Below are 72,089 nucleotides of genomic sequence, written 5' to 3' on the forward strand. Positions count from 1 at the left end.
GACATAGACCCCAAACACACCCATTCTCACTTTCTCCCCAGAAAAACAGAACAGCACAGAAATTTCATTTCCCAAAAGCCAGAATTTTACATGCTGAAAAACCTGACACATTTTCTCAGGAAATCTTGGTGAATGCTAAATCCTAAACCTTTAGAAAACATGAAATGCACAGAATCCTCCTGTCGGGGCTTTCTGCTGCCCGGGGCTGTGGGATGCCATTAAACCAGGGAATCCCAGGACACCTTGCTCAGGAGCCTCAGAGTCTGGCACAGAATTCCCTCCAAGCTGAAAGCTCCCTGCTAATGGAGAGAGTGGAATTGCAAATGCAGAGAGGGTCAAGGGAGGGCTGGGAGCCTCCTTGGATTCCTCCTCGGGTTCCTCCAAAGTTCTCAGAGCAGCCAGAAGACAAATGCACAAATTGCAAGGTCAAGCTTTTTGCATCTCGTGTGTTGCTCAATAAATTGCAGCCAAGAAGGGGCTGGGCAGGGCTGTAGGAAGGTGTTTGGAGAGGTGGCACCACCTCTGTTCCCCGTTCCTGAACCACCTGTAGGCATGGTCTGATATTCCTAAGGAATTCCAAGAGCCATGGACAGTCCCATCCTGAGCAGGAGTGTTTCATCTGCCCAGCTGATCCCCCTTTGGAAATCAAATTAAAGTCCTGTTAATGTGGAGGAGTTTAGAGAAAATCTCCTGTTGGTGTTTACAGACTAAAGAGCAGAACTTAATTATAGACGACAGCCTGACTAAGGGCATTATATAATGAGGGAAAGACATTTATAGAGCCCATCTCAGAACTCCAACAGCAAGAACTTGGTGATAGAGAAAATTTAAAAGGCCAGAAAATGCTTTAGGAAGATGGGAAAAACAAGTGAAAAATCAATACACTGAGATGTCCTCTGCTCCACTTCCTTCGTGCTCCCAAAAAACAGGAACAAAGTTCTCTCACTGTCAGGGTGAGAGAAACAAGGCAGAAATTTCCAGAGCAGGGTGACAGCAAACAAGGCAGAAATTTCACTTCACGACCCACCTTGAACTATACAACTATTAAAAAATATCATTTTATCTCCTTAGCAACGCTTGCCAACCACATTGAGCCATTAATGGCATAATTGTTCAACCACCACAACACACTTTGTTGGCTTTGAGATATCAAAGGAAGAACAGGAACCCCTGCTAACAGCATCGCCTAGCACCGGATTAATTAAACAGAAATGCACTGAGAAAAACCCAGCTGAAACCACAGAGAAAGCAGCTGGGATATGGTATTTATTGTGATTATTCCCATTCCCCTTTTTTGGGGGGATTCCAGGTACAAGTACCTGTCAGAGAAATCCCTGATCTTATCCAACCACGTTTTCACCCCTTCCCTGATAACTCAGAGCTCTTTCCTATGGCCAAATTGTGAATGAAAGGAAAGTGATCAAACAGCAACTAGGGCAGGATTATTCATTCTGGCAGTGGGTGACATGAAAATGTAAAAGAAAACCCCACGCCAGCGGTGGTATGATGAAGACAATTAGGATGTTATCCATGGTATTCATATCTTTGCATCCCATTAATACAATGAAATGGTTGGATTTAGGTTTGGGAGAGCTCTGCTGGCTGCAGGAAGTGTTGGCTTTGTGATTAAGTCAACAGATGTAGAAAGAAGTTCAATTCTTGGTCTTGTTCAAGGGTTCATTTGTGAGCCTGGGCTGATCTCTGCAGGGTGGGCCCTGTCAGCAGCTCCTGCCTCCCTGCTGCCACCAGGAGAATTACCCAAAAGAGCCTAATTTATAACTATCTTTTGGGATAAGCCAGTGTGGAGATAAACCCCTTGAATTTGCCCAAAAATCTGGGAGCTCCTGCTGTCATTGGGGTTTTCCTGCAGGAGCTGGACTCTGTTCTTTCTTGTGATGCTTTATTCCACTTCAGCTTCTCACCTCTCTTGGATATTTGGTCCTTCAGGGAGGTGAGTTTTTCCAGGCCAGGCCGTGTTTCCATCTCTCTGTTTCCACCTCTCCTCACTGGAGCTCCAGCCTCTTTTATCCCATGATCCCAGCCCCTCCATGGATGTAGTAACAGTGCTGGGAATGCAAGGACCATCTGTCCAAGTGTAACTCATTCCCTGCCCACTCAGCTCCACAGTCTGTCAAAAACACCCAGCTTGGGAAAAAAAAAATACCCCAGAAACCTCCACTATTAAAAGTGCTCAAATTAGCTGGATCTCCTTGACAGAATTGGGTTGAGGAATGACTGCGCTGGGAAGGTCTGGAGGGGCAGAAATTTCTGCTGTGGCAGCAGGGATGGACACTTGGGATGGTCTGGGGACAGGGAAGGCTCTTCCCTGCTGTTGGAGCAGCATCCCAGCATTCCTGGGATCTGGGATGAGAACATTCCCTTGGAGGAGAACTGGGATGGTGAAAACTCTCTTTGCCCAATCCTTCCATTTTCACATTTCTCCATAGAATAAAAAAAAGAGAACATTTGGGCTTCTGGATGCAGATGGAAAATTGTCCAAGCATTCTTACTTTGAGGATTCAAGTCAAAAAAGATAAAACATTAAAAAGTTCCCTCCCCACAATATTTGAAGGGATAATAACTGTTAAGAGGAAAACAAAGCAAAGAAACAGGCAGATCCATCAACAGGGAGCCCAGATCAGAACTTTGAGCCAGCTCATTTTTCTATTTTTGAGAACAAATATTCAGGACTTTCAATACTTTCTGTTATAATGGGTATTCTCTTCATGTTTTTTGGTTTTATTTTTTGCCTTGCTAGGGACATACAGCTTTCTTTCAGCTTTCATTTCCAATTTTATTACAAAATAATTTATTTTTCCATTTTCTGTTCAACAATGTCAATCAGGTTTTGCAGTTCTGCTCCCTTGCTCTCATAATACACCCAGCAGCAGGAATTCCAGAAGTGCCCAAGCCCCACTGGCAGCTCCCAGTGGTAATGTTTGATCTGTTTCAGGTGGACTGAAAACTCATTTATAATCAAAAAACCAAGAGACACCTGGAATGGAAACTTATTCATTCGGAGCTCTTTGAAACAATCCTCCAGTGGGTTTGAATAGACTGGGAGCAGAGGATTCTGAGACATCCAAAGCTGTTTTCCATTTCCTGAGAGCCACATGACAGGATTACCCTGGAAAGTCCTTTTTCCTAGGACAAATTCTGGTGCTCAGTGCCCACAGCTCCTTCGCTGCTGCAGCGGTGGCAAAGCTTCCCCACCTCGCTCTTCCTTTGCTCCCCCAAATTCCCAATGGCTCCTGCTTCCACAGAGGTGGAATTTTGACCCCAAAAATCATTGCCTGTGGCTGTGCTGGAAGGTTCGGCTGCAAACAAAAAGCTCACGTTGCATTTAGGAATTGCAGAAAGGTTTGGCTTGGAAAGGAACTCAAAATTCATTTATTTCCAACCCCTTACCATGGACAATCTCCACTATCCCAGATTGCTCAGACCTTGAAGAGACAGACTCAGTCTGGACATGGAGAAGTTTTGCTCTTTGATTTTATCTAAACCCACCCATAGGAAAAAAAAATCCTCACACACCCTTAATATCTGTGTCCCACTGACTGAGTTTGAGATGAGGCTTGGGTGGAATCTCACTGGGCACACACACAGCTGTGGGTAGCAGGGCATTTTCTCAGGCTGAAGCATCAGAATTATCCCTGCTCCTTCCTCCTCCCCCTCTCTCGGTTCCTCACTCCCGCTGTGACTCCAGGGCTGCGCCGTAAATTGGATCAGAGAATGATCCCAGTTTAAAAAAACACAACCTGAAGGTTTGTTGTGCTCTGGGTTCCTTAATCGGGATAATTCCATCTCAGCAAAGCCCCAGCCACGGGGATCTGCCCCTGGGGGCTGCAGCAGGGGGGGAGGCAGGCAGGAGCCCAGGGGAAGGCCTAGGGCAGCTCTGCTGATGGCAGAAATGTTTGTGCAGCCTCCCCCTGCATCTTGGAGAGCCATTAACGCCCCCTGATCAATGCAATCCTTAATTATTTGCACTTCAGTGCTTTATGCAGATAAACTCATCGGCACGGCACTCGAGACACTCCTCTCATCTGCTCACTTGGAAATCGGGGATTTGTGACACTGGAGCTGCTTCTCACGCTGAACCCAGTGACTTGTGAACAAGGTTGAGTGTCCTCCTGAGGAAATCTTGCTGCTGATTGCTCTGGGTGCTCCTGCAAGTTGGTTTCTGGCTGCTTACAGGTGTCAGTTTGGGTACCCATGGGGAGCTTTGCTTTATTTCCATCCCTGGCAGTGCCCAAAGCCAGGCTGGATGGAGTCTGGAGCAGCCTGGGACAGTGGAAGGTGTCCCTGGCATGGCAGGGGTGGAACCAGGTGATCTTTAAGGTCCTTTTCAACCCATCCCATCCTGAGATTCTCTGAATGCATACAGGAATGAAAAATAATATTCCTTAGCAGTCCATGCTGTTTCATCAGTAAAATAAACTCTGATTAAGGCTTCTGGAAAAGGCAAAAAGTCTCCCGTGATCCTGCAGCCCAGTTTTCATCCACACATAGGGATATCAACAGAAGTCATCCTTCCCCACAGAAGTTTATCACACAAAACCAGAGGTAATGAAATTATTCCTGTCATCCTGCTCTACACTGTGGTATCTCAGGTCACAGCTGGCCTTGCCCCTTTTTCCTCTTTAAATCAGCCCAAAATCATCTCTGAGCCTTTGGCCACTGCTGGGAATTCCCATGTGGCAGTGGAGGGATGGACCTGCTGAGGAAGCAGCTCACAGGGTAAAAATAGCTCGAAACCACATGAAAATGGATTTTTAGGGCTCATGCTGATAGGAGGGCCTGAAATCTTGCAGGAATTCTGCCTCCCCTGTAGGTTAAATCTGAGACCATCAAGATCACTTTTTAGGCCAATCCAGGCAAATAAAAGCTCTCCTGTTATCACACAGGAAGAGCCTGTTCAGGAATCATCACTGGAATTTTCTTTTCTACCCAACTGTGTTTATCTTCAGGGTGATCCTCCACTATTGACCTGTTGTAAGAAGCCCTTGCTTTGTGTCAGGACAATTATTTGCAATTACAAATGAAAGAAAAATATTTTAAAAAATAAAAAGGCAAGTCCCATCCTGTACTGTGCTTGCCTCTCTCATTTAACTTGTAATTGCTTTTATTGACAATTTCTTCTGCCTTCCCTGGAGCAGTGAGGTCATTAAGCAAATCTGCCTTTTTCTGTACAAAATGATAATTTAACTGATTAAACCACTTGCACTGTCAATACACTTCCATGAGAGATTCCCATCCCACACACCACCCTGGGATTTTGCTTTCATCTGAAGACATTTCAGAGTGTTTAATGACAAATAGGACACTATTGGCTTTCTCCCTGGCTCAGGTTTTGTATCCATCTCTTTAGGAAATTACACTTCTTGCCATTCAAAATGCAACACAGCTCTGTCAGTCACTTTTCTGAGGTTCAGGTTTTTATCAGTTTTTATCTGTTTTTTTCTGAGGTTCAGGTTTTTATCAGTTTTACACTGCCACTTGCACATTGCACAAACACTGGCATGTACCAGTGACAGGACTGGAGGCAGTTGTGCCAGGGAAGGTTTACATTGGATATTAGTGGAATTTCTCCATGGAAAAGCACTGAAACATTTCATTTTATTGTCTTAGAAATGTCTTCTGCCCTGAAATGGGACAGAGACAGCTGGGGGTGCTTGGGGCAGGTCCAAACCTCAGTTTCCTTCCCGTTTTCTGCTTTCCAGCAGGCAGTAAAGGAGCAGCAAGCCTCTGATGGTGTTTTAGCAGGGGCTGGAAAAAGAGAGAGTTTCCAAGCAGTCCTGATGTCACCTTGCCACAGGGAGCCCAGAACATTCTGGGGATGCCTAAAGAGGAGCTGCCTCACACAGTTTTATCCTGCAGCCACCTTTCACTCATCCTGTGCTGTGCTCACAACTGAGGAATGAGCCGAGATTGAAGGAATTTGGGGTGAACTGGGGAAAATCCCATGATATTCCATGATATCCCAGAGCAGCAGCCACCACAGAGCCACCCTTCACTCTGTCCCAGCACACCCTTTATTACCCTTTATTACCCTTTATTTTTATGTCCCATTCAATTTAACCTTCAGCACCTGGAGCCTGGAAGAGACATTTTGGAAACATCTGCTCAGAAACCTCTTTTGTTCCTGCAGCTGGGAAGTTCCCCTCAACTCTGCTACTTTTTCTTAACCCCAAATCTTTATTTCTGTAGTTCCTAAAGAATACGTTGTATGACTCAAGTTTCCTTTTTATTTTTTTTTTTCACTTCTATTTATATTCTTTCTTTAAAAAAAAGAAATTACTCTTCCATTGTCACACCAAGTATTTAATGGAAGAGTGAAGTGAGCTCCTGTTCAGCGACTCCAGGAGTTCTGGCAAAGCTCTCAAACAAGAGGGAGGCTTATTAGATGCTAAATGAGTTTCATTTCAAATTGAAAACATTTTCTGTCTTGTTGTTTTAATTCAAGTCATTAGCTGTACCTGAGTCTGAATTAGCTACATTTTCATGAAGTTCTGAAGTATTTTTAAACTCTCTTTCAAATTCCTTGATCTGAGTGTATCTCGTGTCCCATTTGTAATGGTCTGCTCTATTCATTAGATACTGGGAACCATCTGCTAGAAATTTGCCCAGAATAAATCCAGTTTGTGCAAGATAAGGAGGCATAACTCTGACTTTCTCTGAGCTAATAGCTCAGATTTTGGTGAAAGGCTTGGAATCAGCTGCACTTGAGATTTTCACCCTGTTTTGAGAAGACAGCAATGGTGGTTAATTAAAATAAGAAGACATTTCTTCAGTCTCCAAAGAATATTTGTAAATCACAGATGAAATTGGAAGTAATTTATCACTGATGCTCTATGAAATTCAGCTGTAGATCCATCTGGCCATGGTGCTTTAGGAGGCAATATTGCTTGCAGGGCACTTTTTATTGCTTATCTCTCTTGGGGGTTATCTAAGTATTGCCTTGATAATGCTGGCAGCTCTATTTCAGCCACAAAATAATAAATGGATCCTATTTCTACTGTATGTAATTCAGAATAAGGGGAAAAAAAATCTTTATTAATTTGTCTCCTTTAACTTTTTGCATATAACCTCTTTCAAGCTGGGTTTGTTATCCTTTAGGGGGCCGTGGGGGATGTGGGCTCTGGGACACTCACCTGCCTTTTGTGCAGAGCCCAAATTAAATAACAGCAGAGTGGAGCTCATTTAAGGAATGAACCAGACAAATTTCTGCTCTGATACAACCTTGAGCTGCATTTCTTAAGTTTGTAGTTGAATGGAAGGATTGATTGTGGATATATTGATTTTAGCAGATTGAAATACATTCAGGAATAGGGGTCATGCTTAGTGCTGTCGATGAACAAAAGTAAATGACCCAGAAACATTTAGGTTTGTGTTTTTTGAACAGAGAGAAGCCTAATCAGCTGAGTTTGAACTCCAATTAGGGGTTGCACAGAGGTGGTAGCTTGGAAAAATACAAGTTTTCAAATTAGACATTGCTTAGGTGCCAAACAAGTCTGGATCACAGAATCCCAGAATGGGTTGGGTTGGAAGGGACCCCAAATCCCATCCAGTGCCAGCCCTGCCATGGCAGGGACACCTCCCACTGTCCCAGGTGCTCCAGCCCCAGTGTCCAGCCTGGCCTTGGGCACTGCCAGGGATCCAGGGGCAGCCCCAGCTGCTCTGGGCACCTGTGCCAGGGGCTGCCCACCCTCACAGGGAACAATTCCTGCCCAATATCCCATCCAAAGTGACATTTTTCCAGTTCAAAGCCATTCCCCGCTGTCCTAATTCCCTTGCTGGATCCCTCTCCAGCTCTCCTGGGCCCAAACCAGTGAAGGCCTGACCAGGAGGGCTCTGCCAGGAGCTGCCAGCGCCCAAATCTACCCAACATCCTCTCCCTGCCCTTTCCTCCTGTTCTGCCCTGACAAGCACTGCAGGAAATGTAAAAAAGGGAGCATTTCATAGCAAAAGGAGCATTTTGAGAGTGTTGATAGCAGAGGAACGCCGCTGAGGCGAGTGCTCAGGTAGATTGGAGCTGAGCTTATCTCACAGCCCAGTGAGAGCCGCAGTGACCCCGTGCTGGGCCCTGGCTCCAGGTGCCCTCTGCTCTGGGCTCAGCTATTCCAGGATGTGGTCCTGCTGTTCACCTGGACCTGGTTTCCATAGAAAACCTGCTCTGCAAGGCAGCTCAGGTGAAGATTTCCCCCCTGCCTGCAGGCCAGGGGCAGGAATTGTTCCCAGAGGTCCTGAGTGCTGTTTACTGTTTTTCCTGCTTTTCCATTAGCTGGATCTGACAACTCCTGTTGCCAGGGTTTCATCCCACTCGGAGCCAGACACCAGGGTTACTCACTGGGGTATAAAACACATTTTCCAGGGCCAGCCTCTGACCCACTGCTGTCAATGAGATCTTCCAATAAAACCCTCAGAAAAATCTCAATTTCAAGGGGAGTTATTTGATTTTTAATTTCTAGCCCTTTTCAGATATTACTAAAACAATCACTCATCTGCTTCCCTGGCCCTCCCCAACATACCCCAGCCAAATCTGGTTTTTGCAAGTATTAATGCAGTGTAACTGTGTTGAAATCCCAGAGCAAGCCCAGGAGGGAATATCAGGAGACCTGAGGTCAGATTTGCTCCTTCCCAGGCTGTTCACTTCAGATGAAAAATAGAGGTGTGCTTTGTGTGCTCAACTCCAAATAAATACAGGGATGAGCTGGAAAATGAAACCCCAGAGGCCAGGGCAGAGGCAGTGACAGGGATCCAGAGCAGAGCAGCTCAGGAGTGAGGTTTGGGGGCACTGGGGAAGCTCTGGGGGTGCTGGTGGGAGTTCCCTGCCATCCTGGTGTGCTGCCTGCTGATAAAGCGCCATTCCCTAGGAAAAGTCACGGAACAGCAAATCAGAGAATGAGAGGAACTCACTTGGGACTCAGTCTCTCCTCTGGATGCACATGAGCTCACATATGCAGTAACTAATTTTACAAGGGGTGTTACACACTGGAGAAGCCTCAAGTAGCTCTTGGATTGCTGCAAAGCAATTCTGAATATGCTCCTTTGAATTCCAGAGACCAATTTGGGTTTGGTTCTATTCCAGTCCTTTAATCTTTCAATATTCATTATTATTTTCATGACTAATTTTTTGTACATCACTGAGATATGGGTGCTCTTCCTTCATCTGTCTTGACTTCCGTGCAAGCAAAGATATTTCCTATTTTTTAGTTATTTTCTATATTGCCTGTCATGAAACAAAAACAACCCATGTCACTCAGATGACCAATTCCTCACTGCAAATATAAAATATTCAATATTTTCAGGAGACTGCCACAAACAGCTGTGTGCATGGAGAGGTCCTGCCTGGTAATTAACATCTTATTAACAACTATTAATAATAAATATACCTGCAGCAATCCTGAGCAGATCACAGAAATCAGAAGCAAAGAAAAATCACTCAGTTGCTTCAATAATTTATTTCCAAAGATTCAAGCCATGAGTTCAGCTCACTGTTTATTATTTAGATAAGAGGAGGGGGGAAAAAGATATTTGGGGTTCAAATGGATCTTACAAATGGGTTGAAACACCATTTTATTAAAAGATTTCTGTGAATGTGAAAATACTTTAATGCTACCATAGCTTTAATGATTTCAAGTGATTTTGCCTTTGCAGTTGGAACCACTGATTTTTAACATTAAGTCTCAGTTTTGAACTAAAGAAAAGCAACTGTTTTCCTATCCCCTCGATATAGAAAAGAAAAATTGCTGTGTAAAGCAGGAGAAATCGAATCTGGAAAAGCAGAAAGCAAATCAAAATAATCACAAATGTATTCTTTCTCAAAAATGAGATTTATTAGCCAATCTCTAGGTGTTATTAAGCCAGATGGAGAGCAGCAGCATTATTATTATTTTTTTTTTTGCAGTACTGTTCAGGAGAGCTGGAAATCTACAGCTATGCAGAAATGGAAAAGCACAGGGGGGAATCAGCACCTGAAATAATTCAGTGGGGTGGGGAAGGGCTGGAGTGCACGGGGGTTTCATGTTAGCAGCAGCTGTGGGAAGAGCTGGTGCTCCTGCAGAGGGAGCAGGGAAAGGCTTGGGCTGGGTGTTTGTTGAGGTTTCCAGATGTCCCTGACTCCAGATGTCTGTCCAGATGTCTGTCCTGGGTGGTTTGGGTGGAAGCAGAGACACCAAAGTGTCCCTGGGCTCCAGGGTGAGGTGATGGATTCTCCTCCTCTGGTGGAGGAACACTGCAGTGTCAGATAACAGGGCTGTAATGAAGATTCAACAAGAAATATTGGAGGGGAAAGTTTCTCCTCCAAACAGTGGGCATGGAGAATGCTGAGATGTGTTATTGGGGCTCCTGAAAATCCCATTACGTTTATTAATGCAGCCTTGCTATGATGGGAGAAAATAAAAAAAATCAACTTCTATTTATTTCTTCTCTAAAAAATTAAAATCCAGCTGGATAAGACTTGGCGTAGTTAGAACAGGCTTTCAAAAGGGAACAGGCACCAGGACAAGAAGAAACGGCCTCAAGCTGCACCAAGGGAAGATGAGGTTCGACATCAGGAAAAATTTCTTCACCAAAAGTGTTGGAAAAGGTTTTCCAAGGAAGCGCTGGAGCCACCAGCCCTGCGGGTGTTTAAATGACTAAAGGACTTAATGATCTTAAAGGTCTTTTCCAAGCTGAAGGATTCCTGCTAATGTCAGTGCTAATGACCCTGCCCCTCTCTAACTCCTGGGGCTTTTGTACTTCCCCCAAAACAATCTCAGCGTCCCCAGAGGCTTGGTTTGAATGGTTTAGGGACGGATTTCCCTGCTTGTAATGACAGTGAAGGTAAAATTGTCTGTCTCAGATAGAGGTGGCAGATCTCCAGGAGACAGGTCCCATCCCATTGTCCACATGACAATCGATGCCATATCAATATATTTGATCATCTGGAGGGGAGTTTGGCAGCTGGAAGGGGCCATCAAACCCAAGTGCACTGGGGAGACCCCTGAGAGTGGCCAAAAAGCCACTGACTGGGATTTGTCGGGTGATGTGCAGCACTCCAAGACCTCAGGGAAGATTTCTGAACGTGGAAATGTGGGATTGCTCCAACACAACCCCCAGAGGAATCAGCAGGGCTCTGGGCAGAGGCACAGATGGATTAAAACTGGAACATTTCCATGATTAGAGAATTCCAAAAGGCACCCAGGAGAGGAGTGCTGCCCAGCTGAACATGGGGAATGTTTTAGGGACGGATTTCCCTGCCTGTAACAACAGTGAAGGTAAAATTGTCTGTCTCAGAGAGAGGTGGCAGATCTCCAGGAGACAGGTCCCATCCCATTGTCCACATGACAATCGATGCCATATCAATATGTTTGATCATCTGGAGGAGAGTTTGGCAGCTGGAAGGGGCCATCAAACCCAACTGCACTGGGGAGACCCCTGGGAGTGGTCAAAAAGCCACTGACTGGGTTGTGTTGGGTGATGTGCAGCACTCCAAGACCTCGGGGCGGATTTCTGAGCGTGGAAATGTGGGATTGCTCCAACACAACCCCCAGAGGAATCAGCAGGGCTCTGGGCAGAGGCACAGATGGATTAAAACTGGAACATTTCCATGATTAGAGAACTCCAAAAGGCACCCAGGAGAGGAGTGCTGCCCAGCTGAACACGGGGGATGTGAAGGTGCCGATGGATGGATGGTGGGAGGTGTTGGCCAGAGGAGCAGAGCTGCTTTCCCTCAGCTCAGCCCTCGTTCCCCAGGGTGCAGCACAAAATGGATGGATGGAGGGATTTCTTGACACAAACTCATCCAGAAATACCAGCTAGTGGAGCCTGGAATTAAAAAAAAAAAAATGAGGACAATAATTGTGCTTGGGGCTCCTCTCCAGGGCAGAGAATGGTGAGAATGTCCTGGCTGTCTGGAGAAGGTGGGAATGGGGAGACAGAACCCACCTCCAATTCCAATTTTCTCCATGGACTAAATCATTCAGCCCTTGGAGCAAGGTAGAAATCCCAGAGGAGCTCCAAGCAGGATTTCAGGATGCAGTTTTCTTCCAGCCCTTGCCACGTGTGGCCCTTTCCTGCCTTCAAGGCCCCAGAGGTGGGAGCAGTGTGATTTGCACACCTCTCCCAGACATCCCTCATCTCATCCCAATGAGATGCAAAACCAGAGCCCTAAACTGCAAATGGGAGATTTAATTAAAACGTTCCCCTTTCTAAGATCAATAAATGAGGCAAAATAGTTTCACTTCCCATTGATATATCTGCTTTTTCCCTCATTTGAAACAAACTGTGAATTACACTTTCTAACATATTGCTTGCAAAAATGCTCCAAAAGCAAATTAAACCTTCTGGAAGGCTTTGATTCATTTTATATATTACATAGAATAACTTAACAGACATATTAGAATACAGCACAAAATAACATAATCAGGCACAGTTTCATGCCTAGAGTTTGAAGAGTGTGGAAGAAACTTTTTAAGCATTTAACTCATTTAGTAAAACTCAACTGCTACAGAGCAAATGTTGAGTATTTTGATCTATATAGAGTTTGATTCCAAACTCTCAGCTCTCAGCAGAGCTCAATGTATAAAGTGACTTCTAATTTATATTCTGTGTTAATGTCAAGAAACTAAATCTGAAATCTAGAAGCAATTATGCATAAGGTGGAAACAATGGAATAAAGTCTGTCAGGTAATTTCAATCAAAATCCATAACACTGGTGCTATCTGAGCACTCTTCTCTCTGCACAGAGAACTTACAGCAGTCTTGATTTTATTTATTTAAATTTTAATAATACCAGATCTCATGAGAGTTTTTTAAATCTCAGAATTAGTACAAGACCTTTAATTTAATTTTGTGGTTGTGAGTCTTAACTGGGAATGTTTTAATTTCTGTGGGGCTGTGCAAGTCCAGAGGTGGACTGGAACCCCTCTGGCACTTCATTCCCATAAATAAGATCCTGGCTTTAGGAAAGTTCATAATGAAAATTGGTCAATTTACCTATACACAAAGATTCAATCTACAAGAATTCTACTGAGAATTTTTCAATATTTGGGGCATTTCATTATGAAAAATAAGTATTGCATGCTTAATGCATGAGAGTATTTCTCATTCTGAGAGCAGAGGAAAGAGCTGGGAATAATGTTTTATCCTACAGGACTGTCTCAGTGTTCCCACAGTGATTCCTCTCTGTATTTGCCTTTGGGAAGTGTGAAGGGAGGGTTTGGGCGTCTCCAGGGTCAGAGAAAGTGTTTATTCTCCTCTGAATTGGGAATGCACCACGATCAAGGAGTGTTTGGGCTTCACCATGCTTGAATTGAGCCTGGGGTGACAGGACACAGGGAATGGCTGCCCACTGCCAGATCCTGCATCCCTGGCAGTGCCCAAGGCCGGGTTGGACACTGGGGCTGGGAGCACCTGGGACACTGGGAGGTGGCCCTGCCATGGGGATGGATGATTTTTAGGTTTCCTTCCAACCCAAACCTTTTTGTGTTCTATGATTCCATTCATTCGAACCTGCAGCTCAGTTTTACCCTCTGCCACACCATTTCAGTTCAGTTTACACCTTGGGGCTCATCATTTTTCCTCTGCTTTGCAGACCTGTGCTCTTCTCCTGAGTCCTGCACCAACTAAATCATATTTTTCGAAAAGCAGGGGCCATCCTGAGGTGCTGAAGGGATCCAAAAGTCTTTACAAAAATCTGTAATCACGTTTCCCTTCACTACAGAGTGGATGCAGTTTGCCTCATTTCTCTAAAACCCTGAAGCATGAAAAAAAAAAAAAAAAGGAAAAAAAAAAGCAAAGCAAGGTGAAGAGCACAACAATCAACCATGGCAAGTCTCCACGTTGTTACTTCAATGATGCACAATCTGTTTGCTATCTGAGCACTGTAAACAGACTAATATTTCCCGAAGTATGGGATAAATCAGCCATTTAGAAGCAGCAAAGAGAAAATGATGAAGCTCCAAGTGAGTTGTGAAGCAGTGAATAAGGATGTATTACACCATGGGAAACCATCAATATTTGTTTACTGTGTCAGTGTGAGGAATAAATCTGTGGGCTAATTTGTATTCTCTTCAGTTAATTCCACTGTTCCTGATGCCTTTTTGGGCTACCTAAAACCAGAGGCCAGACAGAATTAAGGCAATAAAAAGCTGTTCTATTTATTGAAGCTGTTCTATTTATTGAGGGCCTTCAGGTACATTTAGGGCACACAAAGCCCCCCAGGGGCTGCACCCAAAAATGGATGATGGGTCAGGGTTTGCACACTTTTATAAGTTTGGTCCATTTGCATTTTGGGGGTGAATCTGCCAATTCCAGCTTCAGGTAATGAAGTCATTGACCCCAAGTTTGCTCCCCCCAACTCCCTTTTGTTCCCATCTCTGGGCCCTGAGGCAGTGAGGTGTCCTTGATTGCCAGGCCTGCAAAGGAATTGTTGTGTCTGCCCCAGATGGGGAAGCAGCAGCAGCTCCCACTGAGTGTGGAGTTTGGAGTTACACACTAAAGAACTGCAGGGTTACAAACAGATGGAAAATAGAAAAGCTGAAATCCTGAGGCATCAACTCCAACCCAGGCACCACCAAAGGGCCCTTCTGGAGGTGTCACTGGGCACCTCTTTGTCTCCCTGTGCAGGGATTTATCTGATAACATTGAGATTGTGGGTGTTATCACCCCAGAACAGTCTGGGTTGGTTTAGGTTGGGTTGGGTTGGAAGGGACCTTGAGGATTATCTCCTTCCAACCCCTGCCATGGACCAACTTCCTCCCAAAATTAGCAAAGTTGCCATTACCAAATTGGCTCACCAAGTGTCTAATTGCCCTCACTGAGCTGCTCCTTTCCCTGAGCTGCAGTTTTGACTCCTGGTGGAAGTTTTTAAAGCTTGATCAGGTGATGAGCTGATCTCCAGAAGGACCAAATCCCACCACCCTCCATGGAGATCTGGGAGGTGCAGCACCACTAAAACCGAGCTTTGCAGGGCAATCACTCTGCCACTGAGTTCTTGTCGCTCTTTGGTCCTTTTATTTTTCCCTCTGTATTATTTTCCCCCCCTTGGTGAGATTTCTCAGTTCCATTTTTGAGCGGCAGAGTTGATCTGAATGAATCTGTTGGCTCACATTCCAATGGCTATTGGAAGTCAAAATTTGGATGGCTGAGGGCTTGTAAAGAGAAAAGGTTGAATGCTGGAATTGAGAAGATTTGCAGCTCTAATGGGCTTGAAAGGAAAAGATCTTACAGGTTTTCACGCAACCAACATGAGAACAGAATTAATTTTTCTTTGGTTATTTGAGTGAATTGACCATTTTGTGAAAACTGGGTGAGGAATCAGAGATAGCCCATTCAGTTTTCTGCTTCTCTCAAATTCTTCTGCCAACAGATATTATCTGAATTGTTTGTTCATGAAAGGTTTTTATCAAGGTCTTTTTAAAAAACTCATTTCAATATCCCGTTGTAAAGGGCTGCAAAGGTTAGGAGGGTTTGCTTTGAATCCCACTATTATTTCTTCATTAGTCATCCAATTTTTGGCATTTAATAAATGTTTGAAGGAAAAAAAATTAAAAGTTGGACTGGTTCTAATCAAATTGGACTAAAGGTACTTCAGGAAAGCAAAGAAATCAAACACTGGTGTGGCCTGAAATAAACATGGAAGCAAAATTGTTCTATATCAAATATGTTATAGGAATCTTTGGAATAAATGGGGGAAAAAAGAAATAAAATATTTTCACTGTATTAATCATTTATTAAATTGCAAATTTCTTGGTTAGTGACATTCAGCTGTGGCTAAAGGCTTACAATTCATATCCAAAATCCTTTGAGCTCCAAACTGCAAAATATTCCTCTTTCAATGCACGTGCAGGTAATTAACTAGAGTGAGGAAAAGTGGAGAACTATGAGTAAATTTAATTAATTAATGGATAGATGGTTTTACACTTCAAGGAGATAATTCAGAATAAAGCCACTGCCTTCAAACAAATATTGATGGACACTGAACTTTGGTTTTTAACCATAAATGATGCTCATTTCTGAGAAGGCAGCAAACAAGAAATGCTTCAAGATGGAGCTGCCTCCAAGGAAACCTTTGAATATGAAAAGCTAACCCAAAAAGAACAATTAGCAATAAATAATATGTTATTTAGTACTTCTTTTCTTTATGACCCATGTGTCAAAGAAGTGGGTTTTCCAATTGTTTCATTAATTGCAACTGTTTAATTAATGGATCTTACAAAAAAAATAACACCCACATGGTCTGTGCATTGTAAATGATTCAGTACAGATAATTTTTTACCTCATTTTCACAATTCACCACTTGAACTTACTGATAAGACTGTCTTAATTTCACAGTTTTTGTCTCCCTTGAAGAAGGATGTTTTAAAGCAATGAAATTTTGGTTCTCAGTGAAAAGGGCTGAGACATTTGTTTTTCATTACTACTCGCACATTGTAAAATCAAACCCATTAGGAGCTCAGTACTGTAAAGTCTAAATTCACCTTCTAAAGAACTCCTGGTGTCATTGAAACATCTTCCAACAAGGTCTGCGCTCTACAATGATTTTGTTTTGGTGGCAAATGCCAAATTTAGCCCTTCACAGCTCCCACTGTCCCAGGTGCTCCCAGCCCCAGTGTCCAACCAGGCACTGCCAGGGATCCAGGGCAGCCCCAGCTGCTCTGGGCACCTGTGCCAGGGCCTGCCCACCCTCACAGGGAGGAATTTTTTCTCTAAATGTCTCCTGTTTTAGTTTAAAACACTTCCCCCTTCTCCTATCACCATCTGCCTGTGTAATAAGTTGCTTTTCCTCTTTTTGAGGACCTGAAATCAATTTTCAGAGCCTGTTTGGTTGAGTGTTTTCCAAAACCACAAACAATATTCCCAGCTTTTGCTTCCCTTGTTGCTGTTGCACAGAGGTTTGAAACAACCCAAAAATTTCTTTGTGGAAATCCTTCATTTCAGAAAAGTTGAGTAAAATGCAGTGCCTGGGAGCATCCATCTTTTTCCAGTGACCCCTGCACTGCCCAGCAAGGTGTGGAGCATCCACGCTTGGCACAGGAGCTGCCAACAGCTCCTCCCTTCCTCTGCCAAGGATGCTTCCCTCAAAATTGCCTGGAGACCCCGAGGAGCAGAGCAAGAAGCGGCCCCAGGGTTCCTTGGGCAGCAGTTTTGGATTTCCAGCTCAGCAGGGAGGAGCAGCGCTGTCGCAAGGATTGCTCACCCTTCACGGAGGTTTGGATGCGCTGAACTGAGCTCCTTCACACCCGGGATGGACAAAGAACAGGAGCAGGCTCCTGCACTCCTCTCATTTCCATATTGCACCGAGGCAATGCAGCACTTAAAATGACAAAGCCCTCTTTGTTTTAATTGAATTTCTTCATGAAAGTAAAAAAAAAAAAAAAAACCCTCCCACATTCAGCCCTTCTCAGAATATCCTTGACCTCCAGATACCTTTCCAAATAAAGTAATTTCAAATTTCCTTGCTTGTTTTCAGATAATCAGGTGCATTATGTGTTCATTGGTTCATTCAAACCCCTGCACATTGCACGGACTCATTTTAATGCCAGTTGATTTAGCAGCAGTTAAATGTCACATAAAGGGAGGGAGGCAAGGACAGCTCTGTTTGCTCTACCTGCACAATAAATGTACAGAACCTATGGAGGAGTTTAACAATAACTCAGAATTACATCTAAACAGACAAAAGAAAATTCTCAAGGTCTTATCCTCTACTTGAGGAAATCTCTAAAGGACTTGCTAAGAAATATAAACCAGAAGATAACAAGGAGTAAACAATGAAACACAAGGCAAATAATGAAGTGGGAAGAGGGAGCTGCCACCATAGCACAGCCTGGGAAGAGGGATTAGAGCATGGACAAGACAGTGGGAGATTTTTATCAAATATCTTTCAGTGATAGACAGGTCTGTTGGGTACAAAACCTTGTGTACAGTACGAGGCAATAAATCACTCCCAAATTCAACTGGTTTGAATAAAAACATTCAAATGATGCTGTCTCATCATGTATTAATCAGGTGCCACTGTTAACAAGGGGTGAGGAAAAGTGGCTACAAATACGCTTTACCCTCTCTTTCCTTTGGGACATATTAATGTAATTCTTTTAGGATGGATGGAACACAAAGAACTAAAAAGTGCTCCCTCTTCCCCAGGTGCAGGGAAGTCCATGGTAATGGATCTGAGAGTTATTCTATATGGACAGTAGATGGACCAGGATATTCTCAACTGAACTTGAAATGGAATTTAACAGAGATCTGCAGACCCCTCAAGTCCCTCAGAGAAGCATTTGGTACCAGAGGCATTGGTTGGAGGCCTGTCTGTAAACCTCTATTTGGGAAAATGAAAACTCCATTAAAAGTAATCAGTTATCTTGGGCTGTTCTCAACACACAGCTTCAGGAACACTTCCCCAGCAGTGTTTTGGAGGAAAATAAACATTGTTTGCAAAAGAAGCTTGTATGAAACTTTGGTGAAGCAGTATTCCCCCTTTATCTGATTGATGTCATCAAGACACAGACTCCGTATTTTGAGACTTTTTGGAAAAATCAATGTGATTAGGTACCCACTGAAATCAAATACAGATTCTTTCATATTTGTGATGGACAAACAGTCCTGAGGAGTCTCATCCAGGCACTTACTCATGGGAATGCAGGTCCAGGTTCACACCCAAGCTGGAAAGGGAGGTCATTGGGTTTGCAGCCTCTAGAGCCCTGCAGAGCCAAAGCTGCTCTGGACCTGAGGAGCTGCTCCATGGATTCACTCCCTGAGCCTGATCTGACTCCTGCCTGTGAGTAAACCTTGAGTAAAGAGAGATCTGGGAGGAAGGGGAGCAAATATCAAAGAACTGCTTGCAGCAGTTCCAGAATCCTTCAGCATTGGCCTTTGAGGGATACACGAGGCACAGGAGAAGGCTCCGAGGTAAAATTGACTCTTGAAAAGACCCTATTGATGAGGTAATTAGGCCATTCTCTTACTTCTGCTAGAGAGGGTGTGTGCCTGCAGTGTTCCTCACCAGGCAGATAATGTTTCTATCCTCAGTCCACTTTAATTAACACCAGCAAATCCTTCCTCCCTTCTCTGAGTGGGCATGGAAGCTCATCCTGAGTGAGATAATCAAACAAACTGTGAGCAAAGCACTGGAGTCTGATGAGCAGAGAGAAGAGAGTTTACAAACATTAAAAGCAATATATTTCTAAGGGAATCAGCAGTGAGAGAACTGGGTTCGTGGTTTCTCTTTAAGCAGGGACAATATTTATCAAAAAATTTGAAACCCAAACCCTCTTTTTCACACACTGCAACACCATGTGTATCCAAAGCTTTATTGGTAGTGAGCAGCTTTTGTTCTGATCCCACATGAAAATCACCCTTGAGGAGCAGTGAGCCACAGTATTTCATCAAGAATCCCTGCACCTAAAAATCTGCACAGCTCTTGTGTGCTTCTATCTATTTGTATGTATTTTATTAAATATGTCTGAGTGCTGCTCAGTAACCACTGGGCCCTCACATTGAGATGCCTTTTTAGCAGCAACAGCAGAGAAAAACTAATGTGGGCACGTCATATTTGCCTGAATAAATATAATTATGTTTCCTTGCAGTTGCTTGATGTGGTGACTTACAATTTACCACTTAGCTGGAGAGCTTGCTTTAAAACCCAAGAATAAAGGCTTGTCTGCCTCAAACTGATGCTCAGTTCTGTCTGAATGCATCCATTCTCTTCCCATCTTTGTGCAACCGATGCTTTCCTCCTCTCCATAATAACAGCCACAATTATGTGGATTTTAGTCCCATGATAAACTTGTGCAGAGGTGATAACAGCTGCACTGAGGGAGTGGAGCAGCTTTTTCTGGCACTGGAAGTGTTTTCTCCTGGGGAGGTTTCTCTCCTGGGGTTGGTAGTTGGAGTTTGGCGGCAGCAGATCCCTTGGTGTTCACTTTCACACAATGAAGTATTTCTTGTTTATGCACAGTTAACCATTTTTCTTAACTGCATCTCCAATCTCTCTGAAGGTCAAATTTTGATGCCATTGTGTTGGGGAAATTGAATTTTGTTTTGTTTTTTTTTTTATACAATTCAGCCAGACAGGAAGATGAGAAAATGGACAGAATAATCTTTGGGGCTCCAACTGCAAACTCTTTCTTATTGATGTTTATATTGAAAGCAACTGAAAAATACATTTTGTTTTTAATCAATTTTCATCCATCTTATTTCAACCTCACTGAGTCCTGAAGCTCTCTCACTTTCTTTTACTTTCTGTCCTTTGTTCACAGCAGAAACATTGTGAAATCTCACTCGGGGTAGGTCATGTTGCACAGAGACAAATATCTTGTCTTCCCTGTAGTGAAGCTGAGAATATCTTAAGCTTTTTATTTTTTATGAAGCAGAAGTTCAGAAGTTCATCTTGCATAGGCTTCAGCCCTGGTGAGGAAGAAAGGGAAAAGTCCTCAAGAGATAAGTGGTGTAACAATAAGAAACTCAAAGTCAGCCTTGTCTAGGGGATGGTTCCTTTTAATTGAGCCCCAACTGGAGCTTTGCTTCTCTCTCTCTTTGGAGGTGTGGTTGTGCCAGCTTTTAGAGTAATCTTAAAAAAATAGCAGTGGAGAGGACCTGACAACAGCCAATGACTAAATTCTATTTTTTTCCTCAAGAACATCAGAATTCCTTTTTTCCCTGAAACCCCACAATTTTCACACACGCAGATCAGTAATCAGAAGGGATTGTGAATCCAGTCTCAGTGCTGGGCCACACAATTCCAGTTTTGGAGTCTTCTGTAATTATAGTAATTAGCTTCCCTCATTTTCCATTCAGCAGATATCATTGCTTGGCATTTCTTGTCCTTCATGTATCTCCTGTTGTTCATTACTTTTGTCCAAAGCAAGTTGTGCCAAATTTCATCCTCGGTCACATCCTTCTGGTTTTGTTCCATCATGGCTTAAATTGAGTGGTGCTTCTATAGAGGAAAAGAATCCAGTCCCAAATTATGGGTCTTTTCCTGGACAAATATGACAGTATGTAAATATCTGAGGGCAATGGAGCAAGTGAGGAGAAAGAAAATTACAAAAACTAGTGGATTTAGGAGGGAAATGGAAATCTGTGCAGGAAATAGGGGGAGGAAAGAAAGATCTGTTTTGTAGGGAAAGAGGATTTGTTTTTCTTCTCTTGACCTAACTTAAAGGAATCTTTTGTAGACACTGTTTGTGCTGTAGATCTTTCTTATCTCACCCTACTCAGTTTTGTTTGTCTAATATCTGCTCAGCAAGTGCCTGACTTTATTTGTCTTCATTCCCCTCTACAGTCTCTGCAATAATCCTCTGCTATTATATATCTTTGTTTGACTTACATTTCCTTAGGAGTTTTCCTCTGACATTGTTCATCTTCATTCCCTGAATATCCCCTAAGCAGCAGCTGCCTGACATTGCTCAGCCTGGATCTCCTCTCTCAGAATCAGCAGCAGTTCCCTGCACTTGTCCTTCTTCATTTGCCACCTCCAAAAGCCACCTGCACTTATGTCCATTAGAAACCATCACTCAACAGAGCTCAATTCCTTTTCACTTCCCAGGACACCCAGCACTCAGCACCACTGGCTCCAGGCTTCAGGATTGGTTTTGTCCTGGACCATTCCACAGATGTTCATGCATGGCTGTCCCACCACGCTGGGGAAATTCCTGCTTGGGATGTGCCACCTTGGGTTTCATCATCACAGAGTCCCTGAATGGTTTGGGTAGGAAGGGACCTTAAAGATTGTCTGATTCCACCCCTGCCATGGCAGGGACACCTCCCACTGTCCCAGGTGCTCCAGCCCCAGTGTCCAGCCTGGCCTTGGGCACTGCCAGGGATCCAGGGGCACCCACAGCTGTGCCAGGGCCTGCCCACCCTCCCAGGGAAGGATTTCTTCCCAAAATCCCACCCAACCCTACCCTTGTCCTGTCCCTCCATCCCTTGTCAATTGTCTCTCTCCATTTTTCCTGTCCTCTCCTTCAGGCACTGCAAGGCCACGGTGAGGTCACCCCAAAGCTTCTCCTCTCCAGGCTGGACAATCCCAGCTCTCCTGAATTTTCTGTTGTGAAACCTGCAGGCTTAAATCTGTGAGAGAGGTGTATTGTTCCTGTTAAAAAACCCTACATGTGGAATAAGGAATCCGACTGCTACAAAATGAAATTAATTCAACTGGTAACCATCATTCTCCAACAGCTCTGTGGAATATCTGAGAAAAGTCTTAAGGAGACTTTGCATCTTTCTTGTGTTTCTCGCATAGAACAGAAGGGAGAGGAAAATCGGTGAAAACCTTCCCAAACTCAAAAGAGCAGTTGCAAATTCTTCTGTAATATTTTATGATGGGTTTTATGTCCACAGTTTTATGAAACAATATAGGAAAAGCAGCCTTTAAACCAGGTAGCTCATAATTATAAGCAGGAAAATGTTACACTTTCTTTCCCACATACCATGAGAAATCTGAAATATTTAATCTGCAGAAAGGATTTTTTAAGATAAGAAACCAAACTGAAAGCATTTCTGAATTCTCAGATTTAAACCCCAAGAATGAACAGTTATTTTCAAGTCAAACTTTTCATTTAACCAAAGTGTTTTGGAGAGGTATTATAAATAGATGTGTGGTTAACAAGATCCAGCATCATCAGTTTTAAATATTCAGTCTGTTGTTTTTTACAAATTTTCATTGTTCTCTTGAACTCAGACTAAGAAAATACATTAGATTAAAAATCTGAATTGCTCTTGAAGTGTAACTGAGCTCTGTAATTTTAGCAGTCATATGTTCATTAGGATAAAGAAACAGCATTTTGGAATTCATGGCACTAAAATTGAAATAATATTTTAATGGGGAAAAAGAGCCCTTCTGAAAAACAGCTGTTACCTTTTTGTTTTATCCAGCCAGGAGCAATATCTCCTGTCCGAGTCTCTGGTGGCTCTGTTTGGATGAACATGACTAAAATGCATCTTTTTGAAAATTTTAAATGTTATATCCTATTGTAGCCGAGAGCCCAATTTCACACATTGAACTTGTCTAAGTCAAAACCTGCTTTCCTTTTTATTTCTTCTTCTGCTTTCAGCCCAACACATTGTTTCTAAATTAAACACAAGCTGGGGGAAAAGAGCTTTATTGAGAGCTCACAAAAGGTGACCGTGAGCTGGAGAATGTCTGAGAAATGTCTGAGAAATGTCTCAGAAACGTCTCAGAAATTCCTGATATTGTGGAGGTGACAAACTGCCCAGGGGTCACCCTGGGAGGAGGAGAGGAGCAGAGTTCATGGATCTGTGCCCAGGTTATTCCCAGCTCCAGGACATTCAGCTCCCCACGTTCAGTTCTGCATGGATCAGGGACAGGAAAGGAGAAATTCTCTTTATTAAATCATTGGAAATGTGCTGCAGTGAAAGGCTGCAAATGTCCACGTTCATGGAAGGAGGGATCAGGAGAAATTGGCTTTTTTTCCCTTTTTATACATTTTTTATTCTTCTATTTATTTTTTAATGAGAACTGTGATAACAATCAACACAATCTAAGCTACACTCACTCTTAAAGGCTATTAAATCAGTGAGATGACAACCAGGCTTGAAATTATTTTGATATTTGGAGATGGAAATACCATTAACAAACAAACAAACAAATATTAACAGCTCCACCTGAAAATGGATCCTGAACTGAAAATTTCTAAGAAAATTGGGGTTTGGGGAGGAAGCTCAAATCAAACTTTGGATCCAGGGTTCATAAATATTCTGCTTTTCATATGGTAAAAGTGCATTGGGTTCTATATGTTTAGCACCTACCAGACTGCATTTCCCCCACTTCCAAGGTCCTGAATTGTAGATAATTTTAGAATTAGGCATCACTGGGATTGCTCCTGAAGCAATGCCACTTCCATGGATGTTTTATTCTCTATTTTATTTTCTGTTACATTCTCTATTCTCATGGTCTTTATTTCCATTTGAAAAAATAACCTCATATGTGTTTATCATTATTTATCCTTAATAAGGGTCAGCCTTTAGCTGGCAGAAACCACAAGAAATATATTCGAGTTTTTTTCCAATTAAGTTTATAAATAGGTAAATAAATAATAAAGAAGTAAATAAACAATAATTTTGTGTGTGTTTGCAACATTTTTGTCACTGAAAGTCTGCTTAAATGAGTGCAGACCAGCACAAATAAATCTTTCACTGGGTTACAATGGCAAAATAAAACTCAGCATTTCAACACTGGTTTGGTAAATGCAGGATCTCTGTCCCACTGTGCTCTTATCAATTTGTGCTTGATATTTGTAAATATCAAAGTAGAAATCCATATGTACATATTGGCTGAACTCTTTGCTTTAGGGTGCTCCAGCACAGTAGGGCTGCATTTATGGCAGCCAAAAATAAAAGAGACTTTTCTGCAGAAATCTCCCCTGGAGAAGATTTGGGGTTTTATTGTCTTCCACTACGCCACAGCCGCGTGTATTTAAATATATTTTATAAAACTAGTGAGAATTCCTGTAAGTTTTACGTTCTGCATAAATCCAGCATGAGCAGCATCTCCAGTCCATCACCTCTTTTTGTGTGAGTAGGAAAACAAGCAGGGAAGCTGTGGGAAGTTTCACACTCATATTTTCTGAAAAATCCCTTTGGCCAGGATTCTTCTCCTGGGAAGCTGAGAGGCCTCAGAGAAAAATGCAAACAATAATTGTCTGGTTTGCTTCTCCTGTGTTTTGCTGCTTTGGAATGTGGTTTGGACATTGTTACCAACTGGTCATTGTTTCATTGGTTTCTGCTGGGAATTGTTTTGACTTAATGACCAATTGGGGCCAAGCTGTGTTGGACTCTGAGGAGAGAGCCACGAGTTTTTCATTAGTATCTTTTTAGCCTTCTGCCTGTGTCCTTTCTCTATTCTTTAGTATAGTTTAGTTTAGTATTCTTTAATATATTCTAGTATCATAAAATAATAAATCAGCCTTCTGAGAACATGGAGTCAGATCCATCATCCCTCCCAACGACGGGGGTCCCAGAAAATCCAACAGGCAAGAACCAGGAGACTCCCAGCCCTGCCAAGGAGCTGAGGAGCTAAAAGTAGCTGGTGGCAGATGGAGAATGAGGGCGAGTCCGTGCCCTGCTCCATCTGCTTCCAGTCATCCCCGGGACAATGCGGTGCAGCCGCCGGCTGCTGGCGGCACGGGAGAGGAGGGGATGGGGAAAGGAACCTCGTGGAGCTGCTCTAGAGAGCAAAACTCAGGGTCTGCAGGAAGGATGCAGGCAGAACTGTGTGGCATTCATTGGGTTTGGCTGTGTCCAGCTGGGAATGAAGTCCCAGGTGGAGCCATACCTTGGTGGCGTCCTAGAAATGCCTGTGCCATCAAGAGACGGCAACAGCTGCTCACAGCTGTCCTACCAAGGTCACAGCCCTCAGGGATGGGGTTGGAATTCTCCTGGGCAAGGAAGGATCCACAGAGGTCAGGGCTGTATCACTCACTGAGCCCCCCAGCCCAGCCAGAGGAGATGTTTGGCTTCACTCCCAGCAGATTTTCAGCTTTCAGCCACAAAGGAAAGAGCTCCAAGGACCAGGGCCAGAACAAGAGGAAAACAAAAGGATCTGGATGGAGCCCTAAAGGCCTGGATGTGAAGAGATGCATTTCATGGGCCAATGTCTCCATGAAATCCTGCCCTGGCTGTGCTCTGGGATGAACCTGACAGTCTGGGATACACTCACCATGAAATCCTGCCCTGGCTGTGCTCTGGGATGAGCTTGGGCAGTCTGGGATACACTCACCATGAAATCCTGCCCTGGCTGTGCTCTGGGATGAGCTTGGATCAGTCTGGGATAAACTCACCATGAAATCCTGCCCTGGCTGTGCTCTGGGATGAGTTTGGAGCAGTCTGGGATAAACTCACCATGAAATCCTGCCCTGGCTGTGCTCTGGGATGAGCTTGGATCAGTCTGGGATACACTCACCATGAAATCCTGCCCTGGCTGTGCTCTGGGATGAACCTGACAGTCTGGGATAAACTCACCATGAAATCCTGCCCTGGCTGTGCTCTGGGATGAGCTTGGGATAAGCTGCCAGAGCTGTTTGGCCATGCAGGTTGTTCAGTAGCTCAGACCAAGGGCTGTGGGCTCATTCCTTCCCATTCCTGAGGTTGCCTCCCATGCTGGCCGCGTGTCCATGCCATGGATGAAGCCCAGGAGCACACAGCATCCAGCAGAAAAATCTGCCTCTGTCCATCCAGTGATTCCCAGTTTCCCTGGAAGCACATGGGACATGATCACTCATTCACATTCAAGGGCTTCAATTTAACTCCCCAAATAAATTCCCCTTTATTTTCTGGTGTTTGTTTGTGTATCCATCAAAGAGGGAAAGGAGTCTGGGCTGGGCAGAGCAGGCACAAAGGAGCTCAGGTCAAGAAGGAGGCAGCAATCTTCTTGGAATGCTCCATTTCATTTATCCACATGCATTTCCTACCAGTTCCTGCTTCCCAAGGACTTTTCTGGCAAGTTTTATTTTGCAAGCTTGGCTTTATTTTATTTTTCTTAAGAAAAAGCCAGGCTAAGAGGTCACCCACTAGGATCTTTTGAACTGCTGCTTCCCCAGCTGCGAGTGACTTGAAAATGATTCTCCAAATATTTTCTGCAGTTCTTTATACCAAGAAAAAATATTAATGCTGGAGATATTTGAAACATAAATAAGAATTTTTTTTAGATACAGACAAATTTCTGCTTTTTTCAGGGGTCTGCTGTATTATGATAAATATTCTTTAGTCCTTGTTCAAGGGGTACATCCTCATCTGAAGTTTTCTCTGTTCCCATCTGTGAATTCCAGCATTTTAAGGCACTTTTTAGCATGAAGAAGGCACACTGCTAGTCCTTGCATTCTGTTGACCTCCTCTGGGTGGTGATTTAATGGCTGGAATTCCATTTCCCTCTGGAAATCCTTCCCTTTCCCACCTGCCCTGTGGCCCAGCTGAGCCACATCCATGCTGGTCCATAAAATCCTTGAATCCCAGGAAGGTTTGGAAGGTTTAAAGCCCATCTCACCCCCAGTTTTTGCCATGGGTGGGGACATCTTCCACCAAACCAAGCTGCTTCAATCCCTGCTCTTTAGGAGTCCTCATCCCACTGCTCTCCAGCAGTGCCATGGGAAATGATGGAAATCATTTTCTGAATTCCCCATTTCCACCCTGGAGCCCAGCATTCACCTCCCTGCTTCGTGCTGTGTTTATTCCTGAGTAAATCTTCTCCTCCCCACCAAATCTTTCCCCCATATGTCTGGAAATCTCTGCTGAAGGCTGGGATCTAATAAAGGATCCCTGACTGCCAGCTACAGTGTGAGGCTTTCGGGAATTTTGGTATGGAACAGATTGAGAACTCGCCAACACCGTTTGTTGTTTTTTTTTAAATAGAAGTGCCAATTCATCAAAAAAAATCTCTGTAGGACACAGAAAAACAACCATAGAAAATCTCCCTGTTCCAGAAAAAAAAGTGGGTTTGAATTTGTTACTTCATCCCACTTCACACTCTGAGTAAAATGTTTCATTTTTTTAAAATTGAATTTGAATTTTAAATTGTCTTTTCTGTTGAAATTTGAGAAGACCAGATGAGTAAAGAAAATTTCATATTAAAGACTGTCACATGCTTGACATGATCCAATTTTATTCCAGGTCATTATTTAATTAAAATCTGGTTTTGCCACAACACATTAAAACATAATTAAATCACTGTTTTTCAGTGCAGCTCTGAGGACGTGCAGGACAAATCCTGATCACTGTGCACATTCCATCAGAATCCAATACATCTGGAATTTGGCATCCAAAAAATTCCAATACATTTGGGAGTCGGTATTCCAAATTTATGGCAAATCCTACAGCCTGTCAAATGCAATTAAAGAGGAAATTCACCGATCTTTTTAGAAGCTTGTGGCTATATTTTGGTTTTTAGAGGATTCATCTCTCCCTCTCTGCATCCCTGGTCCAAAGGCAGCCACTGCCTGTCCCCAGCTGAGCGGAGAGCTCTGGAAAATGGCAGCTGCCTCAAATGTTCCTGACTTTGCTTTCACACTTGCACAAGCTCCCAGGATAAGCCCTTCCTAATGTCTTTATGAAAACCTGAACATTTGGTCCTTGCAACCCCCAGGGCAATTCATGCTTTTGAAGAATTTGCAAAACCTACTGAAGCCTGACCTTTCTTTTCTGAAATCTTGTTGACTGTATTTAATTCTGTAGACTTTCCTTGCTTTTTTTTTTTTTTTTCCCTTTCCCTGTGTGATCTTCAAATAACTTTTGGTGACTTTCTCTCTAAAATGATGCAAAGTTTTTTGATCTTTTTTTAGCACACACCTAAGATGGATTTTTATTTTATTTTTTTTTTTTAAATAATGGGGTCAGGCAGCTCCTTTCCAGTCTGCAGGGAGTTATTTATTTTGTGAATTTATACATTTGTCAACCTACATTTTGTTATTATTTAGTGGTTTGTTTAGTGTTCCCTTTTAGGCTATTTGTTTTTACAGCGGTTTCTGGCCAGAACCTCAGCTTTGAGCATTTCCCCATCCCTGGAGGTGCCCAGGGAAGGGCTGAACATGGCACTCATTGCTCTGGGCTGTGTGACAAGGTGAGGATTGGCACAGCTTGGAACTGATGACCTTGGAAGGCTTTCCCAGCCTCAATAATTTTGGGATTCTGTGATTCCATGGCTTTAGACACCCCTATGAGAAGTATCTTATTGTTCTCTGCTTGTGGTTTTGTATCATTTCATTAAAACAAAACAAAACAAAAAAAAAAGGGGCTCCAAAAAAATCCCAACCAAACTAAAAAGCCAAACCACAACGGGAAACAATTTTTTTTTAATTCTGATAAATGACTGCTAATAATGTGAATCTTCCAGGAATGGGGGGGAAAGGTGCTTTAAGAGATATTCCATCAAATTCCATTTCAAATCACAGAAATCTCCCCATCCACCTGTTCTTTTGCTCCTCAACACTTCATGGCTGCTACAAGAATAATCCAGCCCTTCATTGAGATAGATGGTCTGGGAACTGAGCCTTGGTTCCTTTCAGCATTTTAAAGCCCACCTGTTTCTGTCTTTTTAGACATTTTGAGCACTGAATTTTTTTCCCAGGAACAAACACCTTTTCTGAAATCATTCCATTATATTTTATAAGTGTCAAAATCATTGAAATCCTCCCCAGCATTTCAGATTTTTTTCCAATGCTGCATCTGCTTCCTCAGCTTGTCCCAAAGGTCTGTCAGAGCTCCCACTCCAAAACCAGGAGTTTGCACTGATTTGTTTCCCACCATTCCTTCTTTTCCCACCATATCCTGAATATAAAATTGCTTTGCTTCCTTTTAACTCTGTCTAGACTATTTTACTGGACTGGGGGACATTGATATGATGGGCTCTTCATTGCTTCTGAGAAGATATTTTTATTAAGTTCTCATCTCTTCTGCCTCTTGCACATCCTTCTAAATTTGCATTTTGTGTTTGACAAGAGCAGGAATACATCAGAAATTGTGCTGCTGGGCACAGGCATGCCAATAGCATATATTTTACTTTTTATTATTTTTCTGCCTCTATACTTCTACCTTTCCACAGAGTTTCTGGAATGGAGGAAACGAATGCTCAAAGGTGCTGATTAACTTCTGCCTAGGGAGGAAAGAGAAAGAGGAGGGAAATTGGAAAGAATAATTGAAAAATGAATGAAAAATCACAGTGCCTGGCTTCCACTCACTGAGTTTTCCCCCTGTCCTTCCTTTTGACTCTCCCTGTTTACACCTGAACCTGCCCAGGCAGGACCTGCTGCTGATTTAGGGTGGAGAAAACTGGATGAAAACTGGAGAAAACTGATTTAGATGAGACTCCACAGCACCTATGAAATCCAAGTTAACTCTAATAATGATGTATTTAATGTGATCAGACAGCTTCCACCTGTCCAGAGGTGCTTGTCAGCCTCCCTCAAACATATTCACACCACAAATGGCCTCACCTGAAATGAGATCAAACATGGTAAGAGAGGATGGGCTGCTGAGGAAGAAGGTGACCTTTGCACACCTGTATTTCATGGCTTTCCCTGCCAGGCTGCTCTGAGAGAGGCACATTCCCAGCTCCCCCAGGCACAGGAACAAATAATGGAGGAGAGGAGCAGGACAGGAACAAATAATTCTGGAGAAGAGCAGGACAGAGGGCTCAGAGGATGCTCCATGGAAGGAGAGGAGCAGGACAGAGGGCTCAGAGGATGCTCCATGGAAGGAGCAGGACAGAGGGCTCAGAGGATGCTCCAATGCTCCATAGAAGGAGCAAGATAGAATGCTCAGAGGATGCTCCATGGAAGGAGAGGAGCAGGACAGAATGCTCAGAGGATGCTCCATGGAAGGAGAGGAGAAGGATAGAATGCTCAGAGGATGCTCCATGGAAGGAGAGGAGCAGGACAGAATGCTCAGAGGATGCTGCATGGAGGGAGAGGAGCAGGACAGAGGGCTCAGAGGATGCTGCATGGAGGGAGAGGAGCAGGAGTGTGTCCGTGGGAGGCTGACACAGCAGCAGAGCTGCAGGTGGGGAGCAGATGAGCCAGTCCAGCCCTGCAGGATGAGGCTGTCCCAGCAGCCTCAGCAGTGTGGGAGCACTGGGTGCTCAGGAATAAACTGGGATTCCAGCAGGGGAGGATGCTGTGATGCTGCAGCTCCCACGGCAGGATCAGCCCCACCCCACTGAGCAACTCCTCGTTAAGGGAGTGTGGGAAAGCCCTGGAAATGTTCTGCATTTGTGATTTGAATATTTTTTTCCCTGAATCAGGGTATTTTTAGTTTGCTCCTTAAAGCACTGTGTATTGTCACGAGCAAAGCAGAGCTGGCACAGGGTATTGCTGGACAAAACAGGAGGCCCAGAGAGCTCTGCCAGTGGGGACTGTGCCCTTGGACACGTTCAATTCACCTGCCCCTGGAGCTTCAGCCCTCCCTCTTCCACAGGACTGGAATAATGGCACAGAACTGTGCTGTGAAACCTGATATTTTCATTTTACAGACATTTATATCCAGCCTTTCACAAGCAAAACCCACCCTAAAACTCAGAACAGCCCCACAATGTGCTGACCACACCAGACAGCTCCATCCCTTCCCATAAGGATTTGGCAAACATGAAGATCGTGCATCATTCTTTCAGAGGAAATAAATAATTTTGCTGCCATGAGTGATGAGCATTTTCCTTTTTCCCTTTCCCACCTGCCTGCTGTTGGGTGGTGCTCTGGGGAGCTCTCCACCTGGACATGGTGGCCCTTCCTGGAACGGCACCTGGAATTTCAGAGGCACCCATGGCAGCCTTGGCCATCGGAGGTGGTGGACACGGTGGCCACCATGCAGGGGGTGGGAGCAGCCACAGCTGCCACCCCAGGCTCTGGGGAACAGCTCCTGCTCTGCAGCTGCTCCACAGGAGGGAGCAGTTCCCATGAATTTCTCCACAATTCCCATGAATTTCAAAAGCGTTGGATCCTTTCAGCCCGGAGCAGCAGCTGCCTGGGTTTGAATGCAGGAAGGGAGAGTCAGGAATTCAAAAGCGTTTCATGGAGATTGAATTTGGGGCTGATTTTTTTTGTCTGTGCTCACTAATATACTTGGGTAATTGATGAGAAGCCTAAAAGGTTCATAAACAGAAAAGATACAAACACTCCTTTTCTCAGTGCTCCAAAAACTTCTCTGTTTTTTCTGATCCCAGAGTTAAAGAGGATGTCTTCCTCAGAAAATCAGAACCCACCAGTTTCCTTTTCTGCTTAACCTTCCCTTTCTTTCTGAGCATCCCTCCAGGCTCCCTGAATTTAAGGCAGGACAGTAATCACTGGTATCTTTGCATAGCTATGGTGAAATTCAGCTCTCTCAGCTCTCAGACACCTGCAGAGGGCTCAGACAAAAGCAGCAATATCCACAATTCCCTTACACTTTTGTTCTCCCCAAACTGAGTCTGTTCCCCACAAAACCTGAGTTATTCCCAGGCAGACAGAGTGGGTGCTGTCCCCAGCTGGACCCCAAAGCCAGCATGAGGCTGGACATGTAAATATTCGTGTCATTGTAAGCCAGACTTCAAAAATCAATCTAGAATTCCTGTGTGATGCATGGCCTGATTTCCCAAATTGTCCTGTCATGCTGGAGCTCAAGTAGGATTTATTGGCTTGGTGAAAAAATTGCTGGTGCAGTTCTGCAACTTGTGCTTCTCCCAAAGCCCAACCAGATAAGCAAACCAGCCCAAAATCCATCGGAGGGGAATCCTGCAGGATTTGAGATGTCCTGATCCTGAACTTCTCCAGATCATTTGTATTCCTCGCCCTCCTCCTTTTTGCTGGAAGGATGAAGATTTCAATGCCAGCAGAGAAGCCAGAACACCCCTGGATTTCACCAGGGAGAGCTGAGGTTTATGTGGCACCCTCAGCAGTTCTGGCAGGTCCTGTGTCACCTGCAGGGTGTGGTCACAGCCCACACCTGACAAAACCAGGGCCCCTGCCTCAATTCTTATCATCACTGCACGTTTTCCTCATTGATCATCATCTCCCACTCCGTGAGCCTTTTCCATCTGCTTGGGTGCCAGGTGTGGGACCCAGCAGCTCCAGAACCTTCTTTTCCAACTGGTGGCTGCCCGTGGCTGGTAGGGTCCTTGGTGAGTCTTTATTAGCTGTGTTAATTGTTTGACAGCTCGTTATTGACTGTCATCCCATGGCCAATAAAAGGCAAACTGTGGCTCACTGCCTTTTTGTGGCATCTTGATGGCTCTTAGATTTTAAAGGGGGAAAATAAAACATTTTCATTGTATTTGTGATCGGTCAGGAGCAAATGAGACAAATGATTGAATTCTAGTTTTGGTTTTAATTGAGTTTTCTAGTAGAAGGTAGCACTGCCCACGGCAGGGGGTTGGAACTAAATGATCTTTGAAGTCCCTTCCAATCCAAATCATTCTATGATTCTATGAATTATGCAGGAAGATGAGAGCTGTGGCTATAGGTCTGAATCCTTCAGACATCTGTAGATCTTTTTTCCAGTGAAAAAATTATCAAGGGATATAAAAAAAAAGCAATGAGGACCAATCCATACTCTGAGGAATGTATCACAAATGTTCTTTGGTTTTGTTTTTTTTTTTGGCTGAACTGAACCTTTTTTTAATGTGAAATGTGGTTTCTGTGAGAATTTGATTTTCCATGGAGATGTTTGGGATGCCAGCACTCATCCTGCAGCTGCTGAAACCAAACCAGAACATTGCTTTGTGTGATCCCAAGCCAAGCCACCCCTGTCCCCAGGTGAGGTGGGTGAAGCTCTTCTCCTTCCTTTGGGAAGACCCACGATGAGACTGAGCTTAAACCAACAGAGATTTTCCATTCCTGCCTCACCTGCACTCCAGAGGTGCCACCAGGGCTGGTTTTGTTCAATTTGCTGAAGCACCTGGAGAGCCACTTCACACCCCCACCTCCCCCCCACCCCAGTTTTTGTCATGGTTTTGCTTCTCAGCAGTGAGATTATGACTAAGCCTGATAAATGTGTGGAAACTTCGTAATTCTCCACCCACTTCCTCCAACTCTCCTGCTCTGAGTCATTCTCTGCTGAGCTTTTGACATTTATTTTGAGTTTCTTCATTGTCGTGTGGCTCCCATAACACTGCACAGTGCTGAGGCACCAGAATCACCCAGGTACCACACGGGGCGTGGAACTGGATGAGTTTTAAGGTTTCTTCCAACCCAAACCATTTTATCAAGTGGAAAAAGGGCATGCCTTGGGAGAGGGGAGGCAGGTTAAGATTTCAGCCTGAAAAATAACAATTTCTGTTCATTGCTGTGCCTGTACATTCCTCTTTAGGAGCAAATGGGCCTGAGAGGTGGTTTTGGTATGGGAACTTTGACATCTTGTGGGAGTGAGATTGTCACTTAAAGAATGTCCACAGATGTGACCAGGAGCAGGCCAAAAACACAGATTTGTTCTCCCAACTTACCTGGAAACATAATGGACAGAAAGAATGAAATGAGGGCCATGGAATCATGGAATATCCTGAGCTGGAAGGGATCCCCGAGGATGATCAAGTCCAAATCGTGGCCCTGTGCAGACATCCCAACAGTCCCACCCTGTGCCACCTCAGTAGGATTTGCTGTGTGTGAACCAGGAGAAAACCTCTGCCATGACCCTGGTCAGGGAGATGAGGCCTTAGGTGTCCTCAAAATGGGACATTTCTCTCTGCCCTCCTGCTGAGCACAGTGCCAAAAAAAGGATTTGTGGCTGTGAGGATCCATCACTGGGTAAGCAGTGGGAAATAGGTACATCCCCAATGTAGCTTGGCTTTAAGTGACTATGGAATATTTTGGGAAGAGACCTGTGCACATGGAGACCAAGGGCAGCAGCCACTTGATCCATGAAATGACTCCCAGGCATTACCAAGCAGCCAAGATAACCCGTGCTGCAGGGATTTCATCACCTGGAGAGGATGGGATGGGGACAATGCCAAAGCATTCCCAAAAATGGCTCCTCACAGGCTCGGGACAATGGCTGAAAGCAGAGATGCTGCTGCTCCATGGCTCTGCTCGCTGTCCATCAGGCTCAGGGCACCCCTGAGGTTGTGTTTGCTCCTCTCAGCCCACAGCAGCTCCTGAGTTCCGTGCTCTGTGTCAGCGGCACCTTCCATTCTGGGTGTTCCTGTGGCGATTGCCTTAGCTGTGGCCTGCATTTTCCTTCATTCGGTGCATTTCCCATCATGAATCCAGTTATTTGACAGTGTTTTGCCATGGACCTGGTGCCCTGTATCACAGGATTATGTGCTCTGACTCAGGTCTTTTGCTATTGCTATTTTGATTTCTTTTCACCTTCAAAAATGCAAGTACTTAACTCTGCTGTACAAAGACCACTGAAGAGTGAGGGCAATTGTTGAGAATGCAAAAGAAGACAATTTAAAATAGCAGCAGTGCTGTGGGGAACTTACCCACCTTTTTTTTTTTTCCCCTGAGATTTAAAATTCAAAGAAAGATGATGGTATTAACATATACTGAACTACTGAGGAGGGAGGCTGCTGTAAGGAGGCTGCTGTAGCACAAATGCATCACATGGAACACTTTTATTCCTACATTTTACAGTGATTTTCATGACTGGCAAGGTATTGTTTAAAATGCAGTTTGATTAAATTCAGTCAGAGGAGAAGCACTATATTAAATCTTTCAGAAAGCACTTTGTATCACACTGAGTCGCATCAGTAACATTTCCCTATGACTGCAACAAAAGCCAAGACTAAAATTGTTTAATTTTAGATGGTATATGTTTACAGTCTATAATAAGATATCAAATGTTCTCTCTCCAAACAGTTGTCTTTATCACAAAAAAAAAAAAAAAAAAAAAAAAATGCTTTCAGACAGTACATGAATCTCTGTGCTTTTCCTTTTCCACCTCAGATCTTGAAAACACAAGGAGTGCACTTAGTCATTAATCAGTGACAGGGACGATTCGACCAATGCAATTAACTGCACTTGTTCTATTAATAATCAAGCACACCACAAATGCTGCTGCACTCAGGTGTTAATCAGGACAGCGTGTAGCTGTGTGTTACCTCCCTCCAAGTGCGAGAGGAAATGCAGATTAATGGAAAATCAATGTGAGATATGGAAGTGTGACACGCACTTGTCAGTAAAATTCTGCTTTCTGGAAAAGACATGAAGATAATGCAGCTGTACAAAAGGCAACTCAATTTATCAGACACTGTTACAGACCTGACTGGTTAATGAACCCAGAAATCCTTTAATATCAGGAACTGGAGAAATAATCGTGGCTGCTGCCTTGTGTTTCACAGTTATGTGCAGAAATGCATCTGGGTGATGAAGTAGCATCCAACTCCCCCAGCATCTCACTTTTAATTCTCTCGATGTTCAGTGCTGGCAAGGCTCAGAGGCAGGTTCAGGCTGTGCTGTGGTGTCCCTGGTGTCCAGGGCTGTCCCACCATCCATCCTCTCCCTCCCATGCCATGCCCAGCTGGGGAAGGATGAGAGCAGGGCACAGGGGGCTCTGCAGCAAATTAAGATCCCATGCACTAACGAGCCTGTGCCTGCTCCACTGAACAGGTTCTCCTGATTTGCCATCATGAAAGTGGCAGCATTTTAATATCTGCTGAGGAGCCAGGCCTTTGGATTCTCTCATGGCAGACTCATTGGAAGTGAATTTCCCCGTTGCACACCAACTTTTTTTTCTGTTTTCAGCAAAACAACCCATCCAAACTCTCCCAGAGCTCTGCTGAAGTGGCAGATGTGTAACAGCAGTGAGGAATCTGAGCCCTGGAGCTCTGTGCTCCTGCACAATTGACAGGGCCATTCCCACCATGGAGGGGACAGAAGGGGACAAGGACTTGGCCTGGTGTCTGCCAGCTTGATTTTGGCTTCTCTCAAAAGGAGGAGGGACCCTCAATCACTCAGGATCAGGCATGATTTACTGAGTCATTTCAGGGTTTCATGGAAGCAAGTGTCTAGCAAAGTATATACCTCAATGCTGCCAGTCCATTAATTGGAACCCTCCTCTTCTCCCTCCCCAAATTAACCCACTCATTTCAGTGTTAATTAAACTATCAGTCAAAGCAGATAACAACTGTCTTCCACAGAGACAGTTCAACATCTACCTCCCTATTTATTTATTTATCTTGCAGCAGGAAACGTGCTGGGACACCTCTGGCAATTCTGGCTGCATCCCCCGGGGTCATGGGGAGCCCCAGGGATCTGAGTCCTTTTTAGGATCAAGGAGTTTAATTTCTGGAGGTGCTCATCCCCCTGTTCCTGTGTGCTGTCATATTGATGAGAATGATTCATGTTTGTAGGTTCATGACACACAAAAGTGTTTGCTCAGGTGGCAGAGGGCAGGGTTAGATTAAATATTGGGAGGGAATTGTTCCCTGGCAGGGTGGGCAGCCCTGGCACAGGTGCCCAGAGCAGCTGGGGCTGCCCCTGGATCCCTGGCAGTGCCCAAGGCCAGGCTGGACATTGGGGATGGGAGCACCTGGGACAGGGGAAGGTGACCCTGCCATGGCAGGGCTGGCACTGGGTGGGGTTTGAGGTCCCTTCCACCCCAGGCCACTCTGCCATTCTGGGATCCTATAAAAAAACCCCATTCCAAGGCACTGTTTGAATTCAATCACTCCCAGGACACAGGAAGCTCCTCTCCAGGCAGCTTCAGGACTGTGACCAGCAGCAGAGAGGAGCCACAGCACAGTGTGACATGGGAAAAGCAGCATTAAATTTAAAGCTGCAGAAGGGTCTCGGCCACTGCTGAATGACACAGATTTGGCACTGGTGGCTCACCCAGCCCATGGGCCTGGAGGGGTTTTCTCCACACAACTGAACAGCTGAGCAAGAAGGTCACAAGGTAGGACCTGACCTTTACAAAACCACCTCATTCCATGTTGCACTTGTCCTGAGCTGAGATCATGAAGTGCCAATTTGTACCACAGCATCATTCATCCATTCCTGCCCCTGATGGACTTTGTTCCAGTTACTACATTTTCTCCATTTTCCCCTCATACTTTTACTATCTTGGAACTATTTATCCAGAGAGAAAAAGATTAATTCGGCCTTTTAGATCAAATTTAACTAACTTTTATTTTGGTAATCTATTTTAGATGTTTGCATTAAAAAAAAAAAAAAAAGACAAGCCAAAAAAAAACCAAAGCACATTTCCTCCTTTATAGCCCATTATAGTCTAATGATTTCAGGGAAATATCAAATTAAAAAGCTGACAAAAACATATATAGAACCTGGCAATCCCCTCTGGAGTTTTAAAGCTTATGATCACATGGAGCTTGCCAGAGAAGTTTTTATCTCCCCCAAATCACTGAGCCATTACAAAGCATCCTGTGATTATGTAATTAGGTGATACATCATCTGTATTAAAAATGCTTCTGAAAATTTGTGTTACCTGTGAGCTGCATATGAGCAGGGGCCTGTTTTCAGCTGTGACATTGAGGCTGCTTTAGTGAGCGATGTAATTTCTTTTACTCATGTATACATATTTATTTCTCTCTTCATTCTCTCACTTTCGCTGTCCATGGTCATAAACACAGAGGGAAAAAAATATGATCCATGTAATAAAATGTAAATTTGCTCTGAGGCCAAACAATGGAGAAATGTTTCACAGTCCTTGAGTCTTGAATCAAATAAAATAAAAGGATAGAAGGAAATTGATATTGGGTTTCTCGGTTTCCAGCACATTTCATTCCCCCTGGGAAATCTGTAGGGAAGCAAACCATGACCATGAACTTTGGCGGGTGGGTGGCCCAGACCGGCAACCAGGAAGCCTAAAACCAGTTCACAACATCCAGTTACCCCAGAACTGGGGGCAGGGGGGCTAAAGGAGAAAGGGGTGGCAGAGAGGGGGATTGAGGGATGTGGGGACCCTTTTACCCCTGATAACCATCCACCCTGTCAGTCCTGTTGGGTGTGATGGAAGAGTTCCATGCGTGGGACAGTGGGGTCTCCTCTCTGGTCACTCCTGCTCCACCTTCTCCCCCTGATCCAACAAACCACTTCCTACCTGCTGTTTGAGCCAAATCGGCTCAGATTGGCCAAAATTCATTTTGGAGAGCACATGGAAGTATTTTGTCCAGGACATGAAGAAACAAAGCCCTCTGGCCAAAATACTCCCATGCATGCTGGAGCTCAGCCTCCATCCTGGAGGAGTTTTGCCAAACAAGCAGCAATTTCAGGCAAAAAAGAAGCAAGACAGACGTAGCTATAAATGCTGTTTTGTTTCCTTGGAGGCAACCTTTGGACTGCATTGATTTTCCTCTCATTTAATACTCAGGCAGCTTCCTACTTTTCTGCACAGCAGTATTCCCTGGTTATTCCAGTGCCCCTTCCCCACAGAGGCACAGAACTGGAGATGTGGCACACACACACCTGCACTTCAGGCTGAACAGCAAGCCCACTAATTCTGCACATTTTGCTGCCTTCCATTTTTCACTTGCTCCATAGGAAAGTGGCAAGATTGCTGGATTTACAATATACTGTCATCCAGAATCAGTGAAAATAAAAAATCATGTAAAGAAAAAAACCACTCTGCTGGGCAATCTTGCCCTGAAATAAGGGTGGGGAGAAGGGAAAGAGACAATTAAAAGCAAGTGTCCTCCTTTTATCTGATCCCTGCTGTTCTTTTTAGAGCCAAGCAGCCAGCAAAGCTACCTCTGATGCTTTTAAAGAAGCCAGGAAAAGTAATGTTGGCTCTTAAGGAAATCCAGTTTTTCCTTTGAGTCCTCATTGTTCCCTCCTCAAAACAAGGCAGGGAAGGGGGCAGAAGTTCCTGGTGGGGTCAGGGGAAGGTGATCCCACAGCAAGGTGTGTTGGTCCTTCAATTCTGTGGCATCAGGGTTTGTATCCTAAACACCAGGGATTTTTTGTCCTGTAGGATACCCTCGTGGAGGGGTAACTATAGAAAATGGGGTGGTTTTTGCCCCAGGATAGCTTTGAGTTCACACTCAGAGTAGAATATTCTGAAGTGTACCAGCCTGAGAGCTCCTGCTGACCCCTCAGAGCCACAGCTCAAACTGGGGATGTTTGTCATGCCTGGCCTCAAGGAAAGAGTGGTCTGTGGCTTCTTGAAGCCTCCGTTTGACCCTGGTGTCAAATCAACCCCTTGCACTATTGAATGTGAATAATAAATGCTCAAAGGAATCCTCACAGTGGAGAGGAAAAAACAATACCCAAGCTGAAGCTGGCTTGAATGAAATATTCATCGAAGAACAACGAGTAGCAAGCAGATCATTAAAGCAAGACAAAAAGAATTTTAAAAATGTTTTATTTTTGTACACTTTTCAGGCAATTAAAAGGGAAAAATTTTATAAAGGAAAGTGGTTTTCTCAGGCTCTCCAGCCAAAGCAGGCAGGTACTGCAGTAATGTTTTTATATTCCTTTTCAAGAAAATCTTCAACACTTGTGTGCTCCTACTGCTGCAGCTCACCAGCTACTCTCAAGGAGCAAAGAGTGAGATCTTCTCACTGCTATTGAGCAATGATTCCTCACAGCTGGTGGAAAACAGCTCCTGGCTGTGTATGGTGTAGCTTACACCCTTCTGCCATTAAAATCTACTTAGTGCGATAACTTTAATTAACAGGAAAACATCCAGGTTGGATAACTCAGCTTCACCTTTTTACCCCTGTGAGCAGGAGTTGGTAAAACAAAATCACAGCCTTTCTCTTCAGAGTTGCAGATGATTTTTTTGTTGGTTGGCACCTTCACAAATGAGTCAAAGAAAGTTTGTGGCTCACTTTGCATCTGGCAATTTCCTGCCTGGCACATGTGGGAGGTAAAACCATGCGAGCATCACATCACAGGGAAAGAGAAGGTGAATCTGGCTTTATAAAGGTGCTATTCCACACCTCCACAGTCATCTGTCGTGCATTTTATTTAATTTTCTGTTATTTTTGCCTGCCCACCCAGATCCAGGACCCCAAACTTGTGGAAGTGTATTGATGGGAAACACAAGACCTCTATTTCACATCCAAAGCGAGTTTCCCGTGGGAAATAAAGATCTTGTCTGCTTTTCTTTCAGCTACATCAGCTGATCTAATAAAAAGTAGTGTCTTTGCTGAACTTGCTGTGCTTCTGTCCTCAGAGCATTCCAGCTGCTGATAGCACAGAGATTGCCCCAATAAAACATGACACTGATGATGAAGCAGCCAAGCTGACCCAGGCTGCAGCTGCACGCTGTACAGGCCCTCCACATCAGTGGGGTCAGGGCTGTGAGACCCAGGCACATCCCCTGACCATTCCTGACCACAGGATCACAGAATTACTGAGCTTGGAAAAGACCTGCAGGGTCAAGTCCAAGGTGTGCACAATGCCCACCTTGTCCCCAGCCCAGAGTTCTGAGTGTCACCTCCAGGAATTCCTTGGACAATCCAGGGATGGGCACTCCAGAGCTCCCGGGGCAGTTCCAAGGCCTGAGCCCCCTTTCCATGGGGAAATTCCTGCTGGTGTGCACTCTGAGCCTGCCCTGGCCCAGCCTGAGGCCGTTCCCTCTGCTCCTGTCCCTGTTCCTGGCTGTCCCCTCCTGTCAGGAGCTGTGCAGAGCCACAACTTCCCCCCTGAGCCTCCTTTTCCCCAGGCTCAGCCCCTTTCCAGTCTCTTCATTGCTCATCCCCAGCTGCAGGCATGGCTGTCCATGAGGAATGACCCCTCTGGGCAGTGCTGGACGGGACAATGCCACCAGGAGCTGGTGACAGCCACTCCGGCCACACAGCAGCTTTCAGCCCATGGGGCCCAACCAGAGAAGGAACAACCCCAAAGCTCCAAGGCTTGTGCAGGGCAGACATCAGGCTCTCCCCTTCACGTTTCACCCTGCAGTGGCACTGCAGGCTGGTGAGAGCTCTGGGGTTCAAGTCCAAGCCAGTCCAGCAGCAGCGCCCCACGGTTTGTGCACTTAGAGCAAGGGCAAGGCCCACAGCCCCATTCATTAACTGACCTCATATCTCACTGTGACACCAAGTCAGGGCTGCAGCTGCTCCCCCAGCACTTCCCTCCTTGTCTGGGGTGCCTCTGGAGAGCTCTCCAGGCCCAGCTGATCTCCAGTGCCACACCAGCAGCACCAGGCCATGGCCGGCTCCCATCCAGCGCGGGCGTTCCTGGGTCGCAGAGAAGGGGAGGCAAAGAAAAAGCACTCCCTGAGAAGGATGATGAGTGTCCTGCCCTTGAGGAGAATTGTTTTACTCGAGACTTTATGTTTCAGCAGGGCTCTTTTTGTTCTGATTTTAAAGTTATAGATTAATCTCTCTGATTTAGGCAGAAAATAAGCCATTAGTTTAGCCAGCTTTAACAAACGTCTCTAATGCAAGCATTTTCAAATATACTCTCATTTCCCACATTTTTCCACTTATCAGGGCTATAAAAGTTAGTTTCTGTATGGCATTGCTGAAGCACATTTAGACAAAAAACATAAAGACGGATTTTATTTTCAGCATAAAGGATTTAGCTATGGTTCAGTTGTCAAAATTGCTCGGCTGAAACAAATTTAAAAAGGGAAACTGTATTTTTGATTAATCAGAGATTTCCACAAAGAACATCTGCTTTCTGTAGGAAATGTTGACATGGCAAAGAAAAAAATTCCAGGAGCACAGTCCAGCCCAAACATAAACATATTTTAAGCTCCTGAATTTCAGAATCTTTCAGTTTTGCATCTTTTAGTTGGAATGAATTTCTCAAAACAATTCAGCCTCTGTTCAAGTTCATTAAAGGGAATTAGGAATTACCTGAGCAGTGCTGAGTGTCCTGAAAGAAACTTGTGGAGTTCCTCTTGCAGGATCCTGTTGGTCCCTCCCCAGCTCCCAGCAGTGGGCAGAGAAGGAGAAAAGGAGGAGAAGGAGAAGGAGAAGGAGAAGGAGAAGGAGAAGGAGAAAAGGAGAAGGAGAAGGAGGCTGCTCCAATCTGCAGTTTTCCAGACACTCATAAAAGAATGTGGAGCTGCTTGTAGGAGCTGGATCAATAATCTGATTTATTGTTCCCTGCATCTGAGGAGTCCCCACAGAAGTAGTGAAATGTAAACCTCACCCTGGGGAAAAAAATCAGGTGTTCTTCTGCTTTTGTGTCTGAGACTCTGTTTGCAGTTAAAAAAAGAAAATATCACTAATAAGGGTTTTTTTGCCCACTTTATCTGATACAAACTGTCCATAAAAGATGGTAGGAGCAACACCACATTCTTTTGTAGGCCACGTGTGAGAGATTCACCATCTGAGCACTCCTTCTGCTTCTATTCTCATTTATTTTGTTCCAAGCTTCCAGTGAACCATGTGGGCTGAGACATTATGGCTTTTCAATAGCTCACAAAATATATTTAGAATGCTTAATTGAAGCTTAACCTTTACTTTGTTCAATAAATGTATTCTCCATCTAACAGCTCCAAACAAGAAAATAACTTTGTTGAGATTTCACATTTTGTCAGCATTGTTTCCCTCTAAAGATAGAGAAAATGAAGCCTCTGCAATAAATTGATGGAACGGGGAACCAACAGAAGAAAAAATAATTTCGATGATTTCTTCTTTGCACTGCAATTATATCCAGTACACTTGACAATGAAATAAACAAATAGTACAAATGAAGCCATTAATTTCCTTTCTATCCACACAATTTTAATTAGAATCATTTAATTAGTCTTGGCTACAGTTTCTCAAGAAGATTGCACAATACACATTTAAGCTACTCTCCTGCACAAAGATATATTTATCATTGTTTATTAAGTACAACAAACAGATACAACAGTTCTAGGTAGGCCATGATAAATGCTGTTGTCAAAAACAATTCTTTATCACCAAATTTATTTGAAAGCAAAGTTCTCTCAATGTTCATTAGTTATTAAGCTTTTGCTATTTTAATTGTTATAATAAATATAATGACATACTTAATATATTAACTAACTTTTTATGACGTGTCATTTTTTGTAGCTGGCAATAAATGTCCCTGAGCCTTGAAATAATTTTTCCCTGTTTGGTTTGCCAAGGCTTTTGTTCTAGAAAAACAACCTGAATATGAAATCACAGAAAATTTTCAGAAAGGACTTTGGGTTCATCTTCAGGGGTCCCCTGATTCATCCCTTCTCCTTCCTCCCCACTGCTGGTGGTGTTTGGTGTAGAATTGGTTCTAGGATCCTCCAGCTCCCGAGGTTTCAATGGGTTCCTCCATTGGTTCACTCATTTCACACTGAGAAAAACTTCCCTTGTCTTACCCAAATATTCCTTCTGGATGAAGTTTTTGATTCCATGTGGCAGATCTGGAGGAGACATCCATCCTTCCCTAACACCGACCCTGTTTCCGTGTCTCCTTTTGGTCCTCTCCAAACTCCGCCGAGTGTTTCATTTTTCAGCTCTTCCTCTCAAGGTGAGATGTGTCAGGTTTTGCAACTCCTTCAAAATGCAATAATTCTCAAGTGGAAATATCATTAGCACAGGAAATCATAACTCTGGCAGGAATAATAAACCACACAATTATTTCAACATATCAGCAGTGTTGGGTTAATTCTTGATCATCTCAGAGCGCTTTTCCAACCTTAATGATTCTGTGATTTTATAACTGAGCCATTGTCACAACTTAGAAAATGTGGAAGGAATCAATTTTTTTTTCCCTGTTGTCAGTTAAAAGGAGAACTGGAAGAACAGTCACAACAAGGAGTTTGTCAGCTGAAATCTTGTCTTTCATTCTCCTCATGAACTGCCCAAAAACGTGACAGTTTTCACGGCTGGGTTTTCTACTTAATGTTATTGACTGAAAACTTTTAGTTAATATCTCCTGGCTTCTACCTCACTTCCAGGCACTGTTCCCAAGTCCTCATTAGTCAGGTTTCTAACACCCTCACTGGATATGTGAGCCAAAGGAAGCCAGATCCTACAAATAAGCTGGTGAAGGTGTGAGCATCACCATAACCCACGGAGAGCCACACAGCCCTGAGAAGATGAGAGCAGAGCTGCACTCAGGGCTTGGAAGTTTACAAGAATATTTAACTGATTCATTACATTCAAAAATTTTGGTTCTATAAGCAATACTTTACTGCAATCATCAAGTGGCTTGGGTTGGAAGGGACCTTCAAGATCATCCCTGCCATGGCAGGGACACCTCCCACTGTCCCAGGCTGCTCCAGCCCCAGTGTCCAGCCTGGCCTTGGGCACTGCCAGGGATGCAGGGGCAGCCACAGCTGCTCTGGGCACCTGTGCCAGGGCCTCATAGGGAGGAATTTCTTCCCAATATCTAAAGAAATAAAGAATTCTTCTTTTAGAACACATTCTTCAATATTTTCTTTTTCTGCCCTATAGGTTTAATGCCATTATTGTCAGATAATCCTGATGGTGTGCAGTGCACAATGATCATATCAGATGGTCCAAATGGTTTTTTGAGTGAATCAACACTTGATGATCACAGGTCCCAGAGAGACACAAAAATTTGCACAGGGATGTGGGAAGAGAAAAATTTCAGATTGCCTAGTGAAAAATTGAAGTGAGAAGTAGCATTTTTGAAGAAGTTGCTAAGCTGATTTGTTAACCAGGGGCAAAACGTGCCTTCTGTGGAAGGTATGAAATGAAATCAGAGACTAAATGTGAAAAAAACCCAGTATATAAACATGAATAAGTGGAAGGACTTTAGAAGTACAGTAAGCTGAAAAGAAAGCTTAATTCTCAGGAAAAGTCCACTCATAACTGTTGAGAAAAAGCAGACACAATTATAAGGGGTTTTTGTACAAAAGCAATCCCAGCAGAGTTCTGGGTTTATCACTTCACAATAGTGGTGATAAGGTTGTTAATAACAATGCAGGGAAAGGAGATCTGCTCCTTAAATATTCACATCTCCTACTTTCCAGAGAAATACAAGGATGGAGTACTTTGGAGTCAGCTATTAACTACTGAGGATGTTAAAAAATGCATATAAATACAAACATTTTAAAACTGACAGCCCTGATATCATCTACAAAGGGTGATCCCTGCAGCCAGGTGAGGTTATCCTAGGAGAATGTTGGTTTTTATTCCATGACTGATCCTAGAGAAATTCCAACAGAATTTCTTTGTTGGAGCATTAATGCTGTGGCAGTGCTCCAGATGCACAGCCAGAACAACCTTGGCACCTCTACATGACTTCCCCTGACCTCAGTCCTGGGCAAATAATGGGATTAAAGCTGATCCAAGATTCAAGAGGAGGAAGTGAAGATGGGAACGTGATTGTCATTCCACATGATCCCACGAAAGGGTCCTGTCAAACAAACAACCCCAATTTTATTTCACTGATAACATCACCAGCATAGCTTCTGTGCCACTGTGACTTTTGTAGGGTATCTGACTCAGCCTTGGGAATATTCTGATTAAAAATGAGAATTACTCAATAGCAATAAAACAGAGGTTAAATCTATTAAAAATGGGCAAGGTAATGGATCTGAAACGGAGTCATCAGAGGGGAATCATAATTAAGTGCAGAGCTGGGATTCTGCTGGTATCTGCTTACTGCTATTAATCATTTTCAGTAATGATTGGCTGGTAAAAGTTTCAGATGACACAAAGATTGATGTGCAGGTAAATAATCACGAGAGCAGAGAAATAATAAAGAGCATTCTGGATCCCTCATTCACCTCTTCCTCAGAAGGAGAATGTTTAATATGCTCAGGTTCAAAGATGTATTTAGAAGCCAAAATGAGGCCATATCTGCTAAATTTAGGTTGGTACCTGGCAAGTTATCCCAAGGAAAATGATTTAGCTTTCCACACAGCAAAGGAACAACAGTGCTGAGAGGATCCACGTTCCTGACAGCAGAGGGGATGTAAATCCATGCTGGTTTCTCTGGAGATATTCCAGTGCTGGTGGAAAGAATCTGGGGGCAAAAAGCCCACACATTACTCCAGGGAGGAAAATGATTCTCTGTGAGAAATCAAGGGTTTGGTTTGGTTCCTATTAAAAGAGGGCTCCATTAAAAGGGCATGGAACCCACCAGGAGCTGCTCCCCGTTTTCAGGGCAGGCTCCTGCACCAGGCCACTCACAAGGGAGAATTCTGCTGGATACTGGGAAGATCCTGAATGCAAAAGGCATCAAAGTGGAAGCTGAACCAAGATATATTCAAACAAGAGACAAGACAAATATTTTTAAGAATGGAAGTTCTTTCCTTTTTAAGAAAAGGAAGGGCTGTCCTTCACCATCTGCTGAGGTTTTCAGAGGTCTTTTGGAAATTATTCTTTGACCAACAAGATGAACCACAAGGATTATTTTAGGACACCTTTGGGTGTAATATTAATATTTAGAAAGATGCCAAAACTTTCTGAGATAAATCTTTATGAATCCACATTAATTACTCCAGTTAAACACAGCCAACAATTCCAATGATATTTAAAGGCTCATTGTGTTGACCCAGGTACAAACAGGTATGAAAAACTGGGACAATGATCCAAAGCAATGGAATTTGTGTTTAAAAGTCTCAAAAGATGCAGCTCTACCAGCTGCTGTTCCACTCTGAGGAAGTTTTCTCATGGCTTTTTTCTAATTTTCTGTTTCTTATTATTCAATTTATGACTCTCAAATGATGTCTCCTTTCTGTTCCCTATTCTGTAACTATCCACATGTTTGTCTGTATTTCTCTATCTGCAATTCCACTTTTTTTCCTGAATCAGTGCATTTTAATGAGTCTATATTATATATACATATATACATATAAAAATATATAATATTTACATATATATTCTAAATGAAACCATGCCAGAAAGAAATTCTTCCTATCACTTCTGTGATGTTTCTCTATTTTCAGCCTTAAATTCTACAGCCATTTTTTACTACAAAAGCACATTTCTGCATTGCCATGTAATTGATTCTGGAGTTTTTTTAGGTTGAAAATATCAGGTAATAAAATCAGATTCAATGAGTTGCTGGTGAAACTCATAAAACTCTTTGCAACTTAATAATTTTTTTTTCATCATTGCATGTAATCAATCACCTTTTAGTCCATGGTGGAGGAGATAATATTTCTATCCAAAACAAGTGGAATGAATGCCCAAAATACGATTTTGCATGGAAAAAATCAAGTGTTTTTCTAATACCAAAATGTGTCTTTCACACACTTATCTTTTATCTGACGTGCAAGTAAATGTGAATACTAATAAAAAAATTCAAGCTCATCTGACAAGCATCTGTATTCATCTGTCTCCTTCTCATTGTTCAGGTATTGATAATTAATTAGTTACAGCCTCATCTCATGTTCATGCAGACTTTTAAGAGCACTTGACATGAACTTACAACAGCAGAGCAGCCTTGAATTCATTGGTGGCTTTAAGAACAATGATAACAGAGCACGAGATCTCCATCTCCACTCTCATTAATATGAGGAGTAGCTTTTCCTCACCAAATCCAGCTGAAAAGCTTTGCTGGAACTCCTCACACGAGTGAAAATACACTCGAACAAGAGCCTGCAGCAGCTGCTTGAACTCCTTAAATAAAAACAGCTTTTGTGGAGAGCAGGAGCGATTCAGTGTGAATTATGAATGACAGTGGACTTCAGAATCTGTTCTCTGCCTGAAAATACAAATATCACTTGTAGGACACACATTTTTTTTCCCCCTTAGCTACTGTAGCATCAAATAAGTGCTGCTATATGTCTTGATTTACCAACTAAAGTTAAGTGTCAGATTTTAGGCAAATAAAAATGATTAAAATATGACAGCTGGCAAATTATGCTAACACCTGGTAACAAATCATTCCTGACAGTTCAATACTGAACTTCTTAAAGCACAGCTATTAATATTATAAACAGTGCAATGCAAAAAATTGTAGGACTTGACTAACGTGCTCAGTTTATCTTAATGTGGAAAAATGTCACGCCTTGTTCCTTGGGATTGAAGAAAATTGGAGCTGAATAATTGCAAACATGCAAATTCTTCTAAGTAACATCAGTGTAGTTGTTCACAACCAGCTGAATACAAAATTTTCAGTGTAGGATGATGTTCAGACAATTCCTGGTGCCATTAATTCAATTAATATTCCATTTATTGGGGGGAGATTTCCAAGTGTGCAAATATTTACGTGGCCTTTGATATTGATGTCATCAAATTCTTTGTGATCTGGTATAAATCAGAATCATTTAGGTTGGGAAGAACTCTAAGACCATGGAGTCCAACCTGTAAATGATCATTGCCTTGCCAGCACCAAGTCTGGACAACTTGGATTATTTGGAATAAGAGTGACCCATCCCACCACACCAGGTTTTGGAAGATCACACTCCTCACTCACATCCCAAGGGAGTCTTTCCAGATGGGTCCATAATTTTTAATATAATTAGTCATTTTAAACCCATTAATTGTCTCATTTGTTTGTCTGATAATGGCACAGCACTGGACTGTTTAAATGGACCTTCAAAGGATTCAAAGCATGCGTTTCATGATTTTTGGATAATTACTTAATGAGGCAATCTAAAGACAATGAAATGTGTCTGCAGACATCCAGGTCCATCCTGCAGCTCACAAATGACTGGAGGAGAGAGAGAAACCAACTGTGCTTTCTGCTCATCCACCTTTCCCTCTAACCCATTTCCTGGACTCTTAAACTGAACTTCAGTTCAGCATAAAATTCAGCAGAATCAACTCTGTCCCCAGTGTTATGAAGGATAGATGAGGCACCATCCATGCATCCATCCCATCCCTTGACATATGAGGAGAATCTTCAGCTGAGTATTAAAATGTGAAAATATGTGAGCTAGAACACATAATCTCTCTGCATGACAGAGGAGACTGATTAATGTAACATTAATGTGCTTTCAAAGACGTCATCAGGCACAAATCTCACAATTTCACAAATGAATTTTGTATTATTTTTTACTTTTCATGGTGCCTTTCTGGTTTTATTTCACCAAGTTGCAGTGGCATAATTATTGCTGTATTATACATGTGGCTGTGCACAGTTTGAGGAACTAAAAATAAACGATGGCTTTACTGATACATTCTTTGACTGATACATTTTTTGACTTTGTCATAGATAATTTATGGAATAATTTTACACTTCTGCAACACCCAGCTCACAATTCACATTCCAATCCATGAGGTGTCATTTGCAATTTGCGATGGATTCTTAATGAAATTCTTTGGATCTTACCTTCTAAATGTTTCATTTTATGCTTGGGCAGAAGAGAGAAAGTGTGTTCATATACATTTATACATTGTAAATGGAAATAAAGCTATGATCTGGCTCATCTTTCTAATCTATTTATCCTCCCAACTCCCCCAGTGCTACGAGGAATATGATCCCGTGCCTCGCTCGGGGAGGGAAGGGAGAAACGAGGAGCTGAGGGGACTCGTTCAAGGTCACAACTTGGGAAGCAGGGAGCTGAATCCTCATGGAATCATGGAATATCTTGAACTGGAAAAGGCCCACAAGGATCATCCCAAGCCCTGGCCCTGCACAGACACCCCAACAATCCCACCCTGGGCATCCCTGAAGGGTTTTCCAAAGGCTCCTGGAGCTCTGGCAGCCTCCCATTCCCTGGGGAGCCTGGGCAGTGCCCAGCACCCTCTGGGGGAAGAACCTCTCCCAAAAATCCAGCCTAAACTCCCCTGCAGACAGTTAATTCCCATAACTCGGGAGGCTGCAAGGACAGATACAGCCCCATCATCCCCATCACCCCATCCCTGCTCCAGGAATGTCCCAGGTTTGAGCCTCACACCCTCTCGGCTCTGCTGGTGCTTCATTTGCTCATCCTCCCTCTTCACTCGTTCACCCTCCTTTTCCCTCCAGTTTAAATGAACTCATTAACTCACAGGACTTAAATTAATGCTGAAGCTCAGTTAAATTCAGTATAAGTCACCTGGAGGAGCAGTCACCCCCCCCAAAAAAAAATAAAAATCTGTTGTGATAAGAGCAGATAAGGGCTGAACACGTGGTCCCTCGGAGACACCACAGGCAGAGCAGATTCTGGGTTCCTCAGATAAAGCAAAAGGAGGAATTTTAATTACTGACAGGCTATTCTGCTATTTCAGTGCTCTGTCCCTCTGTGTTGGCTACTGCCCAAGGAAGATGCTGATAAATTGGAATGGGATCAGATATGTACCAGTGAACGATGAAAGGATTGGAAACATGCCCTCGAGGGCAGAGACAGGGAGCTAATTGAGCTGTTGTGTTTTTTTCTTGGTAAAGCAAAGATCAAGGGCTAAACTTAGTCTGGAGAAGGGAAATTCTAAATAACACACTGCCAGCCTAGCCCAGAGTGCAACCAGGCAAAATAGCTGGAAGTTCAAGCTAAATATTCAGGATTTACAATTAATTTTTATGACAATTTTCAAGGGACTGTAGTAGGTTCTCCATCCCTAGAAGTTCAGATATGTCAGATCTCAGTAATAACCTCTGACAAAGAGTTTTTCCCTCCAAAAGTCTTACTTCATTTTGGAATGTGTTGTGTACAGAAGGAAACAAAGAAAATAAATTACAAAATTCCCCGTGTGTCAAAATTATGAATGCAAATTAATGGATTGGAATTTGTTCAATGTGATTACAGAACAATTTAATTCTTTTTTTTAACCCCACCTGGGGATGCAAAAACAACAATTAATATGGAAGTGAACATATTTTGCAGGTTTCCTGCCATCTGCATTACAGGTGTCTCCTCCAGCACACATCCAGCTCAAACAGCTGCTCCAGCAAATCCAGTGGGATGTTTTCCAGGTTTCTCTAGGGATTTACCTGTGCTCAGAGCACAGGGAGCTTTGAGGAGGGTTGGCAGGGAAGGGAACATTTTCACTTGTTATTGATTTGCAGCTCTCATTTGAGTCACACAGACCCTCCCTCCTTCCAGAGTTCGGTTGGTTTGGAATGATTTGATGGCTTTAAACTCAAATAAAACAGGGTTAGGTGGGGTGTTGGGAAGGAATTTCCCTGGCAGGGTGGGCAGGCCCTGGCACAGGTGCCCAGAGCAGCTGTGGCTGCCCCTGCATCCCTGGCAGTGCCCAGGGCCAGGCTGGACAGGGTTTGGAGCACCTGGGACAGTGGGAGGTGTCCCTGCCATGGCAGGGGTGGCACTGGGTGGGATTTAATGTCAGATTTTGATGATTCTATGATGATTCTGTGATGATTCTGTGATGATTCTGTCTGGGTTTGGGTGATTTAGGCCCCGCTCTCCCCACATGCAATGCCTTTCTCCAGCACACAGAGCTGAGCAGCACATTATTGAATAAAGCAGCTTTTACCATGAAATCTGTCTCCATGTTGGGCTGATTAAACTTACATTTGTTGACCTGAGTGTTGACCTTGGTTCAAAGCTCAAGCAGATTCCAGCTCCCAGTTAGAGAGTCCTTCATTGTAAAGAGCTATTGAAACTCCAAGACTCCTCTGGGTGCTGATTTCTGTCAATTAGTTACCTGAAATATGATGATTTATGAATGCCTCATATTCTGTTGCTGGATGGGGATGTTTAGCAAACTGCAAGTGAAAACAGTGCAGCTTCAATGGGAGCAAATGGATGGAGAAAATAATGCTCCTCTCAAAACGATCAAAATGGCAGAGAAAATGATCCCTGCTTCTAGATCTGTGTTGTGCATCTACAGAAATATTTATCTGTATCTCACAGTGCACATCCTGCCTCCCCAAAAGCCAGGGAGAAGATTAAATATGGATTTTTAATGGGTGCATATTTACAGTCAAAGCTATTTCTCCCCATCAAAAGCATCAATGTGCAAATATAATCAAAGTTGTAGAACTCTATATTTGAGAAGACTTCCATAATATTTTGCAGTCCTCAACTTCATGTGTTTTTACTGTAATTAATTTTCTCCCTCAGTTCTGAACATTCCAGCATTCTGCAGTGCTTTGGTTTTTAAGTTTATAGTGACAACTTCCAGTAAATTGTCTGAAGAAGACAATAAAATTGGGCCCTTTGGATTGCTGTGTGAGTGGATCAATGTTCTATTTTCCAGCGTTATGATAATGAGTTAATTTTAAAGATGTATTGAGTGGTTTGGCGTTAATTCTGCCATTAAAATTTACCTCATGCCTGGACAACAGTGCACTTTGCTACAGTGCTTGAGATAAAAAGTACAGGATTGTAAATGGGATTTCTGGAGTGGCGTTTAGCCTAAAAACTGGGAATTCCGAGCTGCTGACTCAGCTCTAATCAGCAGAAAGCAGCTGGTGCTGCTGATGTCCCCTGAGACAGGGGGGACACAGGGACAGGGAGGGGGCTCACGGGGAGCATCACTCCAAAACCACCTCTGCTCTGTTCACAGCTCCCCTGCTCCAGATCTGTGGAAGGAAAGAGAAATCACACCTCTAGATGATGTCAGGAAAGGAAATATGGGATGGGACAACGAGAAAATGCTGCTGGAGGACACCGAGGGGCAGCTGCACCTCCCTCGTGCTGTCCCAGCCAGGGTGGACAGGGTGGCACTGATCTCACCTGGGTGTGGGTGCCAGCCCTGCTTCTCCTGGGTCTGCACCCCACAGAGGCTCCTCAGGAAAGAAAAGGTCAAAGCATCTCACTCCAGAGCCCTTCCTGTGTGCATTTAAACAGGGCCTGTCTCCTCAAGCAAGAGCAAGGACGATTAAAGGCAATTGCGGGAATACAGAAGGTGAATTTCCCGGCGGTGGTTTCTGTATTTCAGACCATTTTTTCCAGGCACAGGAACTGAGGAAGGCACAGTGATTTTCAGCAGGTAGAGGGTGAGTGAGCTCTAATTGTTGGCACTGCTGTCACACCACAGTCAGGGAGAGGAACTGGGGGAACAGTTTGTCATGAGCTTTCTCACCCCGGCTCCTGCTAATTCCTTTCACACCATTCTGATGTCCTTAAATTGTCTCTTTTCACAGCATTTCAAAGTGCCTTTTCCTTTTCCTTTTCCTCTCCTCTTTTTGCAAGAACACTTAGCAATACACCTCCATCCAGAGCTGCCGCAGACAAAGCAATTACCTGTGTTTTATATTCAGGGGTGGTACATGAATATAGCTACCAGGATATTGGGAAGGGCCATGGATACACATCCTGTGTAAACACTGGTGATGGCAAGGAGTCAAAAGGAGGCATCAGCCAGATCCATCCTACTTCTCCCAAATAAAAAAAAAATTGGCTGCTTTTACACAGAAGAGGCCAACAGGAAAAAAAAAAAAAATGAAAATCATCCCTAAAAAGCTTTGAGTTGTGCACAGTCCCTTCCTACCACTGTGCAGGCAACCCCAAAGATTTGGAGCTATAGGGTGGGAGGGGGTGACAGCAGGGTCTTGCCACCATTATCATCGTGTTTTCCCCTCCCTGCCCTCCATACAAAGAGCTGCATGGAATTCCCAATCAATTCTGGGCACCTGTGGCACTGAGAGAACCTTTAAGTGTGAGGGTATTTTAAAGCAAACAGCCCAAGAGCTTGTCCAAGCACTGCCAGCTCCTTTCCCTGCATATGCTGGCATGAGAGGTCACACAATAAAAAGCTTGATGTTTCCAAACAAGTACAGCCAAAGCAGGAAATCAGGTGAATGACATCCTGACATATCTACCTGACCCCTCCACCACTCATTTTTCCCTTATTGCCCACGTTGAAAGCAAACGAAAGCACGGATTGCAGTTTGCATGGAGTGTCTGTCCTGCCTCGAATGCCAGGCATGGATAATACCCTCCTCAGGAGAGGCAGGAGGACCAGGGATGGCAGAGACTGGTGTGGAGAGCACAGACACTGATAAGCAGATGAGATAATGCACTCTAAACATTCCCAGAGCTCCTGTCCATGAACCAGAGCCCAGCACAGAGCCTGCACTGCTTCATTGCCCTGTAGGGTTTCCCCATGGCCTGGGCTCCCAGTGCCCAAGGCAATATCTGCAGGAATATTTCCTTTCTCCCTCTCTTCCTCTATTTTTCCCCCTGTTTTTCTGAGATCCTTTTAGAATAGAGGATTATCTTTGACAGTGTATTTAAATCCCCTTCCTCAGTAAGGGTCAACAGAGGCAACAATTATACCTGAGGATCTATCCTAAGTTTTGGACAAGCTGTTTTAATGATTATATTGCCATGTTAATACCCAGCTCTCTCAAGGTGTGGAGAAAATGATCATTAGATTCTGTGAAATAGCAGACATCAGAAAAAGAGTGGTTTGATATAATTGGGTAATATTAATGTGGTTTATGATTTATGCTGACTTTTCCATGCCACTGTGGCACACTCTGGTGTGGGGATTATGGACACTGGAGAGATTTTAGCGCTCTGAGATTGTGCAGGATAATTTTACCTCCATTTCCATTGGAACTATTTAAAAGCCAAGATACTGAAATGCCTAACTGGATGCTGTGATTAGCTCAGGATGGAGTTTGATTTCCTGTTGATATAAATCTGAGGAAGCCCCCCTGATGCCCTCAGGAATAAACCACAGAAGAACAAAGAAAGAGCAGAATGAGACCCTTTTTATCCTTATCTGGTGAAACCCAAGAAAACCAGGAGCATATTGGTTTTGCCCTGGCTCCAAGGGCACTCAGGATTCCAGCAGGAAAGGTATTTCAGGGAAAGGTATCTCTGTGATTCATTCCCTGCTCTTCTGCCCAAACTCCACATGGCAGCTCCGTGCCCCTGGCTCCTGCCAGCTTCTCCCACCTGAGTCACTCCTTGGGGATGGTTCCAGCTCACACAGGAGGATTTTGTCCTCAAATTTAGTTCTGCAACTGGTCTCCAATACTAATTGCAAAATGTATTCATTATTAACTAGGTATTAATTTTAAATAACTCTGTTGAACATCCCAGTGCATAAAACCTGTATTTTTTTTTCCATTCCTGCGACCAGCTTGGCTGTTTATATCAATTTATTCAGCATTTTTGTGTGCTTTTCACCCACAAGAGAAGAGGATAAGATCACATCCCACTTTACATATTTAGATGTATATGCATGGATAATTAAAAAGTAAAAACCCACTCGGTGTATTACTTATTGAATTATTTATTATGATTATTGTGATAATATTTTACCGTAACTATTAAACACCAAAATGTTCTCTTTAGAAAACCATAGGGTCTGGACTTGCTGGAGTAGAAGGAAAACTTTGAATTCTATGTATTATTCAGACTTATCTCTGCCCTTCCTATCAGCATGGCTCTAGAGAGTAAATGGGAATTTGGTGCCAGTTTTAGGGATTTGTTGTGGTTTAACCCCAGCAATTCCCCAGCTCCTCACTCGCTCATTCCCCACCAATGGGATCAGGGAGAGAAAGGGAAGGGTAAAAGCTGGAAAACTCATGGATTGAGGTAAAGAGAGTTTAACAGGAAAAGCAAAAGCCGTGCACACGAGCAAAGGAATTCATTCCCTGCTTCCCATGGGCAGGTGGTCAGCACCTCCAGGAGAGCAGGGCCTCATCCCATGGAATGGGGGCTTGGGAAGGCAAAAACCACCCCTCCAAATGTCCTCCTTCCTTCCTCCCACCAGTCTGCATCCTGAGCATGATGTCACAGGTATAAATATCCCTTGGGTCACCTGGGGTCACTGTCCTGGCCGTGTCTCCTCCCCAAACCCCAGGCATTCCCAGCCTCCTCCCCAGCACGAGGAGCAGGAAAAGCCCTGGCTCTGTGCGAGCCCAGCACTGACAGAACATCCCTGTGTTACCCAAATCCAAACACCCAGCGCAAATCCCAGCACAAATCCAAACACCCAGCACAAATCCCAGCACAAATCCAAACACCCTTCCCAGTCCCTGGCAGGAGAATTCACTTCCCCCAGTTAAACCCAGCCTGGTGCCCAACCTCAGGGACCAAAGGTGTGTCCTGGCAGTTTGCAGACAGCGGCCAGCTCACCCTGGGGGTGCCTGGAGCCTGCCCAAATCCACATTTTGGGGATGGGGAGCCCCTGTGGGCACAGCTCCACGGGCAGGTGGCTCTGGTGATGCCCAGCACAGGCACAGCCAGCAGCCCTGGCAGGCTCCCTGTCCCCAGCTGCCCTTCCAGGGAGGTGGCACTGCTCAAGGGCCCTGCTCTGCTGGGTGACACCCCCTGCCAGCAGGGAGGGACAAATCTGGGCTGGAAACGAGGATGGGCAGTGCAGAAATGCCAGTTCTGCTCAGAGGTGGCACTGCCAGCAGTGCTGGAGCCCATGGAATCTGTGAGCTGAGCAAAACATTGCCTGGGATGGCTGTAGAAATGGGAATGCTTCCAGGCTTCAAGTATGACACCACACTGAGGCTTATTTTTTTCTTTTTTTTTAATTATTACTATTATTATTATTATTATTATTATTATTATTATTATTATTATTATTATTATTATTATTATTATTATTATTATATTTTTGGTTGTGGTTTTTTTTGGTTTTGTTTGTTGTGGTTTTGGTTTTTTTGGTTTTTTTTTTTTTTTACTTTTCTCCCTCACCAAATAAGCAGGAAGCATTCAAACATATCTCAGTGTCTTCTGTGGAGAAGCTGTTTGCTAAAGGTCTCTGTGGGAAGTCCTTATTCAGATCACAGAATCCCAGAACATCCTGAGTTGGAAGAGATCCACCAGGATCATCCAGCCCAGCTCTTGTCCCTGCACAGAGACCCCAAATCCCACCCTGGGCATCCCTGGGAGGGTTTTCCAAAGGCTCCTGGAGCTCTGGGGCTGTGCCCATTCCCTGGGCAGCCTGGGCAGTGCCAGCACTCTCTGGGGGAAGAACCTTTCCCAAAAATCCAACCCAAACCCCTGGCACAGATGGACAAGCTGATGGGGTAAATTCCATGACCTTAAGCAGCAGCACAGCAAAACAGCCACAGGTGGAGGGCAGAAGCTGGAGCATCATTTTGATCAATGAGATTAAATGAGATTATGTAAAAAAATGGAAATGATCATCAGAGGAGCAGCAGAGCAGGACAAGCAGCAGCCCCTGTGCCCATCTCTACCCACAGACAGCCAGGCACCTCCAGCAGGAGTCTGCTGGCAGCTTTGCCTCTGGCCATGGCAAAAATGACAAAAATGGGATTATTATTGTGTTCTGAGCCCCAGCAGTGGATCCAAAGGGAGATCAGAGATCCCTGCAGGGAATCAGAGCTGCTCTGGTGCAGGGCAGATCTCTCCAGCCACAACTCAGTGCAGGATTTAAGAGTCAAGAGCTCCACGAGATGCAGTCCATGAGGAAATCTGGGTAAGCCATGATTAACATCCCTCAAAGTGCTGAAATGGCTTCTTTGGGTGTTTTTTATAACACTTTTTGGCAGAACTCACAGCAATTAATAATAGTAAAAGCCCACAGTCCACCTCACTCCCTCCCAGGCAGCAGATGCAGTGTGGCCAATCAGCTAATTAAGCAAATAACAGCAAAAAAAAAAAAAAAGGAAACCTCAACAAAACCCCAACATTCCTTAATAGCTTCAGATCAAGTATTAATCACTGTGTTGTCTTAAAAGGAGAGGTCATGGAGAATTCCAGGGACTCATCCTCCATGGGCAGGTTTTTAAAGGCTGCACATGGAATTGTGGAACCATTTAGGCTGGAAAAACCCTCTGAGAGCATCAAATCCAATAATTAACCCAGCTCCAACACTAATCCATGGCCCCAAATAATTGAGGCTGGAAAACCCTCTCAGATCATCATGTCCAAGCATTAACCCAGCTCCAACATTAACCCATGGCTCCAAGCACCACATGTTAATTTTGAGTATTTCCAGGAATGGTGATTCCATCACTTCCCAAGAAGCCTGTTCCAATTTTTTCACATTTTCAGTGAAGAAATTGGTCCTAATCTTCAACCAAAACTTCTCCTGCTGCAATTTGAGGCTGTTTCCTCTTGTCCCATTCCTTATTACCAGGGAGAAGGCTCCAACCTCACCTGGTCCCAAGCTCCTATCAGGGAGTTGAAGAAAAGTCTGGTATTTCTCAGATATCCATCTGGCAATAAAGCCATTTTAAATGTAGCTTTTACAAAAGGTTTGGAGTGCAGCTTAATTTGGAATTGACATTTACTGAGTGCTTTCTTTTTATTTATCAGCAAAACGGGAATGAACTTCTGTGAGCCCAGAGTCCAGCTGAGTTCAGGTCCTATCTGCAGAGCTGCAGAAAGCAGAGCCTGGGCACAGACACTGAGCAATCACAAATGAGATCATTTCAAATAGATTTTCATATGGAGGCATTCTGCTTTGTTTTGCACAGTCAAAAGTCCTAAAGGTTTGTGCTTGCAGGTGGTATTTGCTATTAGAAACTTTCTGCTGCAGAGCCGCCCCACTTTGCTCTGTGTTAATTTAATTTTTGCAGTGGAATGGATGGAGCTGTAGAGCACGGAATCATCACAGAATCACACAATGGTTTGGCTGGGAAGACTAAAAATCATCTCATTCCACCCCTGCCATGGCAGGGACACCTCCCACTGTCCCAGGCTGCTCCAAGCCCCGTCCAGCCTGGCCTTGGGCACTGCCAGGGATGCAGGGGCAGCCCCAGCTGCTCTGGGAATCCCATCCCAGCCCCTTCCCACCCTGCCAGGGAGGAATTTCTCCCCAGGCTCCCCTCAAACCCTGCCCTCTGCCAGCTCAAAGCCATTCCCTGCTGTCCCATCTCCACAGCCCCTTGTCAAATGTCCCTCTCCAACACTGGGGAGCTTTGAAACCACAAAGTTCATTTTGTCCACGGATGTCCCTGCTCCAGGCGGGTCCCAGCAGTGCCAGGTTCCTGTGCTGGCTCCCACAAACCCAGGAAAAGCCCAGGAGATGGAAACAATGGAGCAAGGAGTGCTGCAGGACTGGATCAGGGCACCTGGATTTCATAGGGGTACCTGGTACCAGTCTCCTCCTGTGAAATGCCATTTATTTCTCAGTTTTGATCATCCTGCCTCACTCATCAGCAGCATTTCCTTTAGTGCCAGTCGTTCCTACATGTGTAGTACCTAATTAGTGCACGTAAATACCTGGAATTATTACCTCATCTCAGGATCCTTTTGTTTGATCTTTAATGTTTTATTTCTTTTCTCCCTGTGCACACTCTGACAAGTTCTTCTCGTTAGCCCAGGAGAGTTTCCCCAGCACGCTCATGCTTTTTTATGCTTTCATCTTTTCTGTTAATCTGGTTTATCTGTATTCCTCTTCCTTTAGCCTTGTTATTTATGTTTCACAGGCTGGATATTTACTTCAGGGATAAGTCATCCCTGTTTTGTTTTTTTTCCAGAAAACATACTTCTCTTTTATTAAAAAACCCATCCTGTCAAAGGTTGCAATACCATAACTCAGAGAAACCAAATTCCTTCCATTTCCTATAAAGCCTACATTTTAATTAGATGATGTTTTCTTTTTATATTGTCAGAGAATAAAGTTTAAGACAATATTCTTCAATACTTTATGCTTTCAATAAATAATTTATACCGAGGTATATCCTAAGCTACACTGGCTGCTTACTTTTCAAGGGCAAGGACTCTGCAAAAGGAGAACAGTATCCATAAATATTCTAAAAAAGAGATATTTAAAGGAAACAAATGCAAAGGAAGCTGCTACAAGCAGAACTTTGGAAACCAGATTGCAAAAACCGTATGATAATTTTGATCACTATCAGACTTGAAGTGGATATCTGGGTCATGTTTACAACAGCATTTTCTCTCTGTAGACTTGAGAGTTTTAGGAAAGAAATATGTTTAAAAAATGGATTAAAATACCAAAAAAAAGCTGAGGAGTATAAATTTCCTTTGCAAGTTTTCCTTGGAGCTGCAAAGTGCATGGGGTGGCCTTGGTTAAAGAAATAGAGAACCCCAAACTCACCTGCACTGCTTTGAATATTCTAATTTCCAAGTGCTTTGAAAAGGCTTTTCCAAACATAATCAGATATCCTGAACTTCCTAACCTGAACTGAACGAGCAAAACTCTTTAAACCCAAAGTTTAGGCATAGGACCAGTGGAAACAATGATAAAACAATTAGGAAAAAATAATCAGCTGCAACGGAATGATCTTCTGTGTCCATGGATTAACAATTCCCCTTCCTATTTAGAGATGCAATGTATTTAAACAAACATTTTGACCCAGTTTTTGCACTCTGCTTATGCAACCTCTGCTGTTGAATTAAAATCCTCTTGTTTGATGTTTATTGAATGAGGTAGCACATCCTCTCCTTTACTAAGTGCTTTTAATTGGAGGAAAATTCCCTTTATTTTCCATTCTACTGTAAAAATCCAATAAGTAATTACATAGCAGAGCCATTCTTAATGCCACCTTGTATTTGCATTAATAAGTGATGTATTTTTATACATTAATGCCTGGTTCCAGTATCTATAACCCACAACCTTCCTAGAACACCTTCACCCTGCACTGGTCAACTCTTTGTGCATCCTTCTACTTTTTTTTCTTTTTGTCTCTTTTTTTTGTCTTTTTTTTTCTTTATTTCTTTTTTAAAGACATTTCTTTAAAGATTGTGCAGATTTCCTGACTTTCCATGTGGGGTTTGGAGCATACTGGTTCCTGGTTTCAATTTCAGATGCAGCAGTTTGTCATTACCAGCTGCAATTAGAATAAATCCTTCAGCCAGGGGAAGGTGACAGAGTCAAGGAGCTGATTGCAGAGGATGGGTGACATTTGCCTCTGGTTTGTACTACAAATTAAAGGGTGACGTTAATAATCAGTCATTCAAGAAACAGCATTAAAATGAGAGTTTATCCCAGTCTTTTGCCATCCTGCATCATTAGGAATCTGCATAGTAAAATGATTCGTTCAAGTTGCTCACTGATTTTCATCCAGTCAGGAATTCACAGATAAATATAACTCTGTGTAATTTTTTTGCAAGGGAACGTCCCTTTTTATGGTAAAACATTGCTTTTATTGATGCATATTTGCTCCCTGACTTCTTTAGGCACAGGTTTGAGGCATCACCTTCCAATAATGACAAAAATTAGGTGCCTTGGGATGCTGTATTAGCTTTGATTCCTCAGGTCAGCTGGTGAGTGTGAACCTCACACCTTCAGGAAGGACCCAGAGGAAATTTGTGCTCCCAGGGAGCAGAATCATTCTATCTGCACTTAGATATCACCTCCCTAGGCATGCATGAGGTGATGAATGGGAATTTTCTTAGCTAAAACCAAATCTTCTCCGGTGAGGGGATGGTTTGAATGCTGAAACTGTGATATATACACACTGAGGCATCCCGTGAGTCTGCAATCCCATCTCCAGTTAAAATCACTCCCATCTAAAGCTCTGCAAGACCAATTCCAGCCTGAGCAAAATTTACACTACCCTGATTTTTTGACTCATTAAAAAGTAAGCCAAACACAACTTTACATACAGAAGAGTTAGCAGAAATAAATCACTGAAGTTTTGCCCACTGCTAAAAACCATGGCTCCATTTTACCAGCTCAATCACACGTTGAAATAGGATTTCACTGCAGTTTGTAGCATGATGTACAAAGTGATGAAGGCCCATAAAGCAGATGCTTGAGACTCAGGACACAAATATTAGAGAGAAGATGTTCCATTTTTATTGAAGTGCAGCTATGTATGGCTAGCAGGGGGAAGGCACTGAGTGCAATGTAATGAATGATATGGCAAATGCACTGCAGTGCAAATAAACCATTAGGAGTTAAACTTCATTTTCATCAGGCACTCAGCTCATATTCCCCTGCACTTTGGAGAGGCCCAACAAATAAAAGCATGGCAGAGTGCTTTGCATGCAGTTCAGGCAGTGCTCAGCACACAGCTCAGCCCCCGTGGATTTTTATGGGAAGTGAATAAGCAGCCTGAAAACCACAGGATATTTATATTGATTGTCACTTGGAAGGGAGAATTTAAAAGTTGTTGCTCACTAGGAAGAGCTGTGGCAATGGGGGTGATGGCTGGAGCAGGGAGCTCCCACACTGGTGGGAGTCAGATATTTCAAAGTGGTTTTGGGGGATCAGGGATCATTGGTGCATCCTTGTGCAGCCCAGCCAAGGATCAGTGGATGGAGAATTGGCAGCTCCCCAATTTTCAGGGCAGAAACCTCCCAGCACCAATGATTTGGGACACCATTAGGACATGGAAAGTTTCCACAAGAAAGAGAAAAACCCTCCAATAACTCATTGACTTTGCAGACTGAAGCATGACAAGGCCCCATGGATCCCATGGGGATCTGTACCCTCACATACCAGGGCTTGTTGGGGGGATATCAGAGTAAATCACTTGAGACTTCATTTTCTTCGTGGTGAAAAGGCCCATTCTTTATTCTTTATTCACATAAATCCTTTTTATACAGTGTTACAGACCTCATGTGGGACCCCAATTGGTTAGCAGCTTTCTTGACAATTACTTCATTGGTTAATAAAAGGTATTTTACTTGTCCATCAAATCTCTCTACTCTTCTATTGTTTATATATTTTCTTCACTGGTTCTTATGAGATAGATTTAACATTTATACAGGTGCAAGCTGTTTTGCACCCAGGAATAGATTGTTATGTTAATGAACTCTTCATACCAGGATTGTTTTCACAGGGGAACTTGCAAAGTTCTAGCTTTGACAAGGCCAGCCACTGATTTAGGAGAGCAGGCTCGATTTTATGAGGCCTTTTTTTAATAATTTTTCTACCTTTCTGCCCTTTTGGATGCTGTCCTACCCCACAGCCCTCGAGGCCTTTCCTGTCCTTCCTGCTCCAAAGGGCTCTGTCACTGCAGACTCCTCTGAAAAGTGAATTTGTGCTGCTCTTCCAGACACCTTCTCCTTGGAAATGTCCCTGTCCAAGGCAGGAGGCTGGAACTGGACAATCTTAATTTCATCCAGCCCAAACTATCCCATCACTCTGTGATTTTTGCTGACACCACCACATCTCACACCCACTGAGGTGGCTTTAAAAGCTTCATGTGCAGTCAAAACCAGCTTTTTGGGGGGACAAAAGAAAAATCCTTGGGGGCAATTACACAGGAGTTAAACAAAAGTTTTGTTTTGGGTACAAAACTTTATTTTGCACAAGAAAGCTCTGCTTTAAGCAACTGTGTCCCAGTAATTCCCCCCAGTCACACCAGTCTGGGGCTGGGAGTGCATCCTGAAGGAATCTCAGGCAGCAGCACTACAGATTCCATTTGTGGCTGTGGGACTCATTCCACACACTTTATAAATTGTACCTTCAGCAGCCACAGCTTTTGGGCTGATCTGGGCTGGAATCGGAGACTGAGAGAGCAGGAAATGCAAAATAGGCCCCATGCACCATTAGCAGACAATGCATTCCCAGCCAGGGTCATGCAGCTGATCATAAATATGTCATAAATAATATGATATTTACATTTAACACTCAGGGATCTTAAATATCTATTGTAAACACGTTGCTTGGGAGCCAAGAACCACGAGGAGCCTCGGAGTCAGTGTTGAGCCTAATGCTGGCCCTTGGTGCATGGGTGGGAGGTGTTTGTAAAGCATGAGTTAGTCAAGAGATCACAGGGAACAACTGCTCATTTTGCCTCCTTTGGAAGGCTGGGCTGTTGGAAAGAGAGCAGATAAATACATTTTCCTGTCATTGTTACATATCTGTGTGTACTGCTAACATATAATGCAATACACACCCACTGTGTAGATATATAGATAAATATATAGATAATTATACCTACATCTATTTATTTCCATCCCTTCAGGCAACAGCTGCCCCTGCCCTCACTGTGGCTGGGATTATCTCAATCAGCACATGATGCCCTTTGCTTTGGTGGGGATCCAGAGTGAGCACAGGTGAATTGGAGCCCCCTCAATGCTGGCACAGCTCACTGAACCTGTGGGCTGGAACCTCATGGATTTATTCAAGGCAAGTGCAGGGGCTTTGTTGGCCACCTAAGGAGGAGCAGCACTGGGCTGTGTCTGACCTGGGGAGCACTTGGATGCAAGGTAGGCAGGAGTTTTATGATTTTTTTTTTGTGTGCTATCATAATTAGAGACTGGAAAGTGGAATCTGTCAGATCCAGCCTTGTTGGAGAGTGAAGATTTGGGAATATTGTTTAAAATCCGAATATGATGTGGATGAGGCAGGCAGTAGTGGAGGTGATGTTGTGTTTTTTGCTGATTTTCTGCTGTGACTGTGAAAGGCTGGTGGAAGAGGCTGGACCAGAGAGCTCCACACATTTCCTCTCTTCTTTCTAAAGCCAAACCTACCAAGGGATAAACTCTGATTAATCAAGTATTTCACCTTTCACTGTGGCCCACAGTTTCAAGCTTAAGTTACATGAACAGGGAAGATGTGCAGGAATTAGATGTCCGAGGAGAAGTCAAGAATGATTTCTTCTCCCAGGGCAGTGAAAAGAACTAATCAGTTGATCAAAGCCAAGGGCCTCCAGCAAATCAAAGACCCAAGAACTGGAACCAGTGAATTTCAATCAACTCTCAATGGAAAAACAAAGCTGCTCCCTCCTTGGTCAATCAGGTGTCCAGAGTCAAACTACTTAACTCTCTTGATCTAAAATGCTTTCTGTCTTACTTCATTGTCCCCTTAAAGTCTTCTGCTTTCTCTCCTTGTGACCCCACCAGTTTTCCATCATTTACTTACAAAAAGTCTGATTTTTTGCCAGCCTGGGGGTCAGTAGCACCCTCCAGCAGTGAGGAAGTGCTGCTGTTTTAATCAGTGGTGAGGGTTGCCTGCCAATATTGCTGCAGGGATGGGAGTGGCTTCCGACTCTTTAGCCTGTTAATAAAACTTGATAAGAAGTAAATCAGAGAAACAAATTTGGTCTTGTAACAGCTTTATGGACATTTGTGTTTTGTGCTGTTTAACGCTTGCAAAAAGCCCCTTTTGTAATTTAGTCCACGCTGTTGTTTTCAGCTGATAAAACCACAACAGAGCCCTTTTATCACAGTAGGGGACTTCCCTTTCCCCTCAGATTTGGAGCAATAACAATTCTGGGGGTAATAATTATTCCAGATGCGCTGTACCATGTAAATGAATCCGTAGCTTTGCCGGTGCTGATGGAGTATGCTCAGAATGAGCAGATTAATTAGGCAAACTGCGAAATCAAATAAATCTCACAGCAGTGACCTCTGTGCCACCGAACAAAGGAAGACATTAGGTTGACATGTAGCTGCTTTTGTGGAACTAAAACCAGAACTTAGGAGCTAAATGTTCTCATTACTCTGCCTTCAAAGAGGCATCGAGGCTGGCAGGGAGGGAGGGGTATTTGGTGTCCATTGAACTTTTTGGCTGGGATTGTGGAAACAGCAAATTTCCCATCCCAGGATGTTTCCCTGGGAAGCTGCACCAGGTATAAAAATCAAACCTTGCAGGTATCATCAGCCCTGGGCAATATCTGTGCCCTACACGAGCTCACAGCATCTCCTTTGGCTTTGGGAGCGCTTGGATTCTCAGCTGCTGACCCTGGAAATACCCTTCAGGCTTTATCTCACCCTCTGCAGGGTGTGAGGGTTTCCAGGAGCTCTGAGGAGCATTTGAACAGCAGCAGTACCCTCTTCTCCTCCCTCTTTCTATAACCTGAAAAACAAAAGCTGATATTTGCAGCTCCTTTCAGGGCACAGAGAGGAAATTGGAGTGGAGTATCAGGCTGGTACAGCAGCACGGGCTCTGCAGGGTTGCAGATGTTATCAGCCTCGGTGTTATCAATATATGCTGATGGGACAGGAATTTAGTGATGTTTTGCAAGGAAGTGATTGCAGATAACTCAATCCTGTGAGGGTTTATGCTGTCATCTATCACGGAGGTACTGCAAGGTGAAGAAGTGTTTTTCACCCAAGGGAAAAGAGAATGCAGTTTTTACTGTGTTTATTTGGAAAAGGTCAGAGTGATGTGGAAGAAAGTTCACGAGGGTATTCAGGATGTGATGTTTAGCAGTCAGCAGGCGTGTGTGATTTACTGCTGGGGTGTGTGGAAGGGGTTAAGGGGCTTCTGAGTGGGGCACTGGGAGGAGAGGAGCCACTCAGTGGGAAATTTGTCTTGGGGAAGGAGCTTTTATGGGATTCAGTGCCACTGATCACCCAGCCAGCAATGCCCGTCGGAGCCTATTGCCTTGTCATGCTTCAGTCTGCAGAGTCAATGAGTTATTGGAGGTTCTTTCCCTTTCTTGTGGAAACTTTCCATGTCCTGATGGTGTCCCAAATCATTGGTGCTGGGAGGTTTCTGCCCTGCAAATTGGGGAGCTGCTATTTCTCCATCCACTGATCCTTGGCTGGGCTGCAGCAATGATCCCTGATCCCCCAAAACCACTTTAACATGTCTGACTCCCACCAGCCTCAATGGAGAACAGGATCACCGGTAGGAATTCATCCCCTAAAACTTGGGATGCTCAAAGCTGTCTCAGGAATGTTTCATTCAGCTCTGGAGGCGCTGGTTTTGGGGGGTGGCACCATCAGGAGTCACTGCAGTGTCACCAAGGCACAATACCCGTGTGTGGGTGATGCTGACAGGTACAGGATAGACCTGCCCTGGGTGGGAACTGCAGGAGCCCTGTCCAGAGCACTCAGGGATAATTCCTTTAATCAGGAACTATCACAAGTTCAGTTCCCCCTGGGCTGGTCTCTGCAGTATTGATGGTGAATGGAGCTGTCAGTTAATTCTGTCTGCAAAATACACGGATTTTTCTGAGGTGAGATGTGAAATCTCTACATCTGTGTATCCCTAAGCCAGCAGGAAGGTATTTCCTAAAGGTAGTCAGTAATATTAATATATTTTTCATATATTCATATGTTTTCATATAGGAGTTCTTTTTTTTTTGTCATTAGGAGGGAAAGTTTTTTTTGATATTTTTTCATTTTACAGCAGGTGATTAACATTAGAAATGCCCAAGGCCAGGCTGGACACTGGGGCTGGAGCACCTGGGACAGTGGGAGGTGTCCCTGCCATGGCAGGGGTGGCACTGGGTGGGCTTTAAGGTCCCTCCAGCCCAAACCATTCTGGGAATAGGAGTAGGATTTTAAATGTTATAAAATTTTGGGGTATTTGCACAGTGAAGCCCCAGTACCAGGCCTGTTGTGTCCCAAACTGGCGCCAGGGTGATCCAGGGCAGGATTTGGATGAATAGAGACCAAAAGTGAAGCCAGCAGGAGGTCAGTGCCTCATTCCATGTCCCATTAGGTTTGGAAGATGGAAACTTTCAGCTCTGTCTGTTGTGCCATTAAAGGAGCAATATTCCTTTCTAAGGACACTGGTGGTGATGATTTTCCATCAGAGACTTCATTTGCACCATAGAAAACAACAAACCAAAGTTATTGTGGGGCTTTATTTAATCCTCCTGCAGAGGAACCTTTGCTGTGGCTGCAGGGGGGGTCAGTTATGCTGAGAATGGGACAAATATCCAATATTTGTTTGATAAAGCCAATTCACAGCTGTTTCCTACAGCCCTTCACTTTCATCCTTTAATTCCTGTTTCAAACCACTTCCCCAATTTTTGGTTTCAAATCTACCCACAAGACTCTTCATGAGAAAACAGCCTTGGGATTTTTCCTTCAGATAAATCTTGTGAGAGGACTTTATTGCAGCTAATAAATTATATTTCAGTGAGGTACATTTGATCCAACTCTTTTAATCATGCTGATGTAACTTCATGGAACAATTCCTGACGTATCAGCATCGCTGAAATGAAAGCCAGGCTGGAAGGGTTCATCTGAAATGTATCTGATGGGAGCAGAGTGGAATAAAGTGGTTGGAAACTTGCACAGAAAATTGATGTGGAAAATATGTGGGAAATCCCTCAAAAAGAATTGAGCCAATTATTTTTATTTCAGTCATACTGAAACTGGAATTATTTTGAGTGTTATTTTGATGAATCTTAGTCTTTCAGGGTTTGATTTATGTAATATTTTACATACTAATACATTATCCAAACCAATATTTTAATATAAATTAATTACAATAAAAAAACTTATGCTGAGGATATATTTTGACAATGCTAAACCACATTAGAAAATTGTGCAATTCCTGCTTGAAAACCTTCTTTAAAATAGCCACTGCTGCTAAGCTGAGTTTCAACTAAAATTCCTCCAAAACCTGTGAACCAATTGCAATTTTACTATTTCCTATTCAGAATGAAAATATTTTCGAGTACCACTCTCAGATTAGATAAATATACTATTGTTTACAGTTATGATAACCTTAAGATCCTGAAAACGCCTTTATAAAAGCTAATTACATGCTTTTATTTGCTGCTAGTAAAAACAGGAGAATAACAGCCCAGCTCATTTAATCCCTACTGTGATTTCCTCTGGGCTAATTAAAGTGTACTCAACTGGTGGCTCAATGCACAGCTCCAGGCAAGCAAGATGCTTAAAGGGACCAGGGCTGCCCTGCTCCACAGGGCTGGGGGTGAAATTATGGACTGGGAGGTGACAAATGTCCCAAGGAATTGTCCTGGAGAGGCTGTGCTGGCCCATCCTGTCCATGCTCACATTGGAGATTCTCACTTTAGGATGGGATGGGCTGGGACAGAGGAGCTGTGGCTGCCCCTGGATCCCTGGAAGTGTCCAGGGACAGGTTGGACACTGGGGCTTCAAGCAACCTGGGACAGTGAAAGGTGTCCCTGCCATGGCAGGGGTGGCACTGGATCGATGCCTCAGCTTTGAGCTTTTCTATTTTCACATTCTGTGCTGCTTTAGTGTGTGGGTCTGGGCTTCACATCAGGGCATGGTGAGCTCTGTGCACAGAGCAGGGACACAAAACAATTCCTGCTCCAGCTGGGCACCAAGGACAAATGATCCAAATCTCAGCCCAGGAGCACAAACCCCGTGGGCTGGAGAGAGAAAAACAAGGATGGGACTGCAGGGGCTAAAGCTGGAATGGGACAATGAACTGCAAGGTGCAAATGGAGCAGAACTGATCCCAGGGACAGAGCCCGTGCCCGGCCGTGCATTTTGGGGCCATTTGGGTTCATCTTGGATTCATTTTGGGGCCATTTTGGTTCATCTTGGGTGCAGCCCTGGCTGGGCTCTGGTGCTGCCCAAGGTGGGTCCATGGAGGAGATGCTTTGAATGAATCCCTGCTTTATTCTGGAGCTCTGCCCAGCCTCTGCTCTAGGGCAGCCTGCTCAGGGCATCAGATGAGCTTTAAGGTCTCTTCCACCCCAAACCATTCTCTGACTCTTGCACAGCTTTCCCTGACAGAACAGTGCCGTCCCTAAAAGAGCCTTAAAAACACCTGTATTCCAAGGTCAAAGTAAGTTTTACACACAAATACCTTTTGGAGGAAACGGAGATGAGGTCAAAAATCGCTCTTTTATTCAAAACTTCCCGGTGCGTGCCTGGGTGCAGGCAGATTTTCATGGCCAGATGAAGGCTGTGGAACGCGTGGCTGATGCTGTGTGTGCCGATGAAAGGATGAGCTCTCAAGAAAAGCTTTTTCTTTCCCAGCAGCTGCCTTGACTTTTCCTGTGCTGACATTTGCATTCCTAAGTGGCTGGAACGTCCCATTCTTCACCTTTAAATGCCCACTCCTGGCTGCTCCCGCTCGCTGATGAGTCTTTGATGCCACCATTCCGCCTGTATTAATTTTTACAGCTGTTAGAGAGATGCTAGAAAGGGAAATACCGAGCGTTCAGCCCTTCCCTATCAGATTAAACCATGGAGCTCCGAGGCAATAAATAACAGCGATTCATCCAGACGATCTGAACCTCTCCATTAAAACACTCAGTAGGGTAAGGGGACCATCACTGCTCTCCCGTGGTTTTTGTTTTCTTGAAATGTTAATATTTAGCTCAGCCTGTTTTCCATCCACCCCAAGCAGCTGTGTTCTCTCCTGAGGTGGAAATGGGGATGTCTCACTTTTTTTCGGGCATTCAGCCCACAGGGGATGCCTGGAGCCATTAGCAGGAATGGGTTTGTTTGCTTTTATGGCAGGAATGCTAATTGTGGCCTCACTTCTGCTGTGGCTTTTTCTTTTTCTTTAGAATTGAGTCTTTCTCCTGCAATGTGCATTTGTTTCTGCTATTTTTCCTGGAGATTTTTGTCCCTTCCACTAATGTTGTAATATAGAATAGAAAGCTTTTTTTTTTTTTTAATCTCTTCCAGTTCCATGTAATCCTATGGATTAGCTATTTTTCCTTCTATATCTTTAAAATACATTCCATTATTCTTGTTAGGCCAAACAAGAATTGCAAAGACTTCTTAAAACTCTCCTTGTTTTGTTTCAGGCTATGACCTGAAACTGCTGGGGAAAGCGAATTGTCCCATTTTCTGAGTGAAGCTTTCTGTACTAATGAGATTTAAATAGTGTATACACAAGATGTGATCCAACATTTAAAGTGCTTAACCTGAAACAGCTCCATTTCATCATCACCCAAAGTGTGTACCACAGTTTTATTCATGCATTAAGTGAAAATAATTCCTCCTGTCTTCAGCAGAAACCCTGCTCAGTGCTCAGAATGTCAGTCAGGTTCTGGCTGTGGTGTGACCAAGAGCAGAGTGAGGAGTCCCAGGGCTGTGGGGTGAAGTGAAATCCCTCCTGGAAGGGCACATTTCCCTTCAAAACCCTAATTGTGGGGGATTGTAGCTGTCATTTCTTACACTGAATATAAAAATCCATATCCTCTGAAGCTGACAGAACTTGATTAAACATCAGGGGTTGTATCAGAATTGGCCTCAGAGCTGACCTGGTTTGTGTTTTACGCGTTTGTACTTGAACAGCTCAGATTTTCTGCAGTTGTTTGCCCTGTCCCTGAACTCTCCATGTCCTTGAACTCTCCACATTTAGGCAGAGAGGGAGAAACGCTGCTAAAAGGGGAAATTGTCATCCCCAGGTCCCTTTCTGGGTGGTGACAGGAGTGTCCAAGGTAACCTGGCACTCCCAAGGGAATGCAGCAGGTGTCCAACAAGGAGAAAAACCATGAGATCCATAACAAAAGATGGCTGGGAGGGGGAAAAAACCTGAAAAACCTGTCCTTGGCACAGTGCTGTGTGTGCTGTGCTCTCTCCAGTTAGCTGAGTGCTGAGCTGGAGGGATGCCTTTTCAAGGACAAGTGCAATGTTCTTAGAATAGCAGGCACAGGGCTGACCCAGAAAGAGAATTGAGGATTTAAAATCCTAGAACGTAAAATTTGCCAGGAGACTGGGCAAAATAAGTAGTGACAATGCTGATAAGGGATTATACAGGATGAAAAAATGATCATGTTTTGGCAGGGCAGAGGAATTTTGATAGAATGTCAGGGCAGCCAAGGTACAAGTGACTTTTGTTTTCTGGTGTTTCACTTTGGATAAAAATGTTTCACCCGAAATACTCCAGAAAACCTGCAGAAACACCTTTATGATCAATCTCTATGATTAAACACATTTGGGCAAAGTAACTTTTTAAGGTTAACCAGGCATTCAGAGAGACACAAGGCAAAATCCTTGCCCTCCTTACTCTGGTGAAGGTTTCCTTGACACAGAACGGACAAATCTTCTCAGCATCCTCCTGAACCTGAGCTGAAATTGTGCTCAACATATTTATGAGCAATTCAGCTCCTCATTTATAAAACTAAAAGCATATTCATGCCTGCAACACTCAGTTTTCATAGCACAACTTGTATTTTCAAAGCTGGTATTAAAACTCTGTTCATATTCTCCAGGCCGAGTGAAAACACAGAAATAAAAAAAATAGGAGAACCATTCCCTTAGGTCTATATTGGCCAACTTGGTAAGAATATTTTAGCTATAAACAAGTCACAATAACAAAAATCTCTGCAGAAATGTTGTGGGGGAGTTTGCTTTATCCCAGAATTGTCATTTTTTAATCGCTGTGCGAGTGTTGGATGGGTCAGTGGATGGGTGTGAGTTGAACTCCTGGGCTCTTTGAGAAGGCAAACAAAGAATGATGAAGCTGTCAGCAAACCCATGTTAAACTCTGGGAGTTAATGGAGCTGCACTGGTTTTTA

General features: G+C 43.8%; 1 long non-coding RNA gene across 3 annotated transcripts; it reads right to left on the reverse strand.

The window, feature by feature from the left end:
• Positions 1–11,332: 11,332 nt before the first annotated feature.
• On the reverse strand, positions 11,333–42,490 carry LOC143695002 (uncharacterized). Of its 3 annotated transcripts, none has more exons than XR_013183864.1 (3): positions 42,164–42,490; positions 25,963–26,193; positions 11,333–11,808 (listed from the first exon to the last, which is right to left on the reverse strand). It is a non-coding gene; the product is annotated as an uncharacterized LOC143695002 (long non-coding RNA). The 3 variants fall into 3 exon arrangements; XR_013183865.1 differs by lacking the exon at positions 11,333–11,808 and adding an exon at positions 19,129–20,388; XR_013183866.1 differs by lacking the exon at positions 11,333–11,808 and adding an exon at positions 20,661–20,920.
• Positions 42,491–72,089: the final 29,599 nt, after the last annotated feature.

The sequence above is a fragment of the Agelaius phoeniceus genome, chromosome 11 (genome assembly GCF_051311805.1).
Source record: "Agelaius phoeniceus isolate bAgePho1 chromosome 11, bAgePho1.hap1, whole genome shotgun sequence".
NCBI classification, from domain to species: Eukaryota; Metazoa; Chordata; class Aves; order Passeriformes; family Icteridae; genus Agelaius; species Agelaius phoeniceus.